Source organism: Dreissena polymorpha, chromosome 5 (assembly GCF_020536995.1).
Source record: "Dreissena polymorpha isolate Duluth1 chromosome 5, UMN_Dpol_1.0, whole genome shotgun sequence".
Taxonomy (NCBI): domain Eukaryota; kingdom Metazoa; phylum Mollusca; class Bivalvia; order Myida; family Dreissenidae; genus Dreissena; species Dreissena polymorpha.
In genome coordinates this window covers 79,448,797-79,504,399 of record NC_068359.1, presented here as the reverse complement: position 1 = coordinate 79,504,399, position 55,603 = coordinate 79,448,797, and the positions used below count along the sequence as shown (strand labels likewise).

At 35.4% G+C, this 55,603-nt stretch overlaps 1 protein-coding gene across 1 annotated transcript; it reads left to right on the top strand.

Moving 5' to 3' along the window:
- Positions 1-18,975: 18,975 nt before the first annotated feature.
- Positions 18,976-48,327, top strand: LOC127881509 (uncharacterized). The gene is made up of 4 exons (XM_052429424.1): positions 18,976-19,171; positions 25,461-25,545; positions 33,344-42,638; positions 43,281-48,327. The coding sequence occupies exons 2-3, from the start codon at positions 25,474-25,476 to the stop codon at positions 42,206-42,208; spliced, it is 8,937 nt and encodes a 2,978-aa protein (XP_052285384.1). The 5' UTR covers positions 18,976-19,171; positions 25,461-25,473; the 3' UTR covers positions 42,209-42,638; positions 43,281-48,327.
- The last annotated feature ends 7,276 nt before the right edge of the window (positions 48,328-55,603 follow it).

Below are 55,603 nucleotides of genomic sequence, written 5' to 3'. Positions count from 1 at the left end.
ATCTGTTTTTTATCACTGTGACCTTGACCTTTGACCTCGTGACCTGAAAATCAATAGGGGTCATCTGCGAGTCATGATCAATCTACCTATCACGTTTCATGTTCCTAGGAATAAGCGTTCTTCAGTTATCATCCGGAAACAATTTTACTATTTCTGGTCACTTTGACCTTGACCTTTGACCTAGTGACCACAAAATCAATAGCGGTCATCTGTGAGTCATGATCAATGTACCTATGAAGTTTCATGATCCTAGACTTTAGCGTTCTTTAGTTATCATCCGGAAACCATTTTACAATTTCAGGTCACCATGACATTGACCTTTGACCTAGTGACCTCAAAATCAATAGGGGTCATCTGCAAGTCATGGTCAATGTACCTATGAAGTTTCATGATCGTAGCCATTAGCGTTCTTGAGTTATCATCCGGAAACCATTTTACTATTTCAGGTCACCGTGACCTTGACCTTTGATATAGTGACCTGAAAATCAATAATGGGTCAACTGCCAGTCATGATCAATCTACCTATCAAGTTGCATGATCCTAGGCATAAGCGTTCTTGCGTTATCATCCGGAAACCATTTAACTATTTCGGGTCATCGTGACCTTGACCTTTAACATAGTGATCTGAAAATCAATAGGGTTCATCTGCGAGTCATGATCAATGTACCTATGAAGTTTCATGATCCTAGGCAAAAGCGTTCTTGAGTTATCATCCGGAAACCATTTTACTATTTTGTGTCACCGTGACCTTGACCTTTGACCTAGTGACCTCAAAATCAAAAGGGGTCATCTGCCAGCCATTATCAATCTAACTACGAAGTTTCGTGATCCTATGCCTAGGCGTTCTTGATTTATCATCCGGAAACCATTTTACTATTTCGGGTCACCGTGACCTTGACCTTTGATCTAGTCACCTCAAAATCAATAGGGGTCATCTGCGAGTCATGATCAATGTACCTATGAAGTTTCATGATCCTTGCCCCAAGCGTTCTTGAGTTATCATCCGGAAACCACCTGATGGACGGACCGACCGACAGACCGACCGACAGACCGACAGATCGACATGTGCAAAGTAATATACCCCCTCTTCTTCGAAGGGGGCATACAAATCGAATTATCAATTGTTTACTTCAAAAGACAGAAGCGATTTCGAATAGTTACATAAATAAATACGACTCATAAAAGGAGTCTACATGAGCACACTTCGAACTTTTTCATAAACATGGCCATGTGAAATTGTCTGAAATTATACAGAAAGTTATTTCATTTATGCTTGTATTTTACTGAAAACTCCTAACTTAATGAAAATCCAGACGAGAAAGTCTTCCTAAACTATGTTTAGTTATACCAAAAGATATTGCAATTTCGTACGATTTCATTAAATATGTACATATGTCAAACAACGTCGTTTATTTAAAAATATTGTATACGTTAATGTCAACACAGTGAGGTATGTAATGCAAAAATGAACGCAGATACTGTTCTGAAAACCGTTTAAACATTTCTTTTTTAAGTTCAGTTTGCATTATGAATGTGTTTTATTATATGTAAAAGCATTATGCAAATATCGTGCTCATTGTTAAGTATTTATTTATGTATATTAGTGGTAAACAATGTCGGGAACACGATACTTGTTTCGTAATATTCAATATGTACTGAAACCTTTGCAAAGTAAGTGTAAGTAAATGTAATCAGGTGTTTAAATAGTATTCACGTGTGTATTAATGAACTAGTGTGTGAGTATTTATATGATATATACTTTTAGCTTTCGATGTTGAAATGTGGTTATACTGAATCCTTCTTTGACATCCATATTGGGCCCTGGAATCATGCCATTGATTCTGCACCAACGATGACTACACCATCAGCTGAAGCACGCAATACGCCCCGGATATTCCAACATTCAAACAGTTGCTTCTAAACTATTCGAAGACAAAGGTGCAATTATATAATAATACTATTTTCAGCATTGCAAATATGGCCTTAGACAACCTATCCTTGTTTTAATGATACACACCTGTTAATTGAATTGAGTTCTAATTAGATATCCCATGTATTTGTTTTCGAGAATAATACTGAAACCTGTCGAGATCTGAGATCCGAGTTTTAAAAATTAAACCGTATATCCGATAGGACATTTTAACCTATATACGTTTGAACAGTTCCTACCTTTAAATTCGTCGGATGCGACTGAAACATTTCGACTATGCCATATCATATTTAGTTTGAACCTATTAATTAATTTAGCACGATTGAAGCGAAAGTCTTATGATTATTTGAAAGGCTCTCGAGTCCGTTCCGGGGCCCAGAACCAGTACTTGGTATCTAAAGAAAGCTCATAGGGGATCGAACTCGTGACCTCCCGGTCGCAAGTCAGACGCCTTATCCATGACGCCACGGCGATCTTCAAAAACATGTCATAATTCAACGAAGGGCAACTTGAGATGTATTGTCTTCTATCGCTGCGAGATCACGAATTGTGTACCGCTTCCCAAATGACCGCTCGGTGCATTTGCTACATTTCACAAAAACGTGTTATTTGTGTATTTCACAGAGTTGGGTCTAGATTACATTCCAAATTGAAAGCTAGGTAATCTGGACTTCGTGTTTGCACGTATGGTGCGTATGTACCAGGCATCAATCTGCTCACCAGTACTGTCATCCGTACATGTCATCGGTGTATACTCACGCAATTAAAGCTATTGACGTTCCCTTTACTGACACATGGTTAAATATCAACAACAACAAACTGATATGCATTGACCATTATATGGTCTTTGTTTTCAAAACTATGTAAACAAAAAACAGTTTTACCTCGCTAGAAATCTCATTCAAAGCAGGGCCGGATTAAGCACTAGGCTAAAAAGGCTGCAGCCTTGGGCCCCCGATTGTTAAGGGGCCCCCAACGGCAGGCTAGTTTCCGAATGTATGATCTTTCTTTATTATCATTTAATGACTCTCGAGATTGCAGTATAATTGTTCTGTGTGATTTTACCAGTTTCCCGATGTATACTGAATTGTAACAGTTTAGTTCGCTTTAATTTACTATGATATCAATTTTCTTTCTGTGTAGTATATCCATTCAGAACCATTAGTTTCTCTAGCTGTTTATTATACGACTTGCTCGTATGGTCATGTTAACATCTGGATAGGTTTGACGACATTGAAGAGAAAGCCAAAGCGTTTGTTGCAATCACCGAATATAAGGATGCGAATACGGCTAAGAAACGGCTGAAACTATGGGATACCAAAGGGGTCGAAACTTTAACTTCTGCTCGAGTAGAAAAAGATGCTGCTCGAGCAGCATTTAAATGCTGCTCGACCAGCAAAATGCTGCTCGAGCAGCAAATTTACTGCTCGACCAGCATTTTTTCTGCTCGTGCAGAAAAATCCTGCTCGACCAGCATTTATTTTTAGATTATGGCATTAGCCAATCAGAACTCTTGTTATATTTGCCTTTTGGTGCGAAACTGGTTTGTTTGGAAAAAAATGGCTGCTGCCATGATGGTGCCTTTTTCACATCTTCTGCAAGTTTATGTGACGACCAGTTTAAAGTTTAACATTGACACGCGGTAAGTGCTTTATATTTTGGCTGCAAACTAGTCGATCAAAAAATTGTTGCCATTCGCTTAATAAGAAAATCGATCATAAATGTCTAACGGCTGTTAAAACTTTTGCGAAAATGCAATAACCGAAAAGCACCGAAAAGCACCGAATAGCACCGAAAAGCACTCAATTTCTCTCTATATATATGCAATATATCGTTTCTTATGGCGCACCAAAGGGGTCGAAACTTTAACTTCTGCTCGAGCAGAAAAAAATGCTGCTCGAGCAGCATTTAATGCTGCTCGAGCAGCATATTGCTGCTCGAGCAGCAATTTACTGGTCGAGCAGCATTTAAATGCTGCTCGAGCAGCAAAATCCCTGCTCGAGCAGCAATATGCTGCTCGAGAAGCATTTATTTTTAGAATAAGCCATTGAACCCGTCAGCCAATCAAATTTAAGCTTTCAAACGGACGACATAAGCTATCTCTACGGAAACGAAATAGACCGGTGTAGCGTGAATATTGTTTGATCGTGAGATCTGTCACATAAATCGGAAATCTGACGATTTTCATAGTACCCCGTGAAATTTCTCCGATCAGTCGCCGTGAAAAATGTCAGATTGATGAAAAATAATATTTAACGCAATGTTGTTTCAATTCAACTTAATTTCGCGTTTTAACAGCTTGCAGTTATTTTCGGACATCTTTTTTTCGGACGTTGAACCTAAACACGTTGTTCACAACAAAGATATCAAAACAGTAGTTCTAACACCATGCAAACATTTGAATTTTAAAACGATTTTCGTTTTAAATGTTATATATATCGATGATGTACATGCATTACGTTGTAAAGAAATATGGTAATGCCTAATTTACAGTCATGAGTGTTTCAGTGTTTTAATACAAAGATATAACATTGATTTAAGAAAATATTTTCAGATTATATATATATATTCCAGAAATGTATAATCCCAATCAGTGTTTTTATCATTATTTTAGCTAATTCACATGTACACTCAGGAAAACTATTGTATTATATTTCACACAATCATAATTACCACTATCATCATTTATTTATTTGTCAATAAGCTTGATTGGTAATTGTCGGTTTGGCTCGGGTAATGCTTTAAAGTACCCCGTGTACTCTTAAGTATACTTTAATGTACCCCCGGTACGCTAAATATACTTAAACGTACCGTCGGTGTGTCTGTCAGTGCAGTCACTCACAAACTTTTCAGGGCTTTATCTCAGAAACTCAATATAAGTTTTCAACATGAAACTTTATGGGTGTATAAATATAGCTGAAGAGAGGTGCCATGCACAAGAACCATAACCCGTCGCTTTCTGAAATAAGAGTTATTGCACTTTGTTGTTTTTGTATGATGTAACTAGTGCTATATCTCAGATACTATACAAGATTTTAACATGAAACTTCATGGGTGTATAATTATCAATGCACAAGAACCATAACCGTATACTTTCTTACATAACGGTTATTACCCTTTCTTGTTATTGTTTTTTTATGATGTAACTTTTCAGGGCTATATCTCATTTATAGAACCATGCATAAGAACCATAACCCTTCACTTTCTTAAATAAGAGTTATTGCCCTTTGTTGTTTTTGTATGATGTAACTTTTCAGGGCTATATCCCAGAAACTATTAATACAAGATTTCAACATGAAATTTCATGGGTGTATAATTGTCAATGAGAATAAGTGACATGAACAGTCTGACGTTAATTTTCAGGACTATATCACAGATACTATACACAATTTTAAGATGAAATTAACTGGATGTTAAGATATCATAAGGAGAGGTGTCATGCACAAAATCTATAACCCTACACTGTCTTAAATAAGAGTTATTGCCAATTGTTGTTTTTTTTTATGCTGTAACTTTTAAATAAGTGGGATAAGGGTACAACCCTTCAAATAAACTTTTCTGTTAGTTCTGCACCTATCAATAATCAAAATTTATTTGGCGGGGGATATTAATTTAACGAATTTGCTTATTATTAGTCTAAACTTTGAAATGGACTTAATATTTTAAGTAGCATTGAGAATATAAGACACAACAGACTCATCAGTCATCAGTATTATGTTAGCATATCTTTAGTCGATTACTGAACTAGGGCAAATATAGTTGAAGTTTATCAGGTGGTCTAAAAGTCCTCACCGCCTAGCAGATAAGTCTACAAAGTATTTTAAAACCGGTTCATGAACATGAAATGATAAGTCATTTCCGCCATCGCGATTATTTATTTTAAGTCAATATGTTTTTGGAATCTTAAGGCACTCATTGAAAAATACATCACTACATAAATAAATATCTAGGTCAATTGTGATTCTGTCAAGCAATGATTATCATATCAATTATTATCTCCAGAGTTATTCTTTTTTTCTTGCACTTATCATAATCTAACCATCTGCATTATTTTTGCCAAACAGGTGGTTTTGCAATCTGAGCACCACAATCATCAATTTTTTTGTGTGGATATAAAGATTTTATAAAATTTATGATTTTAGGACCTTAAGTTTCATTGTGCTGTACTTGTTTAGGAGATGTGTAATACCAACTGGCTACTTCTGTTTTCAGAACTAAAAGGCACAGAAGGATTTTATTAATATTTTGTTGAGTTCTCAGATTAATCGAGCCCAAAGCACTTCCTGCTACAAAAACATATTTTCGAGCAACAACACATATTGATAATATACTCTTGGTTTATAATACATCAACAATAAGCAACATGTATGCATGAGCTGATGATATAGTAAATATGATTTATATATAAATTAAGGAATGTTTCAGTTGAGAAATGCATTTCTCATTGAATCACATGTTATTAAAACCATCATTTTGAATAGAAATTACACATGCAGTAACAACCAGCTGCAAACAAATTGTTTCTTACATGATTACTTATGCATGTCAAGGATAGGAAATTACACACATAAGGAATGAAATATCCATGTGCAGGTATCAACAGTTGTCTTTGATTTAATCTATCTTGAATAATGCATACTTTTTAACATGAAAATCTCATTTTCCACAAAACACTAAATTAAAAGTAACAGGAAGGTGGTAAAAAATTCATTATTTCAGTTACAAAGCAATGAATTGAAAACTATCGGTACATTCAAGTTATCTGTATAAAACATGGCATCAACTTAAAATCAGTATCAATACATGTATCACCTTAAATCCGCAGATGTTGAGTAAGATTGCCTTTTTAAACAAAAAATTATAATTGCCCTAAAATGAGTGATTTAACAATATACAAAGAACTATCATGAACCATTTTCAACATTTACTTTGTTGTTCTAAAATTTAAATATATATGCAATTTCAAACTATTTATGCAGGTAAACCATGTACACACAAAATTTTAGTACTCATCTTTACCCTTTTTTTTTATCCCCATGTTTTTTTAAAAGCGTGGGGATTTTGTGTTTAGCTCCGCCGTCTGTCTATCTGTCCGTCCTGGACACTATTATCTCCTACACTATTAGCACTAGAACCTTGAAACTTACACACATGGTAGCTATGAGCATATATACGACGGTGACAGCGACGGAATTTTGACCTGACCCCTTGGCCAAAAGTTATTGGGGTCAGGGTGGGGCCGGGTCAGTGATTTTCCTGCGACCCCAATTCGAAAAAGGCTCATAACTACTGTGTCCCTTCAGATATTGCTTTCATATTTGGTATGCATGTGTATCTAGACACCACCTATCCATTCGCATACAATTTTTTACCCTTGACCTTCAACTTTGGGTCAGTTTTAAGTTTTCGAAATCTGTGACCGCGATTCGAAAAAGGCTCATAACTACTGTGTCCCTTCAGATATTGCTTTCATATTTGGTATGTATGTATATCTAGACAACACCTATCCATGCGCACACAATTTTTTTACCCCTATGACCTTGAACTTGGGGTCAGTTTTCAGGTTTCGAAATCTGCGACCGCGATTTAGAAAAAGGCTCATAACTACTGTGTCCCTTCAGATATTGCTTTTATATTTGGTATGCATGTGTATCTGGACAACACCTTTCCATGCGCATGAAAATTTTTATCCCTGTGACCTTGACTTTGAACTTTGGGCCAGTTTTAAGGTTTTGAAATCTGTGACCGCGATTCGAAAAAGGCTCATAACTACTGTGTCCCTTCAGATATTGCTGTCATATTTGGTATGTATGTGTATCTAGACAACATCTTTTCATGCGCATACAATTTTGTACATGCTACCTTGACCTTGAACTTGAGGTCAGCGTTCAGGTTTCTGAATCTGCGACCGCGATTCGAAAAAGGCTCATAACTACTGTGTCCCTTCAGATATTGGTATAATATTTGCTATGCATGTGTATCTGAACAACACCTTACCATGCGCATACAATTTTTGACCCCTGTGACCTTGACCTTGAACTTTAGGCCAGCGTTTAGGTTTCGAAATCTGCAAACACGATTCGAAAAAGGCTCATACCTACTGTGTACCTTCAGATATTGCTTTCATATTTGGTATGCATGTGTATCTGGACAAGACCTTTCCATGCGCATTAAAAAAGTTTTGACCCCTGTGACCTTGACCTTGAACTTAAGGTCCGCGTTTAAATTTCGAAATCTATTAAGTGGTTATCTACCCAATCAGAAGAAGTGCAAGCATTTTCATCGGACAAAGGAATTATTCAACAATGAAGCTTGTGTATTGAAAACATATATAGAGTTACACAGTAGTGGCGCAGAGATGTATTTAGTAGTCAATTATTTGTGTTTATTCATCTGTGAAATGGTTTAGCTCATCCATCTAATGTTTATACAAGGGATTATTCAATATTGGTGCAAAGGGACACCTGTATTTTAGAGAAGAGATAGAATGCAGTCAAGCATAAAAAGCATGAGAAACTCATGGAATAGCGCCTCAAGAATCTATAAAAGGGCTGAAACTTTCAATTTGTTCAATCACACTTTTAGACTCATTATGAAAATCTTTTAAAATGTTCAAGTGTGAAAAATGTGACAAACAATTTAAAGCAAAAAGGACTCTTGAACAGGCACATCAATGACAGACATGAAATTTAACATTTTCATTGTTGTGTACAAGAATGCGATATAAAATTTCTGAGACGCTACTATTTAGTCAACCATTTAACCTCAAAACATAACTTTTCCAAAGCAGAAGCATGAAGATTGGCTATAACAGAGCAAGTTCAGCCATCTCATTCCAATGAGGATGATATGTACATAATGGACGTCAGTGAAGTTGATTCAGTATTAGATTTTTTAGGAGAGCAGGATGAGGACCTAAATCCAAGTGAATTTTACTCTTGTATTAAGGACTTCGATTTTAACATTTTCACCGCCACCTGAATCAACAAAGCCTCGACTATGCATGGCCCCATTACCAAACCTAGGGCGCCCCTGGGTCAAACATGCGGCGTGGGGATACTCGTCGGCCTCTGCCGCGCCATTCCTAGTTTTAATTTTAAATTGTAGTTGACCTTGATTTATTTTTAAAGCCTGGTTTCAATACATCAACTATATTGTGCAATACAAACATCACACACAAAGCTATCTTGGGATGTAGGTTGTGAGACGCAGACCTCATGCAGCCATCGTTTGCAAACGTCGGATGATATCCATTTTAATGCCGTGCGGGTCTTTACAGTGGAGTGAACGAGTCGCACAGATATGTTTGCCGCACTCCATGAATCAGAAGTCTGTGTTTCACGACTAGTCTCGATAAACTGAAACATGGGCCTGTCGCAACATTGTGGGATGCTTTTTCCTGACCAAACATTCGGCAGTCTGGAAATAAAGTAAAAGTCATTCATACATAACGTAAAAAACAACAACATTTGTTTGCAATAAGAAAAGCATTATATTCACTAGATTAAGTGTTCACAAAAAATACTATTTCTGAAAATAAAATTGCAAGAACGATAGTTTGACAGTGAAAAGTATTCATGTCTTATGCATCATAAATATACAATCACATTAAGACACAAAAAAACTACTTTTTATACAAAATAATATAATGGAGCAAATAGAATGCTGTATTTCATTATATGACACATTAATAAATTAAAATATGAGTAATCTTCTTGTTTAACCTAATTTTCAGGGTTATTTGACAAAAGTGGGACTCTATAACACAGTTTGAAATATCATGACCTTTATAAATTAAAGGAAAATGCAAGGCTCTAAAAACCAATGCACCAACAGAAAGGTACGATGATTATATTCTACATTCTCCCATTATTTTGTTGAATAAAAGTTAATGAAGATCTTTACTAAGCAAACTAGAGCTTTGTCACAGACGTGATGTATACCCCCACGTGCCGCATTGACACAGACTATTTTGCATGCTGTCTTTACAAAACAAGAGAATTAAATTTATGGCGATTTTTTAGAATTATAATGCCATTATCATTTATGGCCATTTCGACTTTTGAAATCTTGAATTCTTTCGCATGACATGCCGTCCAAATTTATGGCCATTTTTTTACTTGTGAACTCCAAGTGTGACCTAGACCTTGGAGTTATCGACATAATTCTTTTGCATGACACATCGTCCAATGACTGTGAACAAATGTACCAGGTTTTTTTTAAATCTCACAATAAATGACATAGTAATGGCCCGGACAAGATCATTTATGGCCATTTTTGACCTTTGAACTCACAGTGTGAACTTGACGTTGCAGATATCGATGTCATTCTTTCGCGCGACACACCGTCCAATAATGGTGAACAAATGTGCCAAATGATTTTAAAATCTCACAATGAACAACATAGTTATGGCCCGGACAAGCTCATTTATGGCCATTTTTTACCTTTGAATTCATGTTTTAAAGGCTTCATTTCCATCCCTTAGATACTGATGAGCAGCAAACAGCATAAAAACCTGAACAGTCCGCAAGTGACTCGAGTTACTCGCAAGCTGTTCTGGTTTATGCTGTTTGCACACAGCCATTTTCACTTTGCTTCTGAGTGGGAAAGGGTAAAATAATTTATCTCCATCCTAAAAGAAATGTACTTTAAAAATGTACTTTACAACACACATGAAGTAAATGCATGAAGTAAACATTGGACTTTCATAAAATGAAAGTAAGCGATTGAAACAACAGCATGTGGTTGGTTGATAGTTGCCAGGATAAAGCATTAGACATCCTTCTTTAACATCAACAGGCACTAAATGTTTATGTTACCCCAGTTCAAACAAATCTTAAGTTTGCTGATGACATAACCAAGCCATATCAATACATCCCAAGAGTGCAGTATAGACATAGAAACCTATCAAGTCAAAGAATGGAAGGTGATAGATAAATGAAGCCAACACAGAATCGAGACAAACAAATTGTAATTAATCCAAAGAATAAAATTAGCAAAATGATCTAAGAATTAACCCAAAGGATAAGAAATGAAGCCAAAGACTACTAAGCTTACAGATTTAAGAAAACAAATGAGGAATCCGGCTATGTACATTAATAAAGTATATAGCATAACAAGAAATTCAGTAAGACAGTAAAAAAACATATAATAATACATAATCCAGTCAAATAATATGGGAATTCAGACAAAAAGGACGGATTTTAGATTCCATTGAAAGAATAGGGAATCCAATCCATATATCCACTTAATAAGAAATCAAGTCAAAGATTAATAAAACCAGCTAGGAGTCACAGAATATGAAATACAGAATACAGTCAAAATTGCTAAATTGTATGAGAAATCAAGTCAAAGAATAAAGAATCCAGTCACAGAATAAGAAATACAATCTTGCCAAATAATGAGAAATCAAGTAAAAGAATACACACAATTAAGTGTCATTCAATAAGAATCCAACAGAAGAAAACAGAAAACAAACTGGCAAAGGATTAATGTAAACTACAACATTTACACTACTGGCATACCATACAAATTAACACAAACATCAATACCTATGCTATCATAACCCAATCATTAAACAAAGTAATGATAGAGTCAATAATGCAATACTTCAATGGAAATTGTGACAGGGTCATTGTATTATTGTCATAAACCTGCATAGCTGGGTTATACAAACCTCTGCTGGGTCATGATACACCTTTGAAAAAGTGGTTGATGGTTTGTTTGACTCTTTAAGTGCTGGAACCAAATTTTGAAGGCCTTTGCAAACAGTTTGGATCCAGATGAGACGCCACAGAACGTGGCGTCTCACCAGGATCCAAACTGTTTGCTATTTTGATAGTATTTTTTGAAAAAAAATCGAAGAAAATGCTAATTTAAGAAATTAAGCAGACAACATTTTAGCAGACGACAAATTTCCCAGCATGCAAAGGGTTGATCTTAAGTGTGTCATTTGCTTGATGGGACACCTTGCTAATACAAGACCTTTCATACATAAATTAATTACGGTTGGAAATAGATTAATTATCTAATTAGCGCTGACATATGATGCTCTCACATGCTAATCCCCAATTAGACAGGGTAGCGCATCAGTTTGGTTAGCTGATGAAGGCTATTTGTTGATGTAATGTTCTCAATCAAATAGTCATTAACCCATTTATGCCAAGTGGACTCTCCCATCCTTCTAGATTGGATCAATTTATTTCCAAAATTAGGGATGTCTAGTATATTTATTTCTATATTTAGAATATTTCTTACAGAAATTCCTTAAAGCAAACAGCGCAGACCCAGATGAGATGCCGCATCATGCGGCGTCTCATCTGGGTCTACGCTGTTTGCAAAGTCCTTTTTTTCAGGACGCTAGGCATAAATGGGTTAAAATTTTGTGTCATTGACCTATAAAAAATATGTTTGATATTTGAGAAATTATAATATGGAATGAGTGATGTATTGGACGTCATCATTGATGACGTTCAATCGAACGAATGATAAAGGGGGCTAAGTTTCGTTAAGCTGAGGCAAATCACTGCGATTTGTGGCGCTTGAAAACTGGTCGGTTACTTTTGCTGAAATTTGACATGTATATGAAGAGGAATGCGATCTACCTGTTGGCGTAGGCGTTTTACCTTGGAAAAATCAAGTTTTCGAGTATTTTGTGTTGAAATATTTTATGGGAAACGGCACGCGCGCATGACGTCATGAAAAGCGCTTAGGCTAGCTTCCATCTTGTTAATAAACAAAGAAACAAAGTTACGCGTTATTAATTCAATAAAAGTTAGGCGTTTAATCGATAAACAAAGACGTAATAATTGTGTTTGAATATCAATCGGAAGTACACAAGTGTGTTTTTTTAATAAACATGACATAAATCTAGGTGTTATTCAACGTATTGTGAATTTGTGTGCTACGACTACGAGTTGAAGAAAGGTTTACACGGCTAGGCTTTCCGAGATAAATGTAAGTACACACTGGTATTAGAATGGTATCCTATTTATCCGATAATATCTATTACATTATAAGGGTTTAACAATTTATTATTAAATCAATAAATAAACGTGAGCAGCAAATCAATTAATTTCGTTTGCAGTAGAAACCGAAAGTAAACAAACCAACAGTCAAAATGGCTGACGACATAGGAACGTAGGAATAAACGCTCAGAAATTATTTACAAAATAAGATCATCATAAATGATGTAAAGTGAACGCTAGTTAGCTATTTTGTAGATAAGTATACGATCCAATGAAAAAACAATAAAATTTGACATAAAAAATACACCAGTGGATATGGACATCATCAGCGTTCGAAAAAAGCAGACGGCGTTTCAATGGCTGCCAATACAGGTTCGAAAAGAACGCGAGAAAGTATTAACAAAATTACATAGATGATGTAAAGTGAACGCTAATTCGCTGTTTTGTAGATAAGTATACGATCTATTGAAAAACCATAACATTTGACATAAAAACACCCGTGGATATGGAAATCTTCAGCGTAACGAAATAGCAGACATCACACGGCGTCTCATCTGAGTCTACGCTGTTTGCCAAGGCCGATAATATAATGAATGGAAATGCACAAACTCAGTAACTGGCAAGCTTATATGCATTAGTAGGTTGTTTCGTGATTATTAAGAAACGACTACATAATTCTTTTGGTTCAGCCAGTGCAACTTTACAGAAATAAGTATACAAAGTTTCTACACCTGACAACAATGTGCCAACTTAATACAAGGTAAGTTGTTTACATTATTTAAAATATTGCAAGCTTACAGTATACAACAATAAACAGCTGGTACAATGAAATGTCATCGTTTTAATTTTAATAAGCCCGTGGTTAATTACCCTTTTTAATCTTATGGATCAATGCATCTCTAACACCTTTAATTGACTTGTTCACGAAAATTATACACCCTCAGTGCATGTTATCCCATACACCATCACTCACTTACTAAGGCTCGATTGGTCGTTCCAGGGCTCAACATTAACGGTTGTCCTATTTCCCTTGGCAAGTAAAAGTTGGGTCCTGGCAAGTTATTTTCTAATCTAGTTGTCCGCCAGGGCAAGTGCAAAACAGAACAAAGAGCATTTAATTTAGACTTCAATTGCTGTAATCATTTTGTTATATGTGCAAAAATAAAAAAGGTTTTGTGATGTATCATTTTGATCTATATTCAAAAACGTAAGGTTTTACAGTTAATGTGATATTTCATTTTTGGGCAAGTGACTTTACGTTCAGGGCAAGTAGATATATGCCGGGCAAGTTGGTTTTTAGGTTAATGTTGAGCCCTGCATTCTCGGCTCGGTAAATACTTACCGGTACATGTACCCCGGGTACTCTTAACTTTACTTACATGTACCCCGGGTATGGTAAATAAACTTAAACATACCCGCAAATGTTAGATTGTATCCGAGTTGTATATCCGCCAAAAATCCGATGTCGTTAAACATGCTACCGATTAACGTTAAACAATATTGTTTACCTTAAACAACATTCTCTTTTAAAAAATCTGCATCAACATGCTTTTTAGTATGAGTGTTGAGAGGACGCCGTAGGAATAATCAAGTAATCAAGAATACGTCTCTGTTTCTGCTTTTATTTCCTTCATGTATAATGACGATAAGGATTGATGACTAACATTGACGACAATGATCACAAGCATTTATGACTTACACTGACAACAAGCATTGGCGACTAGATGTAACATTGACGATTCTCTACACTAAATGAAATTAACAATAAAAAATGAATAATAAGATTATAGTACAACAGATATGCTTTTCAAAGTATAATATAATAGAATACACTCATTAGAATAAGAGTTTTCATAAATAACAATTTGAAACATTTTCAATTAATATCGAAATATGTTATACAATATTTATTACACAGCATGAATTAATTGTTAAAACATAATATAAATACCAAATATGGTGTTCCCCATTTAACGGACCTCGCAAACCAAATAATGTTTTTTTCAAAAAATCTATGGCTGTAAAAAGTGAATGTGCGATGTCGCGGAAAATATTATACTCTACGACGTCATACAATGACGCGACTTATTATACTTGACAACGTCATACAATGACGCGACTTTAAACAATTTAAGATTAAAAATTTAATCACATTAATAATTTTACAGAGCTCCAGATAAGGATTTGTGAAATTTGTAACGGTACTGCCACTGACAGAAAGACAAAGAGTAACGCTTAAAATCAATTAGTACCTGTACTACCATATCCAAAAATACAGGTAGTACTGTACCACCCGTGAAGCATTTCTGAGCACAACAATTGGAAGAGCAATATTGAGTACATTTCAAAGAAAAATCATAAAACTGTTTCATGCATTGCTGTTGATGAAGCCCACGTGATCATTGAATGGTAACTTTCCCAATTTTATACTTATTATATACTGTATAATCTAGCTCTTTTGTCATAAAAAGGTTTTATTATCCAGCAGGTTTTGTGTTTAAACCTCACAAATTTTGTTAGACCTAAGTCCCATCATATAATCATCATCACAATCATCAGCAGCATTATTATATTCATCATCATCATCATTAGCAGCTGCATCATTGTGTTGTATGAGCAGATTTCAATACAAATAAAAACACAACCATTACAACTACTACTACTGCTACTACTACTAATTTATTAACTACTACAACAAGAACAACAATAACTACTACTACTACTACTACTACTACTACTTACCACTCATTCCCATGTGCAACATAATTTACCTTATTACAAAAAAACCCATGGAATTTGCAAAATGACTGAAGATGCTCTAAAATAAATGCAAATTCGAAACAAAACAACCTAAGCAATACATAATTAGGAAACACTACATTATTGAAACATGATACCTAGTTCTGGCTACCATAACTTTAAATGTCGCTTTTTATGATTTTTGACTGGCGCGACTTTCAAGGCGACTAGTACATGTCTGTCAATACTATATAAACTGTACGCTGAAGTTTCTTTTGCTGAATGTGACACCTTATGTACTAGTCCTTTTATGTACCAAGCCTTTTATGTACCACTTTGAAACTTAATGTACCACCTATATATTATATAGGTGTTATAGTCCATTAATTCATAGCAGTATGAATGCAGGGTTCGACATTAACTTTTTTTACAGCCAGACCATCGGACCAGCTCCTCTTAAAATGTACTATCCCCTAATCTGATGTCTACTAGACCATAAATATCATAGCAAATAAACAGAATTGTGTCGTGTAACTGTTTAATCAGGTTTTATCACAAAATAATTAGTGAACACAAGAATGTTATTTTGATGCATAGAGTAAAAAATAAAATAAAAATATTTAACAACATAAATTGTTTGTTGTTATTTCACTGTTTATCACCAGTTAAACAAATGATGTCTGTACAGCAAGTGACATTTATTAAACGTTATCAAATTCTGGCCTCCTTGACCGCTGTGCTCCACGCTACCACAGCTCCAATGCCCTTTTCCATCATAATCTGTGTCAGTTTTACCGTCAGATTCTTCTTTATTAACTTATTTGTCGGACGAAAATCCAATCTTGAACAAAGTCACTCTTTAAATTACATTATCTCGTCTTCTACGCCAAGATGTTTACATTGAAGATACCGATTTTCGATAGAAGTCGTAAAAACATGATGTAAAGTTCTTCGACACTGCAGAAAATCATTAACTATTTTAGTGCTGGAACCGAATTTTGAAGGTCTTTGATAACAGTTTGGATCCAGATGAGACGCCACAGAACGTGGCGTCTCATCTGGATCCAAACTGTTTGCTATTTTGATAGTATTCTTTGAAAAAAAAATGAAGAAAATGCTAATTTTAGAAATTAAGCAGACAACATTGTAGCAGACTACAAATTTCCCAGCATGCAAAGGGTTAATATTCATGACAACTTTACCAATGGAAACAAGCTATTTCTGCGGGAAGCTCTCCTTCGCGTCTAAAAATAGCGATGAATCATGTGAATGCTCCGCGTTTATTTATATACGCTAGTTTTGTTCTGATGTAAATAATGGATACAATAGTTATTTTACACATTAAGAGAAAAAGGTTTTCGGTTAGTTATAGTTATATGAATCAGTAGAGATTTTGTATGTACGACCAGTCGGACAAGCTAGCCCACAGTTTTACTAGCCCGACCACCGATCTTACTAGACAATGTCTGTCGGACGTGCCTTAGTGTCGAACCCTGGAATGGGCAATAATTATCTGTGCAAACAACTTTGATTAATTTGACTCGAATGTTGATTAAGTCAAATTTGAGTTAATCAAATATTGTTCCCACTATAACATTGCAAATTCATTGTACTGAATCAATTTGTTCTTGCTATCAAAAAAGTTTTAGTAATTTGGAAAAAAAAAACATGAAAGAAGAGTACCAAACGACTAAGCAAAGCATATTTATTAAATAGTTAAACATACTGTTAATGTATCTTTTGATGCCCCCATTTCGAAGAAAAGGGGGTATATAGTTTTTGCACTGTCTGTCGGTTGGTCGGTCAGTCGGTCAGTCACACTTCATGTCCGCTCTCTAATTCAAATAGTTTTCATCCGATCTTTACCAAACTTGGTCAGAAGTTGTATCCAGACAATATCTAGGTCAAGTTCGAATATGGGTCATGCCGGGTCAAAAACTAGGATCGGGGTCACTTAGTGCATTTCAAGGATTTAGCATGGTGTCCGCTCTCTAATTGAAGTAGTTTTCATCTGATCTTTACTAAACTTGGTCAGAAGTTATATCAAGACATTATCTAGGTCAAGTTTGAATATGGGTCATGCCGGGTCAAAAACTAGGTCACGGGGTCACTTAGTGCATTTCAAGGATTAAGCATGTTGTTTGCTCTCTAGTTTATGTGGCTTTCTGATTTATTTCGATATTGTAAGACATTTTTATGCCTTAGAAGGAGGGCATATAGTGATCGGACTGTCCGTTCATCTGTCCGTCCGTCTGTCCGTCAGCCTTTGCGTTAAGATTTCGAAAAATGCTCATAACTTCTATGTCGCTTTAGATAGCAATTTCATATTTGGCATGCTTGTGTATATGGACAAGGCCTTTTCATACGCACACAAATTTTGACCCCTGTGACCTTGAACTTAGGGTCCGCGTTTAGGTTCGAAATGTGCGTTTAGGATTTGAAAAAAGCTAATAACTTCTACCAAGCGTTTACACAGTTATACTTTTATGTAGTGATAAAGTTACAGTTGGGGGCATCCGTGTCCTGTGGACACATTTCTGCTTGTTTATACATTCATAAACTATTCTGGTTATGAACACATTAGTAAATTAGATAAAAAATGAGCATAAAAATTGAATGGGAAACATACAATATTATGTTAAGAAAAACAAAGCTGTAAAAATCCTACCTGTTTTACTTTGAGTTTGATATTGCGATTAGCACATTTAGCATTTTCAGAATCTACTGATAAATAAATATATGAAAGTGCCAAATGATGATACCATGACGACCTCCTCCAAATGTTCAATCCATCAACTTCCATTTGATTTCATCCCTAAATAATCCTCTCACAAATTACATGTATGTTAGATTCCTTGCAATGTTCACAGCGTTTATTTTGAATCGATGACGTCCTCAAAATTCAGAAGGACTGCAGGTATTAAATTGTAAATATTTATTTATTATTTCTAAGATAACAGTCATTGCAACGTGTTTAGTGAATATTACATCGATAGGCTGGCATGAATAGTAGCTCCTTTTGAAGCACAAACTGCATCCAAGAATATATCATGGCTGACCCGGTTTGATGAGGCCTGTTTTTGATAATAATTAATTACTATTTTTACTTCCGTGTTCATAAGGTTTTCGGGCGCCATGCTGGAAATAGTCCGTTTCCCACAATGCTTAGCGCGCATTTACAGCGTTTTGACACATTGGGTCTATATCGGGAAAAACCACGCGCCAGTTTTGGCGCCTGACGTCATCCCGCCTAAATTTTCATTGGCCAATTCATATGTAAACGTCATTGTATTTGCAAAAAAGCGGTAAACTATAAAAGCCAGACATTGAGGGCAAAGCGCAAAAGTAAAATGTCTCGGATATTGCGAAAAAAAAAACGCGCGTGTTAGTCAGTTAAATAGTTAGTTAGTTACTTATTTTGTTTAAAGTTCATAAATTTAAATTGAAAAGTGTAAGGCAATAATAACTGAAACGGACTAATGGAGTAATGCAAGATCTTCCACAAAGTGACCAACGGACTGTCGGATTACTAACGGTAAGAAAACATGCAGTTTATTGTCAATATTCACAACAATTTGCGCATATTTATTGGCTTTGCGTAATGCCCCTTTTCGCACTGTTTTCAGAAACTTGTGTTTACAATCACACTCGCATATGGAAATATCATGAATATCAGTGACATGAACGCCTGTGAATGTCTTTGCTGCAACTAGTTTGTTGGAGTGTAACCTATATTATGCGCATGCGCTTTGATTGTTTTATTACATGCCGTATTGCCAGCCATTTAAAGGGATCTTTTCACGCTTTGGTAAATTGACAAAATTGAAAAAAATTGTTTCAGATTCGTAAGTTTTCGTTTTAGTTATGATATTTGTGAGGAAACAGTAATACTGAACATTAACCATGCTCTAATATAGCCATTATATGCATCTTTTGACGATTTTAAAACCTAAAAATTATAAAGCGTTGCAACGCGAAACGATTGAAAAATTTGGAGAGTTCTGTTTTTGTCGTTAAATTTTGTGAAACTACGAAGATTGCTTATATAAGGTATAAAATACGTCAAGAATATGTACTCGGCGGAATAGCTCAGTAGGCTAAAGCGTTTTTACTTCAGGACTCTGGCAGGACTCCAGGGGTCACTGGTTCGAAACCTGCTCCGGGCAATGTTCTTTTCCTTTTTTTAATTTTTTTCTTGATTTTTTACAGGAGCTTTTATGATCCAATGTTTACATTTATCAATATAAAGCATTTAATGAATAAGTTAAAAAAATGCCAAAATCTGTGAAAAGGCCCCTTTAAAGAAATGTGAAAACAACACATTAATCTTACTTTTTCTCGTTCTAAATAATAGAATTTTTCAACAGCTTGGTCGAGTATCGAGGTAAATATATTTAAATGCGTTTGCATATAAACTGAATACCGTATGAAACGTGTAGATGATGCTTTTCTGCATTTATTAACGACTGCAATTGTTTGTGAAATACCATTGTTTTTTACTGTTATAAAATTGTGTATTTCTAATATTTGGGTATAATACGTGTGTCTGGAAATATTAGATATATTATATGGTTGTTTTATATTGTGCATATACAATGGATAACTTATGAGGGCTTAGTGTGACGATTCAGAATACAGTTTGGATCCTGATGGGACGCCATGTTTTGTGGCGTCTCATAAAGTGCAAATATTTCAAGGGAGACGACTGTTACAAGTTTCTGATTAGCACAAATTACACAATTAACTTCCTTTCTTTACGGGCTCAATGAAAATGCTATGTACACGTATAAAACTGTTTTAGCTGTGACAGATCCATGTTACTGTTTATTTGGTTTTGTGCATAATACAATCTTCTCCTTGATAATTGGTGTTAATGAAGATTGATTGTCTTTTTGCTCCATACTTACTTGTTTGCAGTATTAAGAGTGTTATTGTACTATTGTAGGGCTGCAACAATATACCGGTATATCGGTATATATCGCAATACGCAATCCGCATATTGTATTGCGATAAGATTTTCATCATACCGGTACGAAAATTTTACAAAAATTCATTCACATTTCTTCCAGAAAAGCCATCCGAAATAATGATAAAAAGGTAAACAAAACAAAGCAGTGTAAATTATTTTTTACGTAAAAAAAGCATTCTAAAAAGTGTATTATACGGAGTAGCATTGTTACATGGGAGCATTCATTCGATGCTTTTGAACAGATTATCGTTGAATTAATTGCGCACAGCTGTAAATGTTTCGTTCGATTCTGATTTGAGCATTATTTGTAATCCGAATTTCGGAAACACGCTTCCAAATTTGAATGCTAACGCGACAATAAAAATTAAAGCGTCAAATAAAAAGTGCTTTATCCTTTGTCTCAATAAAAAGCGCGCGAAAATTATACAGACATGTAGAACGTCGCATGGAAAGTATGGGTGTATTTTGTGTTGTATAAAAACGGGAACATCACGTCAGCTGAATTACACGTGTTCAGTGGGAAAAACGCCCCGGTTGGACGTTATTTCATCACATCTTTAAATAGTAACAATTGCAAAAATGTATTTGATACTTAAGAAAATTTGCAAATGTTTGTGTTTCTTATTATTCTTGGGCACATTTATAGTAAATATTTACCAGAATTTGCTTAAAAATTGGAATTTATGGGATTATTGGGTAATTGGCAAGTTATAATTTTGGTACAAGTTAGCAATATATTGCGATATATTGCAATACGGGTTTTTGAACTGACAATATATTGCAATACGGTTTTTGGCGTATTGTTGCAGCACTATACTATTGCATTCAATCAGGAATTTCAATAGATTTTAAAAACCAGGAGTCAATGACCCCTGGACTGAAATTTTGAGGAGTCAAATTGAAAAATGCTGGAGTCAATTTTGAAGCGCGTTCATTGTGATTTTGTCTGTATTATTTAATTTTTTAGATAAAAATATGCTTTAAGAGTAACATAATATCTTAAAAAGTTATATTGCTTTATTAAATAACAATACCATGATAAAAAAAACACAACATATTTTAATGAATTGGTACATTAAAATCTACTTCCTTTTAAAACATTTAAGTCTTTTAACACATTTGTGTAATTTAAGATATGTACCGGTAGCACCATTTCATCACATATTTATAGTCATTATATTATCATCATCCCTATGATAGCTTTTCTAACAAAACACAATCAAAATGCATGGAACATCTAGTATATCTATTACTGTATATCCGAATACTACACATGTCCGAAATATGTTAGTATAAAAAATGAACTGTGCTTCCAGTTTATATAACATGGGTGTTACTCGTAATCATCGGTGGATTAACAAACTGACAAAACTCGCTGAACTTACTAGTGGATCTACGTAATTAATAGACCTTTGATCAATTTTGTTTTTCTTTAATTACTTTTGCCGACTTACTTTAACCGACTTTACTTACTTTTTGCAAGTCTGCAAAAAAACCTGCAATTATCGGATGGTCAATCGATTATCACGTTATCGCTGCTGCTAATTACCCAGTTAGTGCGCACGCACTATTTAAAAGGTGACATGTGTATTGGAGGAGATACAATAAGATAAACAACGCCCGGGGTATTCCCTCGGTTATAGACCTCAGTGATTCATTTTGAAACTACATCAATGAGTCCCTGGGACTCGCATGTTTTGAAACAATGGGTCCAATCTGAAAACAATGGGTCCCAGATTGTGTCTTTGTAAATTCCTTACAAATCATATACTTAAAGCGGGTATATACGATTTTTTACATGTGTTTATTTGTAATATATTGATCAAATATGTTACAATTACACAAAATAGACAAGAAAAAGTATGCATTAAAGCCGAATTTCATAAAATGCAGCAAAGACAAATTAGCGGCCCGAGCCGATTGTGACAAACATATTTTCCTACAATAACCAAAGCATTCGTTTTTGTATTAGGATTGGAGTTAGTGTTCGTGTGTCGTATGAATAGATATCGTTGCAGAAATTCAAATAAACCGTTAAACTAAGTTTAGATTCACATTGTACATCCGGGACAGTCAAGTAACCGTCCAACGAACTATTAATAAAACGCCGTAACTGATTGGATAATTTATATATTTCGACCAATCGAAATACGCGTTTTACATTCCGAATGTAGTGATATGACTTCCGTTCTATAAGTCAAGACGGTGTTGACATGTGTTTCGGTTATCTCCACGAATCGAAATCGGTTTGTAAAACTTTGACGATGTTGAAAATCGGAGTTTTTTAAGACGCACATGTTTGAAAAGAATGCGTCCCCAGGAAAAAACGTGCGTCTGGGACGCGGGACGCACGGCAAAATGAATCACTGAGACCTAGTTTCAAATACTGAAACATTAATTTCAATTAGGAGAACAGTGGGATTTATTACCATGGAACTCGAGATGTTAACTTACTGACGCACGGGTCAAATTTTTGATGCATCAAAATGACGCACGGCAGAAAAAAGGGTTGCGTTAAAAACGAGTCATTTTTAATTTGCTCACGTCAAAACGCAGGATTCTGTGTCTATTGAAATCCCTGATTAGATCGATGCATAGTCATGTGATGTTAGTTTGTCACTGCTTTACAGGGGGTTGAATTTGAATTACACTCACTTTAGTTATAGCTTTTCAGTTGAATTTAATTGTGTTTTTTTTTAATACACTCAGAATCTGTAATGATTACAGAGTTTTTATGTTGTAGTATTTGTAACTGATAATTTGTGGTAAAGGATTGAGACAAATTATGGTTAAGATTGAAGGATTTTATTTTTAACAAATCGTTCTATTTTATATTTTATAATAAAATGCATCTTACATTGTTATTGAAAATCTCAAGTAAATGATACATTCTTACTCTGCACAGAGTCATGCCGTGTCTGAACTCAGGGCCCTCAATCTGTAAAATCCACGGCCGAAATTCGGCGGCATTCCCCCCCCTGAAAAGTATACTTTTTTCCCCTTTTTGGGGGAAGAATTCCCCATAAAAAAAAATTACTAACATGCCATTGCAGTAAACTGTTTAGAGTGGCAAACGTAATAAAGCAGAATATGCACAGGAGTCTGATTAAACACAGATCCACTTGCATATAAATCAAATCATGTTTGTCTTTTATTTTTCATTTTCGAACGATAATCCAGTAACTGTTAGATGTATTTTTCTTTGCGAGTAGACTGTATTCCAATTATCAAACACTTGTTCTGTGACATTCAGTTTATACATTTCCAAAAAAAGAGTTATTTGTATCTAAAACGTATGCTCCATCGTAGAATGACACGCTCTTTTCATTAATCCATACTAATTATATGATGTCCGTCGTAAATTCCATAGTCATTTGTCCTCGCTGAGCATCGTTATTTCTTTAAATTGTCCGCCATTTTGGATCACGTTAACAACATGTGTGCAACGAACGTAAACTCGTATATGTCAGACTACTTTCGCGAACCAATAGTTAAGTATGATGTCGTTCGCCATTTTTCACGGAACACTGCCGATCGCGATGCTGGTTATAGACACTTGCTGGGGCATATGAAATTCCAACCATCAGAGCGACCTGCTAGATCAGTCAGTGGCGATAATAATGGACAGGGATATAAATACGCGCACAATTAAATATTGCAATCGGCTCTTTAATGATCGGCGAAAAAACAAAAATAAAAAAATACGTTTTCAGGAATCGCAATAAAATTTTATGGGTCGTAGGGTAAAAAGTGGGTCAGTCGGTAAAGGGCAAACAAACTTAATTTTAATTTAGGCCGTATTTCCCAATATTTTATTTCTTCCTTGAACACTCTATTTGGACACCTACTTTTAGCAGCTGCAAGACTACGGGAACTGCGTCTGTACATTTGAATTTTGTTAGCACTTTGATATTGCTCTATTTTACTCTGCAGACTTAGAAAAGAGGGAAATTGTTCCCCGACTCGAAAAGAGACGGCCGCCATAATTGAATTTTAAAACTCTCAAATGACAGCGTGTACGCATTGTCTGGGAGTTAAATACTGTATGCTGGTATGTGCTCATATTGCACTCAATTTGTAATTAAAGGTAATTTCCAAAAATGCGCTAACGCACGTCAGAAAGCACATTAAATACACTGTCAATCCTATTAAAGACAATTAAAATGTTCACAGTTTGACCACTGAGTACACGCACATGCAAACTACCGAAGTTGTAAAGCCTTACGGTGTGTAAAGTTTGCGTTTGTTCATTTTAATATCTTGAAGTTCAATCGAATCAGCAATTAATACAAATAATTAAAGTTATTATGTAAAAGTTCTTTAAATCAGCAATTCCTCCAAATACTTCAATTGAATTTGAAATGATACATTTCGAGGCAGAGCATTTTATTTAACAAGTATAATACATTCAGTATTGAAATGCAGAAAGGTAATATTTTTGGTCTTATCATAAGATTATTTATTGTTTTAACAATTATTAAATTAAATTGCTTCCATCCGCGAGACGACTACGCTTTCACTATTTACAGAAGCAGTTATAAATTATACCATAACTGGTGTTACTCGGTTATTATTGCTGACCTGAACAATGTAAACAAACGAGTCCTGCAGAGCGGATAAATTGCATTTGATTTAAAATTAATGTAAATACTTTGTTGTTATTGATCTAACATACGTGTGGAACAATTTAACTATGAAAAAGGGCATATAATATGTGAAAACGGGAGGTAGTGGTTTTGGCTAGAAGTACGGATCTGTACCCCTAGAACGAGATTCTAGAGGTACAGATGCGTACCTGTAGTCACTTCCTTAACAGTTCTACATGTAGATATAAACCCTTTTTTTTTCTCAATAGATTCAAAACAATTATGAATAACAACAGAACTGGAAATACCCGCGGGCGCGGGAGACCAAAGAAACGACAGTTTCAGCACAAAAAGGTAAGAATACTTACCTCAATATTTACTTACTTGACAACAGACCTTTTTTTCTGATTTGTGTAGCGGCCCTGACCCCCTCACTCTGGAATAAATGAGTTGCTCATTAAAAAAATAAAATAACCCAATTTTCCTTATTGAAATAAGCAAACACTTGTTGTTTTCTAAATGTTATAAGTAGTGTTACTGACATTTTGTTAAATTTTCAGGAGAAGCTAAAATCTGTTTTATTAACATAATAAATACTTTTGAAAATTCCAATTTTATTATCAGTGTTATAGTAAAATTTGTAAAACAAAACACAATTACAAATTGAGATATCATTAAAAACAATACAAAGTTAAGAAAAAAGCAGTTACCATAATTTTATCAATGAAATATTTTGAATGCAAAAAGTAGCATAAGTGCTCTTAATATATTTCGGAAAATATGCTCTCCTGAAAAATTTACAAAATGTTAGTTACACACAAGTTATTACATTCAGTACACGATATGATTGTCTTCAATTAATATGTAGACTTTTATTCTGAATACTTGAAATATGTGTTGATTGAATTTTTTTTAATGATATTAATAGAAAATTCAACTATTTTCATTTATTATGCCCCCCTTGGAAGAACAGGGGGTATATTGTTTTGCACATGTCGGTGGGTCCGTCCGTCAGTTCGTCAAACCAGATGGTTTCCGGATGATAACTCAAGAAAGCTTAGGCCTAGGATCATGAAACTTCAAAGGTAGATTGATCATGACTGGCAGATGACCCCTATTGATTTTCAGGTCACTAGGTCAAGGTCACAGTGACTCGAAATAGTAAAATGGTTTCTGGTTGATAACTTAAGAATGCTTACGCCTATGATAATGAAACTTCATAGGTACATTGATCATGACTGGCAGATGACTGCTATTGATTTCCAGGTCACTAGGTCAAGGTCACAGTGATTGGACACAGTTAAATGGTTTCCGGATGATAACTCAACAATGCTTATGCCCAGGATCATGAAACTTCATAGGAACATTGATATTGACTGGCAGATGACCCCTGTTAATTTTCAGGTTACTAGTTATATACCTGCATTATGTTCCCAAAAAATACAAGTTGTATCAATCGGTAAAATTTATCTGCACAGAAATAATTCCCATATTATGCTACTCACAAGTTTTCCAATTCCATATAACCATACTAGCCGGACTACTTTAAATGAAGTCACCTTGAAAAAAGAAAATTATAAGAGCATTCTTCGTTAATTATGAATGCTTAAACTCATTTTTTATTCCCCCGAAGGAGTGCATAATTGTAGTGCACTGTCTGTCGGTCTTCCCTTCCGTCACACTTTTGCGTTTAGATTTTGAAAAATTCTTATAACTTTTATGTCACTTCAGATTTAACCTTCACAGTTGGTATGCATGTGTATATGGACAAGGCCTTTCCATACACACACAGATTTTGACCTTTACCTTGAACTTAGGGTCCGTGTTTAACGTTTAAAATCTGGGATAAGGTTTCGAAAAAAAAGTGTTGAATGTTATAAGTCATGTAACCGACATTTTTATACATTTTCACTTTTAAGCTCACCTGATTGCTCAGGTGAGCTTTTGTGGTCGGTCTTGATCCGTCGTCCGTCCACATTTGATTGTAAACACTTGAGGCCACATTTTTTTGTCCGATCTTCATGAAACTTGGTCAGAACATTTGTCCCAATGATGTCTTGATTGAGATAGAAACTGGGTCAAAAACTAGGTCCAGTGATTTTTTTTTGATTTTTTTTTTGTTACAGCCTGTGGCATTTGGATTGGGAAAATAAGCGCGATAAACCATGAAATTGGGAAAAATAGTGCGATAAACCATGAAATTGGCAAACATTATAAATATGATTATAAGAACAGAATAAAAATTGCTAAGTTCATGTTTGACAGCATTTTTAACCAGGTTTTCCGAAGGAAAAAACTGGTTATTAGATTGGCGAATGTGGGCGGGCTGGCTGGCGGGCAAGCGGAACAAGCTTGTCCGGGCCATTACTTTGTCGTTCATTGTGAGATTTTAAAATCATTTGGCACATTTGTAAACCATCATTAGACGGTGTGTCTCGCGAAAAAATTACGTCAATATCTCCAAGGTCAAGGTCACACTTTGAGTTCAAAGGTAAAAAATAGCCATAAATGAGCTTGTCTGGGCTATAACTATGTCATTCATTATGAGATTTTAAAATCATTTGGCACATTTGTTCACCATCATGGTACGGTGTGTTGCACGAAAGAATCACATCAATATCTCCAATGTCAAGGTCACCACGACTAAAAATAGATTTATTTTAAAACAAACTTACAAAGGGGGTTAATTTTGTTTGTTCATTTGAAAAGTTCAGTTTGAGTTTTCTCCCTTTATCAGATTTTTTTTAACAATGAAAACCTGGTTTTGTGACAATTTTGTCCCTTGTTATATTATAAAGTGTTGCTTTTATGTCTTCTTACAACGTTTAGTTAATATCCTTCCACATGCATATTAAACTTGCAATAATCTATAGATTCTTCAATATACATGTACCATTATGATTTAATCATAATCTCTTTAAGAGTATGAATTTAATTCAGGATGTTTTTTAAAGTAAAATATGATATGGTGAAAACATCAACAAATATTTACAAACATGCTTTTGTGTTCTTGCTGTGTTCTTGCTTTGTATTAAATCGAGCTAAAATAATTCATTTCATTTGTTTACCTTTTAATATCTTGCACAATTGACATCCTCACTTCAATGCTATTTCACCAAACTATACAGCGTGACAAACATAATAAAGCAGAATATGCATATGAATCTGAATATACACAAATCCACTAACATATAAATCAAATCATGTTTGTCTCTTTCCATTTTCGAACGGTTCTCGTCTTAAATGCTTTAACTTTGTAAACTCCAATTTCCCAACACAGATTTCCGTGACGCACATTCACTGTGAACATTTCTAATAAATATTTGTTGTTGTTCATCTCAAACATAGTATTTTGCGTTAATTTACACACACATTAAATTATCTGCTAATAACCATGTGATATCCGCTGTTAATTTAGTGTAATTTATCATTTTCGATGCTGATCGCAAACTTCTCGTCTGCTTGCCGCCATCTTGGACGTGTGTAAAAACAGGTGTTAACAATCGGGATACATTGACTATCGTCGGTATCCTCCGCAATATAGAGAGAGATGTGTGGATAGCAACGTAAAATCGTATTCGGCTACATTCGTAAGTCAGTTTTCATTCGGCGAAGACTCGACAAGCTCGATCGGCACTCGTTTTAAGAAATTAACGCTAGGCCTAAATGACATTGTAATGTTATTGGCTTAATTGGGAAAATTTGGTCATTTTTGGGGAAATTTTGGTCAGATTTTTGGGAAAAAACGTCATTTTTTTGCAATTGGGAAGCAGCCGAATATCGGCTGTAATTTTGGGCAAAAAAAATTACTGAGCTCACAAGGTCAAAAAAAGGAAAAACCTTGTAAACACTGTTCAAGTCACATTTCATGCCCAATCTTCATGTAACTTTGTCAAAATGTTTGTTTTAATGATATGTTGGTTGAGTCAAAAAAGGTTCTGGTACGTTGAAAAACATGGCCGCCAGTGGGCGGAGCAGTTTCCCTTATTTGGCTTTAGAGATACCTTGTAAACACACTAGAAGTCACAATTTTTGCCCAATCATCCTGAAAGTTGCTCAAAACATTGGTGTTATTGATATCTCAGAGTTCATAATGGTCCAGATCATTGAAAAAACATGGCCGCCAGTGGGCGGGGCATTTTTATCTTTATGTTTATTGTGAAAACATGTGAACACTATAGAAGTCACATTTCTGGCCAAATTTTCATGAAATTTGGTCAGAACATTTGTTTCCTTCATACGAGAGTTGAGTTAAAAAATATTCCGGTCAGTTGAATAACATGGCTGCCTGGGGGGGGGCAGTTTTCTTATATTTATACAGTAAAAAAACCTTGTGAACACTCTAGAAGTCACATTTTTTGCCCAATCATCATGAAACTTGGTGAAAAGATTGATTTTATATATATCTGATATGAATTCGCAAATGGTCCCGATCAGTAAAAAAAACATGGCCTCCAGGGGGGTGGGGTAGTTTTTCTTATGTGACTGCAGAGAAACCTTGTGATCGAACACTATAGAAGTCACATATTTTGCCTAATCATCGTTAAATTTAGTCAATACATTGGTTTTATTGATTTTTTGGACAAGTTGGAAAATGTCTCAGATGGGTAAAACACACTTTTTAGCTCACCTGATTGCTCAGGTATGTTTTATGGATTGGTCTTTGTCCGCCGTCCGTCCACATTTGGTTTGTAAACACTCTAGCAGTCACACTTCTCGAGCATTCTTTATGAAAGTTGCTGAAAGATCTCAGTCAAGTTTAATAATGAGCAAAATCACATAATTAATGTTATACTTATTGCCCTTAGATTGTCCAAATTTTCATTATAATATACAAAATCCTTGTAAACACTCCATAGAGGTCACAATTTTGTTTCAGATTTTATGAATCTTGGTCAAAATATTTATTTTTTTTAAGCAAAGTTTGATGTTTGGTAAGGGGTGTCAACTGAAAATATAGGTCACCAGGTCAAATCGTACAAAAACAATAACACTCCATACGCCAGAGTTTTAGTTCATTACTGATGAAACTTCACCATGATGTTTGTCTGCACAATATCTAGGTCAAGTTTGACGTTAGGTAAAGATTGAATGAATGACTCTTTCAGGTGAGCGGTCTAGGGCCATGTTTTCCCTCTTGTTTCTATTTTTGTGTTTATTAAGTTGACATTCATTAACTGTTCAAATATTAAGTCAACCTTTTTTGTCAAAATAATGTTTTTACTAAATTTTCGAAATTGAGATTACGAACACTAGTCATTTTCTGAATGTAAAAAGTAGCGTTACTGACATTTTGTTAAATTTTCAAGAGAAGCAAAAAAATGTTCAATTAAAATAATAATTTTTTTTTCGTATTCAAATTTTGTGATTAGTATAATTATAACACTTGAAAACGAAACAAAGCTCAAAATTGATGTCTTTTTTTTAAATAAATTTTTAAAAAAAGGAGCAGTTATATCATAATTTCAACACTGAAATATTTTGAATGCAAAAATAATGTAAGTGCTCTTACTGTATGTCACAATATATATATATTCTTGAACAATTAAAAAAATGTCAGTAACCCTAGTTATTACATTCAGTAGACGATATGTCTTCGATGGAGACGGCTCTTGTTTTTAAAATAAATGATTCAATTTTGTATATAATAAAAGGAATATTACACAAGTCTATTGTTACAAGTGCTTGTATCACAGGGCTCCAATTTAACTTTTCTGTCTACTAGCAAAACATTGCGAGCAGCTTAAATACCCCTTGCAAAATCAAAAAACATTCTCGCAAATTTTGCTTTAAACGTAAATAAAAGCAAGTTTGGACATTAGTTTAGTACTATTAAAACTAAAAAAAATATGACATCAACCACAAGTTTTGGTGTTATATATGAAGTTCTTTTTCCCACTTTTTCACTGTTTTTGTGGAAGAATTTAATTTCTGTTTTTTTTTCTCTCAACTCAACTGTTAACTTTGCTTTATATTTCGTATTGTTATTTCAATCTGTGGGCAAAAAGAAACTAGTTATTTTTCGCTTGACTGTTCAGGTTTTTTGTCTCTTATAGTGAACATGTGTGGATAATCGACTGTTTCATCATCTTTATACCAATACCATCCGCATATATGTACTATAAGTATACCAGTCTACATACAAGGTGCGAGCTTCCGCATATGGGTATTCGGACGTTCTATTAATTGACCTGCGGTTAAGCATTGAGCGCATTTAGCAATATAACTTTTTTCACTATTTCTTCACTCGCAAAAAATTTTTAGTGGCTTCAAACTTAACTCGCAATCTGTATTTTTCACTCGCATTTTGCGAGTCATGTGTTAATTTTGAGCCCTGTATCAGTCTCGTGTCTTGGGCTTTGATTGTAACCAACTTGTATTGCGAGCTGGAAAGAAAGAAATGCGAGTTAAAATTTTAACAACTCGCAATTTTTTGCGAGTTGATAAAAAAAGTAAATTATTGAAGTCCTGAGTCTGACATGCTACACACTTGTACCCAGAGCTCCAGATAACATTTGGTCAAATTCTTATTTTGCCCCCTATTTTAAAAATTAATTATTATTTTACCCCCTATTTCTAAAATTTAATGTTAAATAACTGCTTATTTGTTACTGTGAAACCATTTATTTTCGTCGGCACAAAATTTCGCCCTTTTCATAAAAATGACTATTTCGTCCGCTCTTAAATTCGTCCATTTCTGGTTTGGAAAAAAAACAACGTCCGATTTGTTTGTAATACATGTAATACGCTAAAAAATAGTAGATGCAGTTAAAACCAAACAACCAAACACAAATCAAAATGTTCTTTATGAATTTGTAACAAAGCGCAGAATATATTTCAGTCAGGTGTTAATCACACATCGTCATATTTTAATTGGGTTTAATAGTATTGTCTTTAATTCGGATTCGCCGCGTGTAGGCTGTATAATCTGCAACACCCCTGATAAACACAATACACACAATGGGTAATAAAGTTTTTAACAATTAGCGCTAATCAACACTATTATACCTAAACGAAGTCGACGCATTCGATACAGCCTTATTGCATTCGCGTTTTACAGGAAATGTCAGTTGTCAGTACACTGTATAATGAACACCCCTTTGTGTCAAAACCGGATTTAACTTGAGTGTAAATAGTCGACTTTACATGTTCTTTGTATCAATACCATCTGTGTATCTGTATTATAAGTATACCAGTCAACAAACAAGGTGCGCGCCTCCGCATATGGGTATTCGGACGTTCAAAAAATTGACTTACGGTTTAGCGTTCACGCCTTCGAACGCATTAAGCAATATAACTCGTTTTTTTTCACTATTTCTTTATTTGCAAAAATACTAGTGGCTTATAACGTACCTTGCAATCTTTTTTTCTCGAATTTTGCGAGTGTGCGAGTGTTAATTTCGAGCCCTGTGTATATTCGTGGATTACACTGGATTTAAATGCCTCATGCCTACGGTAATTCAGTCTTATTTGTTTCAAATATGGGACATGATTGTTCGTTAGGATCTTGAATTCGTCCATCGGTCGAAGGACGAAAAAGGCGAAAATTAATGTCGGACGAATAATAATGGTTTCACAGTAAATTAATTATTGCAAGCCAGGGCTATTGCTGTTTCCATGGCTCAGCTGTTCTGTCGGACAATGAACCTGAAGGTTTTTAACCGCTTCAGATTCACAGTCATTTACGCATTAGCTTATAGGTTCATGAATTATTGACATTTCTGTGTTGATGTGCATGGTTGCTTTGTGTATATTCAAAAGGAAAGAGACTTAGTATTAAATGCTGCTAAAATCTTATCTCACAGAGTGCAATTGGAATTATTCATGTATAACTGTATTTTTATTGTAAAGTTATGTATGTGTTCATGAAAATATGTTTGAAATAAACAAAACCAGTTCCATGTATGGCACAATTATTCTTCAACTTCAGTCACACATGTTTGACCTGAAAAAAGTTTTGGATAGCATTTGAAATGTATAGCATTTAATCATTTGTATTATTGAAATGCATGTAACAAAAATGACAATTAATAAAATATATATCATCAACGCCTTGATCCCAGCATTTTCTTTTGTCCGGAGCTTATCTCTCATTTGGAGCAGCAAGATAAGAAAATGAAGTGAATAATTTCTGTCATACTTAATATTGCAGGAAGGAAGACCAGATGATGTGATTAAAAAGGATAAGTATATGGTTGCTCAGTCTACCACACAGGAAAGTATAGAAATATCCAATGCTAATACAAATGTAAATAAAACAACAACACAAATTTTAACTTTAGAAAATTTGCTTACTCTTGGTCCAATTAATGTTTTGTCCGTTACAACTGAGTTTGGTTTACAGGATTCTGTTTTTGGACCCTGGGAGTATAAAAATGCAAGAAACTGCATCATAAAGTATACCATTCAAGGCTCAGATATCAGTAATTCAATTCGACTTGATAGCATGTTAACAAGAGGAATACCAAGTACTGAAAAATCATCCCTCGCTTTCCGTTGGTATTCATGGATTCGTTTGAAGGCCATTGCAAATCAAAAAAATTTACCAATAAACTCAATGCTGACGAATGAGGGTCAATTTCTTTCACTTCTACACGAAGTAAATCTTTATTACACTAAATATTCAAAAGCTTGTAGAGATGAAGGCTTAGAGCCAAATCGTGGACCACAATCCCATGAAGATGCTTGCAATTTAGAGCGCCTTCATTATTATGGAAAGGGCACAATAAAATTCTACAGAAAAACAACTTTCTTGCAGCTAGTTGCAAAAAGATATGGAGAAAATGTAAAGGCTGAATATTTGGTAGACCCAACTACACGACTCATAAGTTGCACAGACTATGAGGAAATATTAAAGGACGTTCATTCAGAAATTATCCACAATTATTCAAGACACGAGAAGTTGTTAGAGAACTTTGCTGGGCCTCAATGTAATGAGGATCGTCTAAATAATGAAAGGATCAACTTTGATGTCAAATTTACATCTGCCTCTTCTAAGGCAAAACAGGAACTTAAGACAGACTCGGACTTGCCTTTACAAAATGTATTAGAACCAACAGAAGCAGACACAAGCGAATTTTACCTTAGAAAATGCAATCTTTGCAGCAAAGTCCGATGGTTAGGAAAGAGAGCAGCTGAAAAGTTTGTCTTGGGCTCATATGTATATGGTAACCTTCATAAACAAGTACAATTCTCCTGCAATCTGCTTCATGGCACTTCATGTGATGAGGAAAATGACATTATTCCTCTTCCATGTTCTGAACCAAGTCCACAACTATGGGTAGCATACAACAGTCTGCATGAGTCAAAGCTTACACCAGTTGCTTTTGTGTTGAAAACAATAAGCGAAGTTAGTGCAGGTGTTGAACATGTTCAGATAATGGCAAAATATGCATGCACGAGTCAAGAATTTGACATTATCAAAGGCAAGGCAGTATACACTCAGTCTCTGCCTTCGGCATGTGTGAAGTTTGTACAATCTTTGACTACTGGTCGATTTAAGTCTTGTAAAGAAATACCTACTTTGAAAAAAGGAAAGCTTAATATAATGAAACCACGCGAAGCTCTTGTTTGTCAATCATGGTTAGATCATAGCGAGCTGTCATCTGAAGACCCATCTGCTCAGCACACTGTCCTAAATCTAAGTGGAATTCGTGATCTCCATGCAACATATGGTGCCATGAAGATGATCCATTGCTCTCAATGTGGAATGTGTTCACCTGGCTTTGAAGCAGATGCAGCTAATTGTATAAACGTCCCTGAAGCTGGCCAACAGATTCCAATGTCAAACTCTTTTCTTCTGCAAGCTTTAAAGCAGTCTCAGGTCTTAGCAGGGTCTAGTGTCACTCTCGACTCAGCATTTTCGAGTGCTAGAGTTTATAATGATGAAACAGTAACAGGGGTATGTACAAATTGTTCAAAATTTTGTAAAATTGATGATGGAATTGTAACATTGCTGCACAAAAAGTCTGCTGGTGAAGAGAGTTCTCAGGGAACCACTGTTGATAGTCAGCAATCTATTGATGACAATATTTCAAATATAAACCCTTACGGTCCTGAAAATCTGATGGCTCTTGATGTTTTTCAAGATGAGGCCTCATATCAGCATGAAATGTTCATGGACACTTTATCTCAGGCTGAAAAACTTGTTCTGTCACCGATCCATGCTGTAATAGTTATATTGCGTTCTCGAACTAATAATATCCCATTCTCCAGATATGGATCAATATCTTTTGCGATAAAAGAACCAGTCAAAACTAAAGCTCTTCCATGGCACACTTTCCAAAAGTTACCATTTGTTATCATGGTCTCTAAGCAAGAAGATGGGAGCATTAATGAAGCTAAAATTAATATGGCAAAGATTGTTCATGCAAAAGAGCTTATGGAGCGTGAAGTGACTTGTCCTGTATATGGTACCAAAAGACCATTTTACAGGTACTGTGATAAGGTTCATACACCTTTTACAGTAGCTGCCATGGAGAATCTAGCAAGTCAGCTATCAGATACAAGCACAGCTGTTTACCCAAATGGTTTAAGAAAAATCAATGTTGAGCTGATCCATGAGCGTGCTTCTAAAAGATTAACTATTCAGCTGTTCTCTGAATGGATAAACTCTGGTTTTATTATCGGAAGTGGCATAAAAGATGCGATTCTAATTGAAAATCAAAAAGCCACATCCAGCTGCCTTAACATGGAACAAATTGCAAATCTAATATGGAACGATCTAGCAAAGTTCATACTAGAGAGTCAAACTAATGACAAACTTAACCATGATGAAGATCCAAATGAAACCATAAAAATAACACTCACTGATGTTGTCTTGTACGGTGTTCAGAGGAAATGGCTCAATCCTAGCACAGATGTTTCAAATGCATCACAAAAAAACATTGAACAGGTATTATTACCTGAAGATGAATTAAAAAACCTAACCTACCTATGTTGTGAAGAAGTAGAACTTCTCCTAAGGGAGAGCAGCAATGATGAAGGAGATTCAGGTAGTGTTGCACAGGGTGGAGTTTCTAACTTGTCTGAAAACCCAGAGCAAATTCTCAAGAATGGAATGCAAAACACAGTGTTACAAAGGATCTCAGCACCAGATGTGGACCGTCAGAACCCTGTTGCTGAGGATACACAAGGATACCTACAAATGGCTTTCCCGGATGTCTTCCTCACTGGTGATGCATGTCCACACCAAGAACGTCCTCGTAGCATTAAAAATAAATCAGGCAGCTACAAATTTGCTTACCTGTATTGGGTATGCGCACAAAAACGAGCGATGGTCAATACTGAGCTTCAATTTCTAGTTCATAGCATGATTAAACGAGAACATAGCAAGGGAAAGGCCAAGCTCGCTCTGAAAAGTGATGCCTTTGAAACAACTGGAATACCTGTAAAAGAGGATTTAATGCAAAATGCAGAGCTTCGTGACTGGACTGTATCAAACCTAATGATGTTCAAGTCCTCAATACCGGATACAGCTCCATTCTGGAAAAGGTCAAGGGATGATGCAATAGCTGTTCAACGGGATTGGGAAGAAAGTGTTCCTTGGCGAAAAGACAAAATGCCAATGTCAATTATGCTGTTCCAGACTCGTGCTCCACCGTATAACCATCACCCGGCAATTCACAACGTCTGTCCAGGTACAGAGACCCTCTCCATCCAGAGTGACCAAGAATTTTTGGAAGGTCGGCGAAGAAACGTACTACAGTATCCAAGCATCGTATCGTTTATGTGCGCATTGATGGCAGAGCTGGACACAACGTTTTTATCTAGAATCAGATATGATGGTGATGCCTATTTTACACGGTTTGAATGGGGTGCAAATGCCAATCCACATGCTCATAGGCTGTATTTTAGTCGTGAATTCAGTCAGCACATGGACAGCTTGAAACTAAATATACAAAACTGCCTTCAGAGTGCCAAAGACGAATGTTTAAATACTGGCCAAGATCTCAACAATCCTCTTGTTCAGGACACTATCCGTACTAGGGTACTCGACTGTTGGGATCATGCTAGGAAGGATTACATTGAATATATGCGACCATTCTACACCAACTGGAATGCAGGTCTACTAGCAGATGGTAAAAACAAAACATTTGATTTCATCTATGAAAGGACCTCCGCCATCTGCAGACTGAACATGGCAAGTGTGATAGACAATGCCCTCACAACCGGTGATTTTTCAACATTGGACACAATATATGTGACTGTTGCCAATGGAACATGTCGCCACTTAGGTCATACAGGAATAAACGATCAGCCTTCCAAGACAGATAAATGTGCAGTGGTTAAGAAAAAGCAATCAACATGCAAGGAAACTGGGAATAAACAGTCCACAGAGGTTATTACCTGTAAAAGGCGAAAACCGCAACCAATGAATAAAGTACCAACCATTGAGCCTGACAAACACAATAAGAAAATTTTTCAACTTCAGTTTGAATGTAACGACAAATGGTTTAATGGTCATGATCCTTTTGAGATTCTGCATTTTCTTAGCAATGCTGATGACAAAGCTGTTGTGCCAGAGTTTCTCAGAAAACCTCCAGTAATAGAGGTCAGTTGTTGCCAAAATAAAGAAAATGGGGTGCAGGACTTAAATCTTGAGTTCTTTTCAGATACTGGTGACTCTGCTACAGAATATGTAACTAAATATGCCTTTAAAGATGCAATTCCCACTAAAACATCTAATGAAGTGCTCATCACTGCAATGGAGAAGTTGCAAGATGGTGAACCAATAAATCAAGGTGCTGTTCAAAAAATGTACAATAGCCATGCAATTGCTGGCACAACATCTATCTTTCAGGCAACTCACCTCAATCAAAATATCCCACATGTTCTTTCAAATGTTAACATCAAAAGTTGCAGTGTATCTGGTTTGTCTCTGCTGAGAACTGACTATGATAAAAAAGATGGCGAAGATTACATTCTCCCACCTCTCATTAAACAATTTGATGGGCGACATGGCACAACAGCTGTTTTCATCGAATGTGGCAAAGAGTCGCCAAAACTGAAGGCAGAGATACAATGCAACATGTGTCTACATCAGTTTTGTGACTTGTTTGATGTTAAAGAAATTAAACCCAATGATGGTGCAAGATTCTTACAATTTAAAAGAAGAAGTACTGCAAGAAATGGCAGATTGAATGCATTAAAGCTCATACCTTGCCATGGTATAAGAATGGCAAATCCCCGTGGAAAACAATATTGGCACTATTGTAGAACACTCTGCCTTTGGAAGATTCCTTGCCACAAAACTACTGACTTCTCACCAATTGCTGAAGATGCAGAATCTTTAAAGAAAGCTTGGATTGATCTATTCAATCAAACATTTCTTGATGGTAATGGACTTCCACCATGGGCATACAAATTTTGGAAACATCACCATCTTCCTCGAAACAACAACTCTGATTCAGATTCATCCTCAGACGAAGATCTCGAAGAAAACCAGCAAGCTTGTGCAGTAGATGCAACTGATGACACTAATCTTAGCAAAATTAAAAGCAGTGAATACGATTCCGCTTCAAAACCGATAGCACGCCCCGGAAATGAACAATTTTATCAAAACCCAGTTGATCGTTTGCGGTCTGCCCCGCAGCAGGGCATAGATTCCAAGCCATGTTTCAGTGATTCTGACATTTTAGCTAATCCTGAAGGTGTTGATTTTATGAAAAGCTGGCTAGGAGAGAATGTTATACCTTCTATGGCTGAAATACATGCTCATATTTCAAATCTCACAAACACGCAAGGAGTTTTGTCAAGTAATTCATTTGAAGCATCTTCATTAAATGATAAACAAAAGATGGCTCATGACATTGTTGTTGATTATGTTAAAATTAGATTAAATTGGGAAACAAATAAACAAGCACCTCCCCCAAACCCCTTGCGTCTCATTCTAATGGGCAATCCAGGTACTGGAAAAAGCTGGACACTAAAATGCATCATAAGCAGTGTAATAAGCCTCTTACAATCTAACCCTGATTCAGATGCACAGGTAAGCACTTGGACAGACAGAATCAAACTTGCAGCTCCCACAGGAGCTGCATCAAGTCAGATGTACTTCAAGTCAGAGACTTTGCATCGACTTTTTTGTATACCTGTCCATCTAAATGAAAAAGATTTGCGTCTGGAAGAAACATCTGCCACATATTCCAGACTTATGCTCAATTTTGACCCCAAAAAATTCTTTCTCCTCATTGTTGATGAGTTTTCCATGCTGTCACGAGAGATGTTTGCCTTTGTAACTGAACGACTGATTCAGTGCAACATTGATCTCGACAATATTGGCATTGTTCTTATTGGGGACCCAGCACAGATTCTTCCGATTGCAGCTGAACCTCTCTGGAGCGCTCGTTCTTACACGCATGAAAACAAAAAATGCAGTTCCCTTTCTATTAATGGTTTGATAAGGTTTAGACAGGTCTTCAAATTTCCACCGTTACAAACAATTCCAAACTATGACAAATGGCAATCGTCAACATCGCCTAAAGATCGTCTTTTATCAGATGATATTACTGCTTGTCGGAAAGATCTGATGCTGGGCCAATTTGATGCTGTGTTTTTGACTGAAGTCAAAAGAACAGATGTTGATCCCATTAGTCAATGTTTCACTGGAAAAGTGCTTGTCAATATGAGGTATGGTAAAAAATGCAGGGAAAAAGAAATGCTTTTCCTTAGAAAAAACTGTGCAACAGAACGTGATATGAAGATGGACGGGAAGTGGAACAGTGCACATATCATCCATGGGTATCATTTTCATTCAAAAAACCATGAAAATAGGTCAACTGTTGAGTCTGAAAACGCAAAAGCTCTTCTCAGACATCACAAAATAACAGGAAATCCGATAATGCGAATAGACTCAATACATCGTCCAGCAGCAAAAGAAAACAAGCTGAGAGCAATGTCTGCAAAAGAATTTGAAGGTGCCCCACCCAGCTGGCACGCATGCAGGGGAATGAGAGTCATGCTCTTACGTAACATTGCTCCAAGTATAGGTCTCTACAATGGATCATTACATACTTTGGTGGGACCAATATATAACAGGGACAGCATTGTTGCTTCTTTAACTAGTGCAGATTTGAAAACAGGAGAATTACAGGACTGCATTACTACAAAACCAATCGATACATGTGGAAAAGTACAGCAGATTCCCCCAAAGAGTGTATTGCTTTCTGTTGATGATGTTCCTTATTGTAAGGATACTGTTGATGAGTTTCCTTCAGGCGTACACATGACCTGTAAGTTTCAGGGTCCTAGTAACCCACCAGAAATGCCTGATTTTATGGTAATACAAGCTTCCAATTACTCGGGCCCAAATATTTTAAGATTACCAGGATGCGAAAATTATGTCCCAATTCCTCCTGTTGAAAGTTACAAACAAAAAGCTGGGAAGACAAAGTCAAACATACCCATGATTAGAATCGCCTTGCCACTCGAAGGAGGAGATGCAGCAACAAGTTTTAAAGGACAAGGAGCTAATTTCCCATTGGCTGAAGTTGATCTGGATGGCTGGTTTCATGTGCCTGGCATATTCCTGGTTGCCATTTCTAGGGTTAGAAGTCCCGCCCATCTTCATATACGTACTTTTCCAAATTACATGGACCTTAAAGTACAAAGGCTTAAGGAAAATGTTCTTGATGCACAAGCATTTGAAGAAGCCGTAAAAGTTAAGTCTGAACGCATGTACCGACATAAAAACTGTGGCGACCTATTTTGGACTACTCATTATAATGATTTGGCAGACAGTATCATAGATAAAGCTTTTGCAAAAAGGTTAAGTATCAAAAAGGACAAAGAGGAACTGATTCGCATCGTGCAACTTATGTTTATAGACACCGATACAAATGTTATTATGAGAGTGCTTGAAAAGTTGATCGAAACCCAGGAATATCTGGTAGCTGAAGCAGCACCACACATAAGTCAAGAGGATTATGAAACCTTGACTAATTACCAAAAGAACAAATCTGTTAAACCAAAGGTTTTAAAAAGACAATTTGACGATAAGTTATCTCTAGGAGGCCCATCATGTGACATTAAGAAAAGGAAATTACCAACCCCAAAACAAAAATTGTCACCTCTTGATCCCATACCTAATGAAAATTTGCTGTCCCTAAAAACTCGACCTGATATTTCCAGACAAACATTTAAAGGTTTGCAAAACAGTGGAAATAATGTGTGCTTTTTGAATGCCCCAATTATAGCTCTTTGCCATACCAGAAGTTTTGATGCCTTCTTAAGGGAGTGTCAATACTTGCACCAGCAATGCTCTGGTTACCACCTTCAAAATGAGATTTGTCCTCTTTGTGCACTGAATGAGGTTGTAAATCGTGCCTATTGGCATCACAATTTACCCCTAAGGGATCTCCCTAAAATGCCAATTATAAAACTAACAGAGTCCCTGCTCCCTGGTTGGCGCCTAGGAATAGAACACGATGCGGATGAGTTCCTTGTTAAACTTTTTGACCGTCTTGATCAAACATACGATTGCCAAATTCACAAGGGAACTGTCAAAACTACAAAAACATGTCAAAGTTGCAGTTCCTCAAAAATCAAAGAACAATTCCGATCCCAAAGAATCTTAATCAATCTTGTAGATATAGAAGAAGCACAAATACGTATACAAGAGGGCATTAACAAATGGCTAATGGAACAGAAATTGCTTAATTGTGAACATTGTGGTGAAAAGTTACATGAGGTCAAACGTGAATTGGTCAGACCGCCCAGTCTCCTGATAATAAATATTCATCGTAGTGCACAAAAGAGAATCTCTCTTGATAATAACATTTTTATTAACAACGAGACCTATGAGTTCAAAGCGTCTGTCAATCATCACCACCAACACTACACTACTGTTGGGTGTGTTGATAATAATCACTATATTTTTTACAGTGATGAGCGTGTTCAATTGTGCCACGGAAATTTAGAGGAAACAGAACAACAAAATTTTTCCATAAATACAGTGAGAACACCACTTGAAGAATGTGCCATTGTTTTAATCTATGAACGACAATTGCATTTATAACTTAAAATTACATCTGGGAAATAAATACCATGTCTCTAATGGAACAAATTATATTCAGAAAACATGAGTACATGCATGTATGTAGGCACCTAACATACAACTGCTAGGCACATATAATCAATTTTGTTTACATAAATCTGATATTACAGACAAAATCATGTTCACCATCATATCAGAGATTTACGTATTAAATGCAAAGAGAGCCTGCGACGCAATGGATGAATCATCTTCGTCAAATCTATTTAACATATAAACAAAAAACAAAACATCTACAAACACGTCAAACAAATATAATCCCAATAAAAAGGTTGTCGGAATAAACATAGAAAATTTGTATCAAAATATAAATAATAACCTGTATCTTGTCAGCCCACTCTGACCCATCAACAATAGCCACGAGAGGTGTCGCTGAGCAGGGCATAGATGACAGGTCCCTCGACGCAGCGTCATCGGCTTCTTGTCTATTCGCCCTGCTCTGGCTGCATCTGTTGAAAGGCACATAAAATCGACAATTTTTACATAAATCTTAAATTACCATCGTCAAATCTATTTAACAAATAAACAAAAAACAAAATATCTACAAACATGTCAAGCATAAAAAATATAATCCCAATAAAAAGGTTGTCGGAATAAACATAGGAAATTTGTATCAAAATATAAATAGACTACTTATAACCTGTATCTTGTCAGCCCACTCTGACCCATCAACAATAGCCACGAGAGGTGTCGCCGAGCAGGGCATAGATGACAGGTCCCTCGACGCAGCGGCATCGGCTTCTTGTCTATTCGCCCTGCTCTGGCTGCATCTGTTGAAAGGCACATAAAATCAACAATTTTTACATAAATCTGAAATTACCATCGTCAAATCTATTTAACAAATAAACAAAAAACAAAATATCTACAAACATGTCAAGCATAAAAAATATAATCCCAATAAAAAGGTTGTCGGAATAAACATAGGAAATTTGTATCAAAATATAAATAGACTACTTATAACCTGTATCTTGTCAGCCCACTCTGACCCATCAACAATAGCCACGAGAGGTGTCGCCGAGCAGGGCATAGATGACAGGTCCCTCGACGCAGCGTCATCGGCTTCTTGTCTATTCGCCCTGCTCTGGCTGCATCTGTTGAAAGGCACATAAAATCGACAATTTTTACATAAATCTGAAATTACCATCGTCAAATCTATTTAACAAATAAACAAAAAACAAAATATCTACAAACATGTCAAGCATAAAAAATATAATCCCAATAAAAAGGTTGTCGGAATAAACATAGGAAATTTGTATCAAAACATAAATAGACTACTAATAACCTGTATCTTGTCGGCCCACTCCGACCCATGATTTCAATCTTACTTTACTCTCAATATATGCTGGATAACGGAAAAGCATCTTCATGGGATTGAAGGGTGATGAGTTACATGAAAGTTTATGTTGTGTGTTATGTAAATATATACATGTTTCATTGGGTTTTTGTGCATGTAAATACTGTAAAATTAATGTTGTTTGTTATGTAAATATACATGATGTTTAAAGGTTTGTGTTAGCATTGGATATTAATTATTAATATATTATTGCATGTAAAATTGTAAATACTGTTAGATTAATGTTGTTGTGTTTTGTAAATATAATGTTCTCTAGTAATTAGTTTTTATGCTCTCCGAAATAAAATTTCGGCGGAGCATATAGTTGCCAGTTTGTCCTTCCTTCTGTCACACTTTTGTTACATTTTCTCATAGCACCTTTAAAACTTAACCAATCTCTTTCTTATATTTCCAATATTTCTATGAAAGTTAATAACAAATAATTGTTTTCATCATCAGTATATGTTAATCTGGCGAAACATGAATACATTTATTTATTTTTTATTATTAATACTTGTAAAACAAATCTTTATTATGTTCAACTTCTTTATTAAATTCATGTACATGTATGTATGAATATAACACTGTATTATGTGAATTTGGAATAAGACATCAAACTGCGAATGGACATCATTTTGGTGATTTTCTCAAACAAAACTATTCATTTCATGATCTACATATATTTTGTAATACATTATCTATAATTTAAGCTTAATAAGCAATTTTCCATGACTTTCATTAACAGTGATTGAATTTGTATCATTTAAAGTGTATTTTGAAACCGTGTGCATGCGCGGCATGGACACAGTATCATTTCATGAGTTTCTTTTTTTTTATTAATAAGAAATCCAGTTTTGAAGTATAATCAATTTTAATGATGCTATTATATATGCAAGTATATGTTTTAAGTATAATTTGTAAAACTAAAAAAATGCAACATATAAAACTGCATATTATGCACTTTTGATAAAACACAATTTATTCCCAAATTGATGTCTTATTCCCAATTCACATAATACAGTGTTAGATGATCTTTACGCGATCAATATGATGTTTAAATATTCTTATTTGTTCTCACATTGACTTAATGCTTTGTATAACTATTTTGTAAATGACAAAAAAACTGTAAAGTTTACGTCAATAAAACAATCTGTGTGTCTGTCTTATTTGGCATGTAAATACCTTGCATGGACCTCTACCTTATGATGAGGTTTGAGGTCAATGGGGTCAATGTCACTGAGGCTAATAATAGATTCTAATGTCTCACTTTTTTTACAGTTTGTCATAGCACCTTCAATAACTAACCGATCTCCTTCATATTTGGCACGTATGTACCTTGCATGGACCTCTACCTTTGATTAGGTTTGAAGTTACTGGGGTCAAGGTCACTGAGGCTTATAATAGATTTTTCTGTCACTCTTTTGTTACAGTTTCTTAACAGATCTCTTTCATATTTGGCATGAAGGTACATTGCATGGACCTCTACCTTATGAATAGGTTTGAGGTCATTGGGGTTAAGGTCATTGAGGCTAATAATAGATTCTTCTGTCACACGTTTGTAACAGTTTCTCATAGCACCTTCAATTCTTTACTGATCTCTTTCATATTTGGCATGTAGGTACCTTGCATGGACCTCTACCTTTTGATGAGGTCACTAGGGTCAAGGTCACCAAGGCTTATAATAGTTTTTTTAGGTGGTTTTTAACACATAGATTGACAAAGCCCGTCATCGGGGAGCATCCATCAGTTTCACTGATATTCTTGTTTTTAAGGCTTTTGTCAGTTGATATTCTTAATTTTAAGTAAAATAGCATTTGCAAGCAATATCAGAAATGGAATAATTCTTTGACCGTGAAATAAAATTGTATAACTGAGCAATTGTTAAATTGCTAATAACATTTACAGGGTGCAGCATCAACGGGGTTCAAAATAATGTTGTGGTTACGGTTCCCCAACGGGGCCTATTATTTTGCTGCGACCCTACATCATTATATTCAAAATTAAAAGCCAAAATAAAAAAAATCGCGATAAAATTTAAACTGTACTGGAGGAACGTTTTTTAGCCACATCAACGTTTTTAACGGAGTGCGATTTTTATGCACGCACCGTTAGCATCATCGGCGAGGCACTTTATGTATTAAATGCATAGAGCGTCTGTGTTGCAATGGAGAAATCATCTTTTTTGTCAATGTTATTTAATGTTTTACGTAAATAGTAGTGCTGTGCCTCCGAACACAAGTGACACTCGGATTTTTTGTAGTGCTGTGCCTCCGAACACACGTGACACTCGGATTTTTTTAAAGTGCTGTGCCTCCGAACACATGTGACACTCGGATTTTTTTTAAAGTGCTGTGCGTCCGAACACATGTGACACTCGAATTTTTTTTTAAGTGCTGTGCCTCCGAACACAAGTGACACTCGGATTTTTAAACTACAAATGGGAGAAAAAGCCCGATAAGGTGATATAAGCCGAGCCTAGGAACATTGAATCGGATGGCGCCTGTTGATACCCCTGCCACTGAGCAGCTAATACGAGTTATAACTATAATTAAATGCATCGATTTGATTACCATGCCAATCCTACTAAATTTGATTTAATTCTTTAATATATAGCCATAGATAGTAGAGTGCCCTGTACTCTGACTATTTGATACAGAAAGGTCAATGTTTTATCTTTACCTGAAATAACAACGCGCGATTTGGTTAATTATTACTTTGGTCATCCAATCAATAAGCGGGTAACAGTCTACTTTCGGACAAAGAGTAAAAATGGCTGAAAAAGTTGTGGCCGAAAAATTGTAATAATCAGATGCGCCTATGAAGCTAAAATAAAAAGTGTGACAGTATTTTGGGTTTCGGGATGGTAGCCCTCCCTATAAAATTACATGTAAACTTTGCTTCACGGACCTGATTTACTCTATTTTTAGCTTACCTGTAACAAAGTTACATGGTGAGCTCACAGTACAGGCAATATGTACTTTGACAAAAACGCGTGTCCACGGTGTTCAATTGTCCCAATGGGTGACATTTTGGGGGGGGGGGGCGGACACACTACTGACCGCGGTGTTCAGCGAACACCTGAAATTGCCGCGATTGCACGCTATCGTAAACGGGAACACCCGTGATCACCGCGATGCTGCGCAGCCACCGTAAACACCTGTCTGTGAGAGTCATTCACACGTTTTAAATGTACATGTACAAAATAAAATCATATACTTTATGTACATGTTGATATTATGTGCACATTTTTTATGTGTACTTAAACTCGGGCAGTACGTTAAGTCGGAAACTGAAACTAAGCGTTTAGATAATCAATACTATTAACTTTTATGGTGTTAATCAATGCAATTGCCCTTTTTGTTTTCACAAAATCGGGTTTCATTTTTCCCGATTTCCAGAAAATGACTTGTACATGTTGCATGAAATCTAAATATAGCGTGTTACAGCGTGTTTGATTTTTATTTTAATCAGATGAAATGTCAATTCCAAATAATTCGCAAGCTACCCCGGTTCTTAGGAAGAAATTCACTACGAAACTTTAAATCGAAATTAAAAGATCCCAATGTTGTCTGCGCTACAAAGATTTTGTGTCAAAAATAAATACACCCATGCCAATTTTTGCGCGCTTTTTATGGTTCAGAACAAAGAAAATGAAAATATCATGGGCATATATACATGTATTTATTTGTGGCTACAATTTGTAACAGAACATGAACTCTACACAACGCGCACACTAGGCGTCAGGTGATTTACGAATGTTGCAATACACCTGTTCTGATTGGGCGCTTATTACATCAAATCTTTAAATAGAAACATGCAGAAATTCATTTGATAGTTTAGAGATATGGCGAATGTTGTGATTTTTGCGTTTCTATCACACTTTTATCTGTTTAAGCGAACACCGTAAAATGAACACCGCAACGAGTGGCGTTTGTCAAAGTACACGTTGCCTGTACTGTATGTGATTGTTTGTTGTCTGGCGTCCATGCGTGCGTCTCTCAACAGTTTGTGTGAACAGTAGAGGTCACAGTTTCAATCCAGTCTTTATAAAATTTGGTCAAAATGTTTATCTTGATGAAATCTGGATTGGGATTGTTTTAGGGTTGTCTGGTAAAAAACTAGGTCACTAGGTCAAAAACTAGGTAACTAGGTCAAATAATAGAACAACCTTGTGTAAACAATAGAGGTCACAGACAGACAAACAGACAGACAGACAGACAGACTTTTTTATTCAAGACTTGCACATTGTACATCGTCTAAACACATATATTTACAACTAATATGTCAACATGTTTTCATCAAATATGTATGAAATTAAGTCAGAATGTTATCTTGATGAAATCTGGGTTGGATTGTATTTGGGTCATTTGGGGTCAAAAACTAGGTCACTAGGTCAAATAATAGAAAAACGTTGTGTAGGCAATAGAGGTCACAGTTTTCATATATAATTCGATGAGAATGTTTATTTTGATGAAATCTGGGTTGGGATTGTATTTGGGTCATCTGGGGTCAAAAACTAGGTCACTAGGTCAAATGATAGAAAAACCTTGTGTAGACAATACAGGTCACAGTTTTCATCCAATCTTTATGAAATTTAACCGGAATGTTTATCTTGATGATATCTGGATTGGTGGTTTATTTAGTTCAAATAGGGTTAAAAACTAGGTCAAATCAACAACGACGGGTAAGACACCCCCGAACTCAGAGTTTCGGTTCGAGGGTGGGGAGGTGCTGATGTGTCACTCCTTAATGTGGCTTCCTGTGAACGCTTTGTTCTCAGGGAACGGTCCAAAGCCCGTGTAAACACAGATGGGGAAGAACACAATTTATGTGAGTAGGAATATAAACATACTAATGAAACATTTCCAATCGATGTTTACATTTAGCATTTGTTATGCGTTATTTTGCCATTTACAGGCGACTTTTCACCCAAGAAAAACTACATCGCAGTCAGCGCACCAGGTAAAAGGCCTGGTAAATGGCCCAAATATCAGCCTCAGCGTAGTTTCTTTTCCTGTTCTTCTTAACTTTAATTTTATTTGATATTGAAATATATGTATTATATATAATATGTTTTTTACACATTTTATATAAATTCATAGATATTTAACAAAATCGTATAATCTCGCTTTAAAATTCTTGTTGTTAGTTTAAAAGTTATTTAGCAGTTTTAAAGTTGTTCTGTTGACTCAAGTTGATGGTGTTTCTCCAACTGATGAGTCCCGGAAACACGGTACGAGTCGACAAAACATTAACAGTAAGTAAAGTTTGTAACTTCTGGTCATAAGCATTATTTCAATATGACCTACTGTAAGAGAAAGACGTATGGGAACCTTTTTATGCCCTCAAAGGGTGGCATATAGTTTTTGAACTGTCTCTCTCTCTGTCAGTCTATCTGTCCGTCCGAAAACTTTAACATTGGTCAATATTTTTGCAAATTTGAAGATAGCAACTTGATATATGGCATGCATGTCTATCTCATGGACCTGCAAATTTTGACAGGTGAAATGTCAAGGTCATTCTTCAAGGTCAAAGATCAAATATATGGCTTCAAAGTGGTGCAGAAGGGGGCATTGTGTTTCTGACTAACACATCTTTTCTTATACCCTACTTAAAAGCAATTATTAATTAATGTAATTTTTGTGCTTCATCCAGAAGTTCACAAGTTTACTTTCTGTAATATTGGGCAGTCTGCAAAATTAACCCAAAGCCTGATTGCCAATGCGATGAAATCTCGGCACTAGCGATAGAAAAATTGAATATATATTGCCTGAATTGCAATGAAAAAAATTCAGAGCAAATAAACCAATTACATGTTATAATCAATTACGCATTCCAGGTGTAAATTCTTACAGTGACAACGCTTAATTACTTCCCTTAATTTTCTATCATTAGTCATATCCATTAGATATTATAGAGAGTGTAAAGTCTGGCTCGCCTATTTAAAAGTAATACTTTTGGTAAACTGAACTTGCATTCTACGCCGATAAATAAAATAATAGTGCGAGGGGTTTTATACATTAAGTAAAACGTTTAAATTTCTTTATTACAATAGCTTTGAAATAACGAAATAACCGTAACAGTGTTTATCATTCATATCATAAATAATGAAAATAATATTTCAAAATATTATATTGTAAAAATCTCTCAGTGTCAGATGTGATGGAATAAAAGTTTGAAACCTGGGATACTGATTAGTATGCAATCTTACCCCCCCCCCCCCCCCCCCCAATTGCAATTGATATATAACGACTGTTGATATTACTTTCATAATAATGTCACTGTAAATTATTTTTTCTGGACATGAAACTCTTCTGGCTATGACATTTTCAAAGATTCATAGCCACATTGGCTATGAAGACAAAAAACTTAGTTTTGCAGACTGATATTGGGACGAAACACACCAGACGTTCGGGTCCATAATTTTCAAAATCCTCAAATATGAAATAGTTAAAACGCAAATTTACTTAAGGTTTTCCAAAATTTAGCAATTATAAATGTTTAATCATGAATTTGGTAAGTGTCTGGGGTGTCTTGGAGAGTACTTTTTTGTCAATAAGATAATAGAGCCAATGTTAGCACTATTGGTTTTATTTTCCCTAAGTATTCACTGATGAAATTGAACACTTATCATAACTTATGGTTATAATAATAATATATTGTGTAGGTTGTTTAAAAAAAAGATATATACAGTCTAATAACCATATTAAGTCATTAGACATGTATTTCTTAAAAAAGAATGACATTATGTGTGTTCGCTGTAAAAATATTTTACAGAAAAAATCGACTTAAGCTCAATGTCACCCGAGTTGTTAAAGTGCATTTTGACGGTATTGCCCTTGACTTTTGCCCAATTTGTAACAATGCCCTATTTTGAGAGCCCATTCTGAATTAAGTTCATGTCAAAGGGAAAAGTTATGCCTAAATAAATGAATATTACGAAACTAAACATTGTTACACTGTCGCTAATTTTTTATATAATTTTTATGACACTTGATTGTTTATGGCTTTAAAAAGCTAGTGGTCCGGCCGAAATAACAACATCTGTAATTAAGTGGCCTAGGCTTAAATATAAACAATCTCTGCAATAAGTACTGTATAGTTGCAATCATCATTTGCACAGAAAAAAATCTCAAATTTATTTGAACTCCACACTCATTCCATCACGCGAAACCCTTAAGGTGTCGCAATACTGGTAACTTGAAAAAAAGTTGTTAAGTTTTTATATTTTTAGTATGGAATGAGTGATGTATTGGACGTCATCATTGATGACGTTCAATCGAACGAATGATAAAGGGGGCTAAGTTTCGTTAAGCTGAGGCAAATCACTGCGATTTGAGGCGCTTGAAAACTGGTCGGTAAATTTTGCTTAAATTTGACATGTATATGGAGAAGAATGCGATCTACCTGTTGGCGTAGGCGTTATACCTGGGAAAAATATAGTTTTTGATTAAATCACGAAAACGTTTCGCAAGTTTGACAAAACCGGAATTACAAAATGCGGTGTGGATATACCGAATTCCCTACCGAAATCCCCGAAATCAAACTTTGATAAAAACAATGTTTCATTAGTGATTTCCGTGTATTTCGCAACAGTCTATATTAAAATACGCAGTTTTTTGATAAATAATCAATATTAATGGGGATTTCGTGGGATCTCGTGGATTTCTGGGGATTTTGGTAATTACGGGAAATTCGGTATTTCTTCACACCCGTCAAAATGGTCGACTTCGTCAGAATGAACGCTTAGAAAGTATTTACAAAAAAACATCATCTCAAACAATGTAAAGTGAACGCTACTTATCTGTTTTGTAGATAAGTATACGATCCATTGGAAAACACTAACATTTGACATAAAAAAAAACGCCAGTGGATATGGAAATCTTCATCGTTCGAAATAGCAGACGGCGTCGACCAAAGGCGAAAAGAACGCGAGAAAGTATTAACAAAATAACATAATTAAAAATGATGTCAAGTGAACGCTAATTCGCTGTTTTGTAGATAAGTATACGATCTATTGAAAAAACATAACATTTGACATAAAACACCCGTGGATATGCAAATCTTCTGCGTACCAAATAGCAGACATCATGCGGCGTCTAATCTGAGTCTACGCTGTTTGCCAAGGCCGATAGTATAATGAATGGAAATGCACAAACTCAGCAACTGGCAAGCATATATGCATTAGTAGGTTGTTTCGTGATTATTTAGAAACGACTACATAATTCTTTTGGTTCAGCCAGTGCAACTTAACAGAAATAAGTATAAAAAGTTTCTACACCTGACAACAATGTGCCAACTTAATACAAGGTAAGTTGTTTACATTATTTAAAATATTGCAAGCTTACAGTACTCAACAATAAACAGCTGGTACAATGTAATATCATCGTTTTAATTTTAATAAGCCCTTGGTTAATTACACTTTTTAATGTTATGGATCAATGCATCTCTAACACCTTCAATTGACTTGTCCATGAAAAATATACACCCTCAGTGCATGTTATCCCATACACCATCAATCACTTACTAAGGCTCGATTGGTCATTCTCGGCTCGGGTACTACTTACCGGTACATGTACCCTGGGTACTCTTAACTTTACTTACATGTTCCCCGGGTACGGTAAATAAACTTAAACATACCCGCAAATATTAGATTGTATCCGAGTTGTTTATCCGCCAAAAATCTGATGTCCTTAAACATGCTACCGATAACGTAAAACAATTTTGTTTACCTTAAACAACCTTCTCTTTTAAAAAATCTGCATCAACATGCTTTTTAGTTTGAGTGTTGAGAGGACGCCGTAGGAATAAGCAAGTAATCAAGAATATGTCTCTGTTTCTGCTTTTATTTCCTTCATGTATAATGACGATAAGGATTGACGACTAACATTGACGACAATGATCACAAGCATTTACGACTAACACTGACGACAAGCATTGGCGCCTAGATGTAACATTGACGATTCTCTACAATAAATGAAATTAACAATAAAAAATGAATAATAAGATTATAGTACAACAGATATGCTTTTCAAAGTATAATATAATAGCATACACTCATTAGAATAAGAGGTTTCATAAATAACAATTTGAAACATTTTCAATCAATATCGAAATATCTTATACAATATTTATTACACAGCATGAATTAATTGTTAAAACATAATATAAATACCGAATATGGTGTTCCCCATTTAACGGACCTTGCAAACCAAATAATGTTTCTTTAAAAAAATCTATGACGGTAAAAAGTGAGCGTGCGATGTCGCGGAAAATATTATACTTGACGACGTCATACAATGACGCGACTTTAAACAATTTAAGATTTAAAATTAAATCACATCATTGATTTTAACAATGAGTTTTGATAATATAAATGCCATTGAACAGAAAATTGACATAAATGTAAACATAATTAATTTTTACAAAATACCCGACAACAACCGATTTAGTGTTAAAATTTCTGGGTACGTTTTAGTATATTTACCGTACCCAGGGTACGAGCCTTACTAACTGTATTATTATTATATCTCACCGACTACAAGGTACATTTACCTTGTTGTGTTTATCAACCTGGAATTTATGTAAACACCGGCTTTCTTTACTTTTATTTTTCATTCATTTGATTACGCAATTGTTGACGTACCTCGTGGAAAATTATTTGAATCTTTGGATTTTAATGGCGACAAGCTGGAAGTGTCAATTTATTTTAAAAACGAATCTTAGATTTTAAGTATTGTGTGTTTTTCATGCATAATTCAGTGTTTTCCAGAAAATTGAGTACCAGTTATATGGCCGGCAACTATGCAGTAAAACAAAAGCATTTATGACATTTACTTGATATATTTGGGAAAAGAAGCCGTCATGTAAATGTAAGAGTAAATGTAACCGGCAGAATCGCTGGCTGACGGTATTTAAAGAGAACACTGATAATAGTAAACTAAATCTCTACGACACGATTACAGCGTTGTAAAATTGTGTTTTGGGTGATAATGGTTAGTAATTCATACAAATGTTATTAAAAAATATTGTGCTTTAAAATTAATTTTGAGAATGGGATGGAAGATCAGAAAATGAAGAGCATACAGGGATGGAAATATGTGGTTTCCCGTGAGCCCGGAGCAAGTAGATTTTGGCCTGGGCAACTCAATTTCAAAAGTTGGTAAACTTCTTTTTTTTAAATCTTAAAACAATTCAGTGCAATAAAAATTGAAAAACAATTGATCACCATGGATCAATACTAGTTAAATAACATTCATTATTTAGGAATAGGACATGACTCAATTCAGGCTCATAATAATACATCATGCATTGAACATGTGTATTGTCAGCAAATGTATATAATTATCTATTATTTTATTAAAAAAATGTATAATAATATTCACATGTTCATATTTCTGGGCTCGTTATTCTTTATCTGGGCAACCAAAATACTAAAGATGGTTGCCCACAATAGCAAAAAGTTAGTTTCAATCCCTGGCATATCATTGTAACTTTATTAACCAGGTTTTCCGAAGGAAAAAACTGGTTATTAGATTGGCGAATGCGGGCGGGCTAGCGGGCTGGCTGGCTGGCTGGCGGGCTGGCGGAATAAGCTTGTCCGGGCCATAACTATGTCATTCATTGTCAGATTTTAAAATCATTTGGCACATTTGTTCACCATCATTGGACGGTGTGTCGCGCGAAATAATTACGTTGATATCTCCAAGGTCAAGGTCACACTTTGAGTTCAAAGGTCAAAAATGGCCATAAATGAGCTTGTCCTGGCCATAACTATGTCATTCATTGTGAGATTTTAAAATCATTTGGCACATTTGTTCACCATCATGGGACGGTGTGTCCCACGAAAGAATCACGTCAATATCTCCAATGTCAAGGTCGCCACGACTAAAAATAGATTTAAAAAAAAAAAAAAACTTACAAAGGGGGTTAATTTTTTTTGGTCATTTCAAAAGTTCAGTTTGAGTTTTCTCCCTTTATCAGATTTTTTTTTCACAATGAAAACCTGGTTTTGTGACAATTTTGTCCCTTGTTGTTTAACTGTATTGCATTAAAATTGTGATTGAGGTAAGCTTGTTGTTTATAGTATATTTACTTTTTAGCTCGACTATTATATATGAAATATATATAGTGGACCTATCCTACTCACCCCGGCGTAGGTGCGCGCATTGGAATGTTTGCGTACTACCTCGAATATATTTCCTATGTCCATTGACATATTGCTTTCATACATGTATTTTGCTTCTTAACCAACATGACCCCAATGTATAAACAAAAGCAGATAACTGTATCAAGCATTTTGTAACAATAATGGCCCTTTTTTCACTAAGAATAAGCATATAATTGATAAATCTATTTTAAAGTTTGCGTACCACCTTTAAATTGCCACAACTTTTTTATTATGCTCTCCCCAAATTTTTTAAGGGGGGAGCATATAGTCGCCGCTTCGTCTGTCCGTCCGTGCACAATTTTTGTCCGGGCTATTTCTCAGCAACTAATGACTGGAATTCAATTAAACTTAATGGGAAGCTTCACTACCAAGAGGAGACATGCTTATTATCAGCCGGTTCTGGTCAGATGATTTTTCACAGAGTTACAATGTATGGCCCTATGAAATTTTCCATTAACTGTACATATAACGCGATCTACCTGTTGGCGTATTCGTTATTACTGTGAAAAATCTAGTTTTTGATTAAATCACGAAAAAGTGGTGTTTTTTATTGCGCAATCGCTATAAACACGTGGCTTGGCCGGAAGTACATGTAGCCTTAATAGCAACCCCAAGACAATTCACCCCCAGGAGACAATTCACGGGCTAGACAATTCAAATTAGATTTTTCATACCCCAATTTTTCGATTTTCGTAATCATTTTTGTCGTACCCAAATGTTTTTCGTACCCAAATTTGTTCGTACCTAAAAAAAATTCGTACCCATTATTTTCGTACCCAAATGTTTTTCGTACCCAAATTTTTCGTACCCAATTTTTTGGTACCCAATTTTTTTCGTACCCCTTTTTTTTCCTGCC

Bases quoted from the DNA above. Each gene is read 5' to 3' on its own strand.
- LOC127881509 (XM_052429424.1), top strand. From the start codon at position 25,474: ATGAATAACAACAGAACTGGAAATACCCGCGGGCGCGGGAGACCAAAG. The intron at 25,546-33,343 runs GTAAGAATACTT...TTAATATTGCAG, and splicing joins GACAGTTTCAGCACAAAAAG to GAAGGAAGACCAGATGATGT.